Raw genomic sequence first — 69,835 nt, 5'->3', positions numbered from 1 at the left:
CCAGTGACCTGAGGACCGCTGTGTCCCGGCTCCCAGAGACCAGGCAACTGGGCATGCGCTCTGCTTGCGGCTCTCTGGCTCCGCCCCCTTGTGTTTTTCCGTCTCCTGAACTGAGGACCTGGAGATCCCGAGAGAGATTCTGAGACCCTCTTGTCCTCTAAGGCCCATCCCTCCATAGGCCATAGCCCATCTCTCTTCTTCCATTGATGGTCTCAGCCTCGCCTCCGTAATATCCCCTTAATAAAGTCACACATTGTATTATGTGTTCCATCCAACCTACCCTCCATTTCTTTGCTACTGTTTCAATCACTACAGTCTTATAATATGTTTCATGTAAACCAGAACATTGTCTTCTTTCCATATATTTTTCTCTACTACAGTGTATTTTATTTTCCAGATACAGTTTTGAATCAGTTTGTAATTTTGATTGGAAACAGACATATATACATATATTGTATGTACCTATCTATCATCTATCTGTGTTCATTCATTCTTGAACCAATTATTTATTCAGATACTTTTAAAATGTCGTTCAGTAAAGTTTTATGATTTCCTTCCTATAAATTTTTTTAAAACATTATTTCTAGGTGTGTGTATTCATTTCCTATCAATGCTGTAACAAATTACCACAAACTTACTGGCTTAAAACAACACAAATTTAGTATCTTACAGGTCTAGAAGTCAGAAGCCCATAAAGGGTCTCATTGGGCTGAAATCAAGGTGTCTGCAGGGTTGCTTCCTCTCTAGAGGCTCTGGAGGAGAATCTGTTTTCTTGCCTTTTCTAGGTTCCAGAGGCTGCCTGCATTCCTTGGCTAGTGGCTTCCTTCCTCCATCTTCAAAGCCAGCGATGACTGATGGAGTCTTTCTCACTTAGCGTGGCTCTGACACCAACTATTCCACCTCCCTGGTCCACGTTTAAAGGACGCTTCTGATTACATTGGGGCCCACCCAGATAATCCAATAAGATCTCATTATTTTGAGGTCAGCGGATTAGGAAATTTATTTCTGTTTGCAACCTTAACTTCCGATTTTCCACATAGCATAACATAGCCACAGGTCCTGGGGATTAGAATGTGGACATCTTTCGGGGGATATTATTGTGCCCACCACGTGGTGGTGTGTTTCTTATTGTGCTGAATGGGATACATCTCACTGGAGTGGATGGATAAAACCCTAACTCTCTGCTCTTGACTTAGCTCTGAGGCACATTCCACACTGTCTTTCAGCGGTCAGTAGCAGGACCGAGCCCTAGTAGCCCACAACAGTCGCCTGCCCAATAATGCCAACTCTTTCTTATGGCTTCCTTCTCTTCCCTGCGTCACTTTCCCAATTCCCCCCTGTGTTCTCTGAGGATGACACCATGAATCAACTTCTTGCATTGAAATCCTCATCTCCGGGTCTGCTTCTAGGGGAACTGGACCAAATTCAGGTTGGGTTCGTGTGACTCATTCTGAATGGTGGGCCAGAACCACGCTTGGGGAGCAGATGGGCCCAGACTGGATCGACCATGTCACTTCCAGACTGGGACATTTAAGAGTGAGTGATCACTTCCCTGCATTCTCTTCTCTCCCCCTGGCAACCCTGGAACCCATAGCAATAACTTGGATACAAGATAGCTTTGCCAACCTGCAACAGTTTGGCAAGAGTGTGTTTTGGCCATGACCACATCAAGCTGAATTGCTGAGATTGTCAGCAATTACTGTGGCACAGCATAGCAGATTCTTACTAACTTGCCTGCAAAGGAATTCCAGAACCTCAGCTAACATCTACAGAACAGGGCTATAGAGGAGAGAGAACTCTTCCCAACTCATTCTATGAGGTTGGGTCGATTTATTATTAAAAATAATTCCAGTGAGAGCCAGCCCTGATGGCCTAGTGGTTAAAGTTCAGCACACTCTGCTTTAGTGGCCTGGGTTCAGTTCCCAGGTGCAGAACCACACCACTCATCTGTCAGTTGCCATGCTGTGGCAGTGGCTCACATAGAAGAACTAGAAGGACTTACAACTAGAATATACAACTATACACTGGAGCTTTGGGGAGGAAAAAAAAAAGAGAAAGGAAGATTGACAACAGATGTTAGCTCAAGGCAAATCTTCCCAGAAAAAGAAAAAATCCAGTGAAATAAAAACAAAAAAGAGGGGCTGGCCCAGCGGCATAGTGGTTAAGTTCTCACGCTCCACTTTGTCAGCCCAGGGTTCGCAGGTTGGGATCCCGGGTGTGGACCAATGCACTGCTCATCAAACCATGCTGTAGTGGCATCCCATATAAAGTAGAGGAAGATGGGCACGCATGTTAGCCCAGGGCCAATCTTCCTCAGCAAAAAGAGGAAGATTGGCAGCGGATGTTAGCTCAGGGCTGATCTTCCTCACATACACACACACAAAATGAAAAAGAAAAAAATGGAAACTCTCGAGTTGTATCGAAAACAAAAATGATCCAGGAATTCAGTTGACTACATTCAGTTAATGCTGAAAAGGCTTTTCTTAATAAAAATTCCTCAGGTAATTATTATAATTCTGATGTATCAGCCTGTGTTTGCAAAGATGGGATTAAGGTATCCCCATGATGACTTCTAGCCAAAATGGAGTAACGGCTTATGGATTTACCACCCTGCTTGAAACAAGTAAAAAACTGGACGAAATGTATGAAAAATGCTTTTCAGATACTGGAAATTAGTGCAGTTTGGTGGTCCTTGAAAGAGAAGAAACAGACAGTAAGTCCTACAATTGCCCAAACTTACTGCCTGGAGAGTTTCCAGGTTGCAGCACAGTGAATGGAAACCCAAGCAGGGCTCAGAGATCTCGATGGTTTGAGGAGATAGAGTTGAGAATTCAGGCAGGCCAGAAAGTTTAGAATTCACAGGGCAGGATTCTGAGGAGAGACAATTGCACAGAGAGAGCTGTAAGGATCTGCAGAGGGTCCCCATTCAGTCTTTGGCTGAGTTTTTTTTTTTTTTGGTGAAGAAGATTGGTCTTGAGCTAACATCCACCCGTTGCCAATCTTCCTCTTTTTTTTTTTTTTTGCTGTGGAAGATTGGCCTTGAGCTAACTCTGCCCATCTTCCTCTATTTTGTATATGGGACGCTGCCACAGCATGGCTTGAGGAGTGATGTGTAGGTCCGCGCCTGGGATCCAAACCTGCAAACCCTGGGCTGTCGGAGAGGAGCATGCAAACTTAACCACTATGCCACCAGGCTGGCCCCTTTGACTGAGTTTTGACTGGTACATGCATGTGAAGAAACTATATGAGGCCAAGAAAGAACCACTCAAAATGATTAGAAGGAACAGTACCTTAGGCTCACAAAGGACTGGGAATATTGGAAGCCCACCATTTACGGACCTGTAATATGAGCAAGAAATAGCTTTTGTTGTTCTAAGCTATTTGGGGGTGTTTGTTACTCTACGCAACACCACCTAAGCTGACTGATACATGCAACATTTCTTGGCGTACCAGCCCCGCACGACCAATGACTGGCATCTGAGCCACTTTGCCTGAAGACTTTTCCTGACTATTGGAGTCTTCTATGCCCACGTGTAAGGGAGCCAGGAATGCCAGAGAATAATGACCCCCTACTTCCCCAGAGCACCCCTTACCAATGACTGATGAGAGTTAGTGGTTACATACTCCAGCTTGCCCTTCTGGAAGGATGACTCTGAGGCAAAGTCTTCAGATTCACTTGCCCATCAAAAATACTTGCTTATTAACATTGGCTTCCTTTCCTTCCATTTCTCATTTCCTCACTGCCTTACTTATGCTTCCTGAGATCACCTTCCACATAAACTAGACGTGAGTTCCTACCTCGGGGCCAGCTGATGGAGGAACCTCTAAGGCACAGAATAAACAGAAACTTTGCATTGAGTAAGATAAAAGTTATGAGTTTGAGGAGCACTGGGATGCGTTTATTTGTTTTACTTTGTGCTTTTAAATAATTTTAGACTTACAGAAAAACAGTACAAGTGTTCGTGTATACTCTTCATCCAACTTCCTCCAAAGTTAACAACTTGCTAACCACAGTATAATGATCAAAACCAGGAAATTCACATTGATACACTATTATTAACTAAACTACAGACCTTATTTGGTCCTTTTTTTCTGGTCCAGGATGCCACATAGCGTTTATTTGTCATGTCTTTTTATCATGTGACAGCTCGATCTTTTCTTGTTATTTGTGCCCTTAACATTTTTTTTTTTTGGTGAGGAAGATCAGCCCTGAGCTAACATCCGATGTCAATCCTCCTCTTTTTTTTTTTGCCGAGGAAGATCGGCCCTGGGCTAACATCCATGCCTATCTTCCTCTACTTTGTATGGGACACTGCCACAGAATGGTGTGACACGCAGTGTGTTGGTGTGCTCCCGGGATCCAAACCTGCGAACCCTGGGTTGCGGAAGTGCAGCGTGCACACTTAATGGCTTGCACCACGGGGCAGGCCCTATGCCCTTAACATTTTTTTGTGTGTGTGTGTGAGGAAGATCAGCCCTGAGCTAACATCCATGCTAATCCTCCTCTTTTTGCTGAGGAAGACCGGCTCTGAGCTGACATCTATTACCAATCCTCCTCCTTTTTTTCCCCCAAAGCCCCAGTAGATAGTTGTATGTCATAGCTGCACATCCTTCTAGTTGCTGTATGTGGGACACGACCTTAGCATGGCCGGAGAAGCGGTGTGTCGGTGCGCGCCAGGGATCCAAACCCGGGCCTCCAGTAGCGGAGCGCGCGCACTTAACCGCTAAGCCACCGGGCCGGCCCACCCCTAACATTTTTGACAAGTACTGGTCAATTATTCTGTAGACTGTCCCTCAATTTGAGTTTATCTGGTGTTTTTTTGTCATGATTAGACTGAGGTTATCCTTTTTGGCAAAAATACCACAGAAGGGATGCTATGTCCTTCTCATTGCCTCATCTCAAGAGTTACCTCATGTCGATATGTCTTATCGGTGATGCTAACCACAATTACTTGGTTAAGGTGGTGCCTGCCGGGTTAGTCCCTGTAAAGTGAATCTTTTCCCCTTGGTAATGAATAAATACCTTGTGAGGAGAACTTTGAGACTTAGAAAATATTCCATTTCTCGTCAAACTTTCATCCACTTATTTTGGCATCCATCGATGGGATCCTGCCTGTGACAATTACTATCGTGGTTTTTTAAAATGGTAATTTTCTATTGCCCTCAATTATTCTACTTTTATTAATCGGAATTCTTCTGTAAGGAAGAAGTGTCCCTTCTCTTCTGTTAATTTATATATTCACTTATTTATTTAGGTCAGTCTGTACTCAAAGATGTTTATTTTATTCCAGGGGTTATAATCCAATACGATCATTATTTATTTTGTTGCCCAAATTTTTCCAGCTTTGGCCATTCAGAATTCCTTCAGGTTGACTCTTGTGTCCTTCTAACATGCCCCACCAAAGATGGTCCAGTCCCATTTTCCCTTCCCCAGCTCTGGAATCAACCATTTCTCCCATGAGCTCTGGTTCCTTTCATCAGAGACTGGTACTTAGAAACCAAGATTTGTGGGCTAGTTACTGTTTTGTTTTGTCTTATCATTTAAAAATGTACAATTCAGTGGCATTAAGCACATTCACAATGTTGTGTAACCATTACCACCATCCATTCACAAAACTTTGTCATCTTCCCAAACAGAAATTCTGTCCCCATTAAATATTAACTCCCTATCCCCCTTTCCAGCCCCTGGAATCTACCATTCTACTTTCTGTATCTGTGAATTTGCCTATTCTGGGGACCTCATATAAGTGGAATCATACAATATCTGTCATTTTGTGTCTGGTTGCTTTCACTTAGCATAGCATTTTCAAGGTTCACTCATGTTTTAGCATGTATCAGAATTTCCTTCCTTTTCACAGCTGAATAATATTCCACTGTAGGTATAGACCACATTTTGTTTATCCATTCATCTGTTGATGGACACTTGGGTTGTTTCCACCTTCTGGCTATTGTGAATCATGCTACTATGAATGTGAATGTACGAATATCTGTTTGAGCCCTGCTTTCAAATCTTGTGGGTACTTAGGAGTGGAATTGCTAGATTATATGGTAACTCTACGTCTAAAATTTGAGGAACTGCCAAACTGTTTTCCACAGTGGCGGCACCATTTCCCATTCCCACCGGCAAAGCACGAAGGTTCCAGTTTCTCCACAACCTCATCAACACTGGTTATTTTCATTTTTTTGATGATAACCATCCTAGAGGGTGCAAGGTGTTATCTCATTGTGGTTTAGGTATCCTTTTGATATTGGAGTGTCCGTTGCTTTCCATCTTCTCAGGAGGCAGAGCTGGGAAAATCATTGCATGTATTCTAACCCGTATATATACACATACATACACTTCTATATTTATTTCTGTATCTACTTATCTGTACGCATATATTAAAAACCATGAATTCATATTGATACCTCCACGTCCAGAGGTCATTCCAGCCTTTTGCCTTTCCATATTTGTAACTTCTTTCTCCAACAGTGAGAAACCCGGCTCTCATTATCCACAATGTATTTGCTAATTGTTCAGTCCTAGAACACAGGAAGTAGTTTCAGAATTTCTAATTCATGCCTCTCTGAGAAACCATCCTCCTATTACTGGATGAAGCACATCCTCTCATAGATTCTTCAAGAAAGACTGATGAGTATGGAGTTCCATAACTTCTTGTGCATATTTGAAGGGCAGCTGGGCTCTATATCAAATCCTTGGTTCACACTTTTGTGTACTGAGTTTTTTTTTTTCTGCTGAGGAAGATTCACCCTCAGCTAACATCTGCTGCCAATCTTCCTCTACTTTGTATATGAGCCACTGCCACAGCATGGCCACTCACAGGTGAATGGTGTAAGTCCGTGCCCGGGAACTGAACCTGGGCTGCTGAAGCAGAGCGCATGGATCTTAACCATGAGACCACAGTGGCTGGACCCTTGAGTTTTCTTTTTCTAAATGCTGCTGCATTGTTGTCTTGCTTTGAATGTTAGTTTTGAAAAGTCTGATACTAGCCTAATTCTTTTGACTTTGTAAATTATTTGATCTGAAGGACTTGTGGATTTGATCTTAATCTTTGAAATTGAATCACTTTACTAGAATACACTTCAGAGTTGACCGTTCTCGGTTATTTTTTCCTGGGTACCAGGTGAGCCCTTTCAATGTTTAAATTCAGGTGATTTTCTGTTTCTGGAAAAACTTTTTGAGTATAGTTTTAAATATTAGCTCTGTTTTGTTGTTTTTTCCTCCTTCTTCAGAAACTCCAACAATACACATATTATTCCCTCAGTGCCTGAAGTTCCATTTCAATCAGTTTCTCTCTGACCCCTTTTTACTCCTTTTTAAACGTCATTGTCATTCTCTTTGTTGTTTTTCTGTTTTTCTCCAACACCCTTTATTACATTTTCATTTGAGTCTATTCTCTCTTGGGTACCTTATAATTTATTCTGCATCTCTGAGACCATTTTGTCATTTTCTTCCACTTCTTTCCTGAGTGGCTTCCCTTCACTTATCACTGTTTTTCTTTTCTGCCCACGTCAGTACCTAGTTCTTTAGTTTTTGAATTTTTGCTGTTAGGTGATTTTTCATATCCTCACACGCTTGCCTAACTATATTTAATTCTGTTTGCAGCCTTGACTTACAGTTTTATTCTATTTCTTGAGTTCTTCCTGGGGGACTTTTTCCTCAGTTGATTTGCGTGGATTTTCATTTCCTGAACTTTTGCAATTACTCTCTCTGGATTTCCCATGTTCCTTTGGTTCATTTTTGTTTTGGGGGATGTTTTATGATACGTAGCTCAATGGCGCCCTCTTCTGTCAATATAGCAAAACCGACTTAATTTAGTGGATTTTTTGGTTGGTTTGTGGCGGGAATAAGTGGAGAGATCACCGATTTTGTCTAGCAGGGCCTGAAATTTCCCCCTTTGCTTATATTTCTCGTCACCACCCAATTGTCAAAGGTCTCTTCTCTCTTTTTTCTTTTACTCTCCCCAGAAGCTCTGCGTTTTGAAGAATTCGTCTCCTTCCTAGAGTTCCCTCTCTGATCTGCTCTGACGTTACTGGAGTATTTTCAGACTAAGGATGAGCTTAGTTTTTCTGCAGCTGGTTCTAGATCAACCTTAGATTCTTTTCCACTTCCCTTTTTTGCATTCCCTGCAGACTTTCTCCATTGCCTCTGGAGCAGGGGTGGAGCAGAGGAATGAGGGATCTTGCTGCGATTCTGTGGTTTTCCTCTTTTCCTCATAGTTCTTCTAAATTTTGGCATTCTCTGTCTTCGTGTGTGGCCAACAACATGGTTTTGTGTCACTTTGCTTTCTCCTGTTATTGTTCTGCATTGTTTGGGGAGGAAATATTTGGGAGACGGGTAGACCTCACCATTGTGGGACACTTGAAGGTTTTTCATAGCTGTCCTGATACAGATGGATAATGTGAAAACGCCAAAGGGCATGAGTAGCATTGGTAGTATTTTTCTAGGCTTACAGGGGCCTCCCAATTGAGTCGACTTTATTTACCAGTCTGAAAATTGACCACAGCCAAGCGGGGGTCTACAGTGGAGGGTGAGATGTGGACAAACAGAGATTATGGCATCAGTAAACGCAACTGGTATTACTAGACACACAGAGTACCCAGGAAAAGTTAAGTAAAAGTTAATATTTCAGCACTATTCAAAATAGCCAAAAGGAGGAAACAACCTAAATGCCCATCAACTGTTGAATGGATAAACAAAATATGGTGTATCCATATAATGGAATATTATTCAGCCATAAAAAGGAATGAAGTTCTGACACATGCTATAGCATAGGTGGACTTTGAAAACATGATTCTCAGTAAAAGAAGCCAGACACAAAAGGTCACATGTGATTCCATTTATATGAAATTTCCAAAACAGGAAAATCTGTAGAGGCAGAAAGCAGATTAGTGGTTGCCAGGGGCTGCAGGAGGGGAGTGATCGCTAATGGCTCCCGGGTTTCCCCTTGGGATGGTGAAAAAGATCTGGATCTAGATAGTGGTGATGGTTGCACCACATTGTGAATGTGAATTCACAATTCACTGAATTATTTACTTTAAAATGGTAAATTTTGTGTTATGTGTATTGTACCACAATTAAAAAGAAGTTAGTATTTCGCTAAATCCCCTCTGTCCTGGTCAGCCCATTTGGACCTATGAGGAAGTTGAATCTGACGAAAATAATAAGAATAACAAGAAGTCTTCACATATTGGTGTATATAGGGAAGCAATTCTGGTTTAAATCTGATTCAGCCTCAAACTTGTTCTTCCCAGAGCAGCCTGACTCATGGCCCACCAAACATGCATTGTACATCTGCTTCAAACATTTTCCCAAAGCAAAGAATGCACTCTTCAAAGATGAGGATGAACGTCTTCCTGTCTCTGACACTGATACTAGTACTTCTTTGAAGACAAGCTTTTCTTCCAGAGAACCAAAGTCAAGCTGACCTGTTGTGTATGTGCTAAACTTCAGCAAAACGTCTCCTGTGACTCTTCTCAAATGATCAACTGTGGCCGCCATCTGCGGATTGTTAGTTGCGAAGTTCCATCTCTGTAGGGCAATCCCACTTTCATCTTTTCTTGCTGACATCAGATGGAAATTTCTAGACCCCAATGGGCAGAAAGACCAGTGTAAAGGGCTTTGTTATTTATTCCCAACTAAAGAACCCCATGGCTGTCGTTAACATGCTATTATGGATGAGTGTTTGTGTCTCCCCCAAAAATTCATATGTTGAAGCCTCAACCCCTACTGTGATAGTATTTGGAGGTGGGGCCTTTGGGAGGTAATTAGGTTTAGATAAGTCATGAGGGTGGGGCCCTCATGATGTGATTAGTGCCCTTATAGGAAGAGGAGGAGACACCAGAGTTCCCTCTCTCTGCCACATGAGGGCACAGTGAGAAGGTGGCCTTCTGCAAGTCAGGAAGAGAGCCCTCACCAGGAACTGAATCTGCTGGCACCATGTTCTTGGACTTCTAGCCTCCAGAACTGTGAGAAATAAATGTCTGTTGTTTAAGCCCCCCACTCCATTTTTTTTTATTGCAAGCTGATTAAGACACGTGCCTCTCACTCTGTTCCTAAAAGCAGGAGTTTTGAATTATCTCCATGTTTAGGGCTCACAACCAGCCTTGTCCCTTTCAGCTGTGAGGGTGTGTCAGTCAGGATGTATCTAGTTGTAAGTAACAGAAGAACAACACAAACAGGTGTGAACAAGTGAACAAATGATTAGTTGACTTGGGTAACCGTAAGTCCTGTTTACAATGAGCCTTAGCAGCTCAATGATGCTGCAAAGCACCTCATGCCTGTCCATCTGTCCTTCCATAGTCTTAGCTTCATCCCACATTATGGGTTGAATGTGTGTTCAGTTGTGATGAAATGTTTTGCCACCAGGAGGAAACAGGGACTTGAATGAGAAGTTAAAGCCAGTTATCAGAAAAGAAAGGACCCTTTCTAGTTCTCTTGGTCTCATCCCAGACTCACTGAATTGGACTCTCTTGGGAGTGGGTTAGGAATCTGCGTTTTTAATAAGTGCCCCCAAGGGAAATGAAAATCAAAACCACAATGAGATATCACTTCACACGCACCTGGGTGGCTAGAATCAAAGAGATAATAACAAGTGTTGGTGAGGATGTGGAGACACTGAAACCCTCCTGCATAGCAGGTAGGATTGTACAATGGTGCAGTTACTTCAGAAAACAGTCTGGCATGTCCTCAAAAACTTATACATCGAGTTACCATAGGATCCAGCAATTCCACTCCTAGGTATATGCACAAGAGAAATGAAAACATACATCCACACAAAAATCTGGACATGAGTGTTTGTAGCAGCATGATTCGTAATAGCCCCTAAGTGGAAACAACCCAAATGTCCGTCAACTGACGAGCGGACGAATAAAATGTGGGCCATCCATACGATGGAATATTATTCAGCCATGAAAAAGGATGAAGTTCTGAACCACGCTACAACATGGGTGAAGCTTGAAAACATTATGCTGAGTAAGAGATGCCAGACACAAAAGGCCACAAAGTGTATGATTCCATTTATATGAAACGTCTAGAATAGGCAGATCTACAGAGACAGAAAGAGTGGTGGTTTCCAGGGGCTGGAGAGAGAGGAAATGAGGGGTAACTCTAATGGGTTATTTTTGGCATGATGAAAATGTTCTGGAATTAGATAGTACGGATCATTGCACATCCTTGTGAAAATACTGAACACTACTGAATTGTACACTTTAAAATGGTGACTTATATCTCAATAAAAAGAAAATAAAAAATCCCATGTCCCATGGGATTCTAACGAGCCCTTAGATTTGAGGGCCACAGGTCCCAAGTAAGAGTTCCATCCTTCTCTGAGCACTTGGACTGGAGGGGGATCTGGTCCAGCCTCTCCTAGGAGTTCTCCCCTCTGAAGCCATTGAGTCCAATCCAATAGCTCTTGTCTTTCTTCAGTGCTTTCGGGAAAGCCTGGGAGAGGGTGAAGATGGAGCTGTGGTCAGGGAGGACCCCTGTCAATGCCACGCTGGCCAGAACTCCCTGTCTCTTTTGCAGGAAGTTCTTACCACCATCCCTGCCAATAAAAGGGCGTGGCTTACCTGTGCTTACCCAGGTTCACACAGGTGTTCATAGAGGAATATGGGTGTTCTTACATGTGGGCTTACGAGTGTTCAGAAACGTTCATCTACAATAGCCAGTCTAGATTCTAGACTCTACAGTTGTATGGCCCGATATGGGAGGCACTCACCGCATGTGGCTATTTATTATTATGAAATTTTTTCCAGTTTTATTGAGATATAATTGACACACAACATTGTATTAGTTTCAGGGGTACAACATAATGATTTGACATATGTATATATTGCAAAATGATCACCACAATAAGTCTAGTTAGTATCCATCGCCTCACATAGTTACAAATTTTTTTTCTTTGTAACGAGAACTTTGAAGATCTACTCTCTTAGCAACTGTCAAATACACAGTACAGTAGTGTTAACTGTAGTCACCATGCTGGACATTACATCCCCAGGACTCATCCATCTTATAAGTGGAAGTTTGTGCCTTTGGACCATCTTCACCCACAGCCATGGGGCTATTTAAATTGAAATGAATTATAATAAAATAAAAGAGTTTCAGTTCCTCGGTTGCGCTAGCCACATTTTGCGTGCTTGATAACCATACTTGGCCAGTGCCCGCTGTAGCGGAGGTGCAGGCAGAGGACATTCCCACCACCATGGGACACTCTACTGGACAACGCTGGTCTAGAGAAGGAGTTGGCAAACAGTTGCCCCACGACCAAACCCCGCCCGAGGCCAGTTTCTGTACAGCCCGAGAACTAAGATCAGGGTTTACGCTTTTAAACGGTTGAAAAGACCCAAAAGAAGAATTATCTTTTGTGACACATGTAAACGACAGGAAATACACATGTAAACGACAGGAAATCCACATGTCTGCGCGGTAAGTAAAGTCTTACTGACACACAGCCATATTGTCTCTGGCCGCTTTTCATGATACAATGGCAGAGGGGAGCAGTTGCGACAGAGCCTGAAAATATTGACAATCTGATCCTTTTTAGGAAAAGTTTGTTGACCTCTGCTTAAGAGGGCTCCTGTGGGACCCTGTGTGCAGTAGCTGTGGTCGGGGCCCCACCTGCACCCCCTGGGTACTCTCCCTTCCTGGACACACCTGTGGCTCCCCTCCCCCACTGCTCCTGCCACCCCTCGGGGTTCCTCTGGCCTCAGGAGTGTGCTCAGTTCTCACTCCACCCAGGCCGGGAGTGGCGGGAAGTTGACCTTCCTGGGGGCAGCCCTGAGCCAATGACCGGCAGATATGGGTGGATTAGTCCCCCCACATCCCTCTCTCCTTGGGAGAGACAACTCTGAGGCATGCTCTGCAGAGTCTCCCACAGTTCCATCCCCAGCAGGAGGGAGGTCCCGGTGATGTCACAGCAGTCCTGTCCCCCCTCCCCTCCTGCTGCCTCCTGGCATCATTACCTCCCAGGTAAACCTCTCACCCCCTAATCCTTGTCTGAGGGCGGCTTCTAGCAGAAGCCATCCTAACGCAGTGCATGCTGTCTATGCCCCTTCACGGGTGTTCCAATACGTTGACCTGAGGGCACGCCCACCCTTCGGCGATGTGCACGTGTAACTCCAAGTGTGTGTTCACATCTTCCTTATATGTAGGCTCATCCACATGGGGGTCACTCTGGCGCAGGTGGGGGGCCTTGTGTTCATCCCGCTTCCTCCCTCTTCCCAGAGGCCCCTCCTTACCATAACCTCCTGGCACAGCCGTTGGCCAGGTGCATGCCCCAGGCAGAGCCGGGTCCCCCCTGCCGCGTGTACCTCCTCTTCCTCCAAGTCCAGAAACACCAGCTGGGCCTTCAAGTCTACACAAGCCTCTGTGGATTCCTGCCAGGTTTTCTTCATCTCCAAGAAGCAGTAGCAGCTGGTCAGAATGGGCTTCCATCCCCAGGAGCAGGGCTGCACAGGCCGGCGGGGGAGAGGTCGGGGCTGGTACCCAGGTCTGGGCACCTACACCTGTGTCTGCTCCTCACACCCAAGCCTGGCCTATGACCCCACGTCACACACAGCTTTGCACTGTCTCAGACCCTCCCTGCAGGGTCCTGGCACCTGCCTCCCCCCAGCCTGGGAGCAGCTGGAGTCCTTGAAGACCAGAACAGACAGGCACGCCTGCTGTAGTGGGGCACTTACTGTGTATGTGTGTCTGAGCCCATGCACTGTGCCTGTTGTCTCCATTTCATAGATGAGGCAAAGGAGGCTCAGAGACGGACAGCGACTTGAGCAAAGTCACACAGCACTTGGTCCCTCTCAGGCCCCAGGACTCCAGTGGCCAGCCACTCACGGGACCCAGACTTCAGCAGGGTCAGTTCCTGGAGGATCTGGCCATGGTCCCAGTGCAGCTGTTTCTGGGTCTCCTGGGAGCAGCTGGGGGTTGGAGACTGTGGCAAGTGGAAAGACAGTGAGCTTATCAAATGCTGAGAGGATGCCAGCCCTACACCGGAGCCACAGCGGGGCTCCCGATAGTCAAAACGTTCGCATTTTAGCATGAGGAAACTGACCCCCCCCCCCTTGAGAGGGCTGCCGCCGGAGGGACAGAGAGCTAGGATTCCAGGGGCAGACTCCCCCCGCTCCTCTGCCCCTCTCCCCCCTTCCCTGCACTGGAGATGGGAGGGGCTGTGGGAGAGGCCACCCAAGAGCCGACCAGGAAAACCCAGAGGGACCTGAGTCCTGGCTTTAACCCCACCCCCTCCTGGACCTGGACCCCCCAGGCTGTGTCTGTAGCCAAAGGGTCCAGGCCTGGAAGCCCCCAACCCTTGGGGCCTGCCCCTGACCTTGCACAAGGGTGGCCACCAGCAGCCCTACGAAGATCAAGAGACAGAGGAACAGCAGCACCAGGGGCGCCCAGCCCTGCCCCAGACACCCTGACGGAGAGAAGATGGATGGTTCTAGCATGCCTGAGTCCTTGCCTCAGCCTGCCGCAGGGACAGCCTGTCCCCAACCCCCACCTCCTAGGACCCAGGACTCCACGTCCCCAGCCTCCCTCTCCCCAGGACCCAGAAGTCCACGTCCCCAGCCACCCCTCTCAGGACCCAGGAGTCCAGGCCCCCAGCCTCCACCTCCCAGGACCCAGGAGTCCGGGCCCCCATCTTTGACCTCTCTCACCCCTGACTCACCCGCACTACCAGCCTGACCCTTTGGGCTACTTGTCTGTTGGGATCCATGATCTTTGGGGAAAAGCTCTGTCCTTCAGCTGTTGTTTCCATCCCCACCAAACCCGCCAGCTGGGCGTCTACTCAGTCTGCCTGTCCACCCACCTCGGAACCTCAGCTGCCACCCCCACCCCAGCCAAGCCCCCAGGACCCCACAGTTGGGCTGGGCTCACCAAGAGTGCCCAGCCCTTGGCCCCCCTTGGCTTTGCGGTCACCCACATCTGCTGTCTTCTTTTCTTCTTTCCTTTCTTGGGACGGCCTCTTTCATGTCCCCACTCTGTTCTGCTCCAAACTCCACCCCAACTCAGGAATCAAAACAAGAGCAGATGGGGGAAGCCTGTGGGAAGAGGCTGTGACTGGGCAGGGAGTGAGGCCAGGAAGGGCAGTGGCGCCAGGTGTTAGAGATGATGTTTCACCTCACACTCACACGCCCCAAGGTGGACCCCAGTTGGGGTCCAGAAACACTCTTTCTTTCCTCTCATCCTGTTCTCTTCTTGCCTCCAGGATCTGATCCAGGGTCTGGAATGTTTGGAGACGGAGTCCACTGGGAGCGAGTCAGTGGCAGCTCCCATCACCACTATCTGATTCCAGAACATTCTTATCATCCCCAAAAGAAACTCTGTATCCATTGGCAGTCACTCTCCATGACCCATCAGCAACTGGTGAGTTTGAATAGCATTATATGTGAGCTTCAAGTGAGCACATTTTTTTGTGTGTGTGTGAGGAAGATCAGCCCTGAGCTAACATCCATGCTAATCCTCCTCTATTTGCTGAGGAAGACCGGCCCTGAGCTAGTATCTGTTGCCAATCCTCCTCTTTTTTTCCCCTTTTGCTCCTCAAATCCCCAGTAGATAGTTGCATGTCATAGTTGCACATCCTTCTAGTTGCTGTATGTGGGACGCGGCCTCAGCATGGCCAGACAAGTGGTGGGTCGGTGCGCGCCAGGGATCTGAACCCCGGCAGCCAGTAGCGGAGTGCGCACACTTAACTGCCAAGTCACGGGGCCAGCCCCCAAGTGAGCACATTTTTATTACTTTCTCCTACATGGAAGTTAATTCTCAGAACTCTCACATGTACCATCAACTGCTGACATCTGCAGACTCACTGTCACACAGTTTAAAAAAAAAAAACTTTTTTTATTGTGGTGAAATATATATAACATAAAATTGATCATGTTAACCATTTTTAAGTGTACGTTCACAATGTTGTGTAGCCATCATCACTATCCATCACTAGAACTTTCTCTTCTTCCAAAACTGAAACTCTGACCCCATTAAACACTGACTCCCCATCCCCCTCCCCCAGCCCTTGGCCCCCATCATCCTATTTTCTGTCTCTATAGATATGACTCCTCTAGGGACCTCCTATGAGTGGAATCACACAGTATTTTTCATTTTGTGACTGTCTTATTTCACTAAGCTTTATGTCCTCAGGGTTCATCCATGTTGTAGCCTGTGTCAGGACTTTAGTCTTTTTGAAGGCTGAATAATATTCCATTGTATGGATGGACCACATTTTGTTTATTTATTCACCCGTCAATGGACTTTTGGGGTCCTTTCTACCTTTTGGCAATTGTGAATAATGCTGCTGTGAACATGGGTGTACAAGTATCTGAGTTCCTGTTTTCAAATTTTAGGGATGTATACCTAAAAATGCAATTGCTGACTCATAGGGTAATTCTAAATTTAATTTTTTGAAGAACAGCCAGATTGTTTTCCACAGCAGCTGCACCATTTTATATTCCCCCCAGCAATGCATGAGGGTTCCAATTTCTCCATGTAAATTCCTTGCTAAAACTTGTTATTTTCTGTTCTTTCTTTTTTTTTTTTTTTATAGTAGTCACCCTAATGGGATGTGAGGTGATATTTCATGGTTTTGCTTTGCATTTCTCCAATGATTAGCAATGTTGAGCTACAAACAGAGAGTTTGTATAGATTTGGAATCACAGATTTGGCTCTCTTAGGGCACAGTTCAGGTTTCCAATCCCTGCGATCCTATAGATTCTCCTATTTAAAAGGCAGAGTTGAAATATATAACAAGGTCTCAGTGATTGTAAACGTGGAAAAAAACCCCACAATTGGAGTTACTCTCATTCTATGTGACCTCTTGATGTTTTTAATTCCTGTTTACAATTTAAAACAGTGACATTTAAAAAAGAATGAAAATTTCACTGTGTAATATTTTGGTTAAGTGCGAAATTTAGTTCATACATGAAATATTTTACTGAGTTTAATAGCCTTAAATTACAAAAAAGTACTCTTCTTTGATTGTTAAATGTTTTTCTTACTTTTTCGTTTTGAAATAATGATAGGGTCACAGGGCCGGCCCCATGGCTTAGCGGTTAGGTGCTCGCGCTCTGCTGCTGGTGGCCCGGGTTTGGATCCCGGGCACGCCCGAACGCACTGCTTCTCCGGCCATGCTGAGGCCGCGTCCCACATACAGCAACTAGAAGGATGTGCAGCTATGACATACAACTATCCACTGGGGCTTTGGGGGGAAAATAAATAAATAAATAAAATCTTTAAAAAAGAAAATGATAGGGTCACAGGAAGTTGTGAAGAGAGCACAGAGAGGTCCTGTGTACACTTTACCCAGCTTTCCCCAATGGTTATATCTGTTGATGCCAATAATCAATAACCAATCTATAGATTGGAAAGATAAGGTGATGTTTATTGAGCCAAGCTGAGGACTAGCCCGGAAGTGCAATCTCCACCAGGGAATAAGCACTCTGGGGAAGCGTGGTTTACAGCATGGTTATATACCGTTTCAGAACAAAGAACATACATCAAGCATCACAGGAATACAATTTTCCCCCCAAAGTCACAAGCAGATGTTTTGCTGCAGTTTAGCTCTCACACAGCAGGTGAACTTGACTTTGGTTCTCTGATAAGAAAAGCTCGTCTTCAAAGAAGTACTAGTATCGGCGTCAGAGAGGGGGAGGCATTCGTCCCTATCTTTTTTCTTTGTTTTTAAGTGCCAAATGCTTTTTATTTATTTATTTATTTTTATTTTTAAAATTTTATTGCCATCACATTGGTTTATAACGTTGTATAAATTTCAGGTGTACACCATTATACTTCTATTTCTGTGTAGATTACATCATGTTCACCACCCAAATATTAATTACAATCCATCACCACACACATGTGCCTAATCATCTTTTTCGCCCTCCTCCCTCCCCCCTTCCCCTCTGGTAACCACCAATCCAATCTCTGTCTCTATGTGATTGTTTGTTGTTGTTTTAACTTCTACTTATGAGGGAGATCATATGGTATTTGACTTTCTCCCTCTGAGTTATTTAGCTTAGCATAATACCCTCAATGTCCATCTATGTTGTCACAAATGGCTGGATTTCATCGTTTCTTATGGCTGAGTAGTATTCCAGTGTGTATATACCACATCTTCTTCGTCCATTCATCACTTGATGGGCACTTAGGTTGCTTCCATGTCTTCGCTATTGTGAATAACGCTGCGATGAACACCGGGGTGCATGTATCTTTATGCATACGTGTTTTCATGCTCTTTGGATAAACACCCAGCAGTGGGATGGCTGGATCATGTGGTAGTTCTATCCTTAATTATTTGAGGAATCTCCATACTGTTTTCCATAGTGGCTGCACCAGTCTGCACTCCCACCACGTCCCTATCTTTAAAGAGTGCGTTCTTTGCTTTGGGAAAATGTTTGAAGCAGACGTACAACACACGTTTGGCGGGCCATAAGTCAGGCTGCTCTGGGGAGAAAAAGTTTTAGGCCAAATCATGTTTAAACCAGAATGGCTTCCCCATATACCTCAATATGTGAAAACTTCTTATTATTCTTATTATTTTCATCACATCGTGCATAACTATAGTTAAATCTAGGAAGCTGGCATTGGTGCAATATGTGTGTACAGTGGTCCCCCCTCATCCATGGGGGATATGTTCCAAGACCCCCAGTGGATACCTGAAGCCGTGGATAGTACCAAACCCTAAATATATACTATGTTTTTTCCTATACATGCATATTTGAGCTGTGGCAGCAAAAAATAACCTGGATTTCTTTTTCCTCTTCACAATTTCGCAGATAGAAGATTCGTTCTTACCGGAGATCCTAACAACCTCAGCATACAATTTTTTTTCTTTCCTTATGAAGTTGAGAATCTCCACCTTTTCACTTAAAGGAAGCACTTGACGGTTTCTCTTCGGCATATCCAAATTGCCAGCATCACTGCTCTTGTGCTTCAGGGCCGTTATTAAGTAAAATAAGGGTGACTTGAACACAAGCACTGTGATATCACGACAGCCGATCTGATAACCGAGTCGGCCACTAAGTGACTAACGGAAAGGTGGTGTATACAGTGTGAACACGCTGGACAAAGGGATGACTCACGTCCCGGGTCGGCAGGAGATTTCATCACACTGCTCAGAATGGTGCACAATTGAATACTTGTGAATTGTTTATTTCTGGAATTTTCCATGTAATATTTTCAGACCGCAGTTGACCACGGGTAACTGAAACCATGGTAAGTGAAACCACAGATAAGGGGGGATACTGCATACATCTATGTCATTTTATCTTAAGTGCACTGCTCAAGAAACTGTTACAGATGAATACACCTGTGTAACCACTTCTCAGACCAAAATGTAGAACATTTGCAGCACACAGAAGACACCACATCTCCCTCCTGGTCAATCTCCACCCCCCATCCAGGTAACCCCCATTCTGAGTTCCCACCAAAGCTTAGCTCTGCCTGTTCTTGATTCACATAAAATAAAATCTTATAGTATATTCTCTTTATGTCTGGGTTCTTTTACTCTCTTGTGGGATTCATTCATGTTATTGCATGTATTCATCGTTTGCTTTTTCATTGCTATATTGTATTCCACTGTGTGGATATGCCCCAGTTTTTTTTCTCAGTCACCTGCTGGTGGCCACTTGGGTTTGTCCAGTTTGAAACTATTACGAATAAAGCTTCTATAGACCTTTCTGTTTCCTCCTTGATACTATTTGTTATCTTTGGATAACAGTGTGGGCTGTGGAGGTGGACTGTCCGTATTCAAATCCCAGCTCCATTATTTACCAGCTGTGTAACCTTAGGCCAGTGACCTAACCTCTCTGTGCTTCAGTGTCCCCTATCTGTAAAATGGAGGCCATATTATCTACCCAGGGGTGGGAAGATTAAATGAATTCATATACAAAGTGGTTAGAAAAGTGCCCAACTATAGTAGGAATTAAATAAACGTAAGCAATGATGATTCAGCTCCAATTCCCAAAGTCAGCAGAAATCGCCATGAGGAGGACATCGGGAAGCCGAGACAGCAGAGCACTGAGGTCAGAGGGGATTTGGTTCCAGGAAGATTAGGGGCACTTTCTGCCCACCCCTGCCCTAAGTGGAAGAGGCATAACACATTAGCCTTACAGTCTATGTTATTGGATTTCATCAAAAGCATCCCACAGCCCGGCCGTGCCAGGAGTGGACCAGTCCTTCTCGCTGTCAACCCCGGGCCACACCCCAGCACCTCCCTGGAATTCTTGGAAGGTCCAGCCCATCTTGTTTCGTGTCAGAAGCTCTACTCTCTCCCTCTAGCCCTTCCGATGAATGTGTCACTGCCCAGTTCCCTGTTTCTCTTCCTGAATCAAAGTAGCTTTAGGGATAGAGTATTATAGGGTGGAAAATAAAAGCTGTGGTTCCCAGGGGTCCAGATGAGGCATTTGGAGACAGTGGGTGGACAAGCCTGACTCCCAGGAACCGATGGCGCTGGGTGAGACTGGGCTGGGACTCCGGGATCTTGGGGAGGTGGGTAAGGGGATGGCTAGCTCTGAGCTCAGCTGGCCCAGGCTCTGAGGCGGTGCTCTGCCCATTTAGATGAGCAAGAGCTGATAACCAGTGGGAACAGACTTTCCCCCAGAGGCTCTGGATTTCCACAGATTCATGGCTTCAAGAACTTCCCAGGTAGGACAGAATGCGGGGATGGGGAGCAGGGAATGACTGCTCCCAGATTCCTGGGTCCTGGGGAGATTGGGCAGGGGGCCTGGACTCCTGGGTCCTGGGATGTGGAGGCTGGGGGCCTGGACTCCTGGGTCCTGGGATGTGGAGGCTGGGGGACAGGCTGTCCCTGGGGCAGGCTGAGGCAAAGACTCCGGTGTGCTGGAACCACCCATCTTCTCTCCCTCAGGGTGTCTGGGGCAGGGCCGGGCCCCCCTGGTGCTTCTGCTCCTCTGTCTTATGCTCTTCACAGGGCTGCTGGTGGCCATCCTTGTCCAAGGTCAGGGGCAGGCCCCGAGGGTTGGGGGTCCCCAGCCTGGACACTTTGGCTGCAGACACAGCCTCGGGGTTCCAGGTCCAGGAGGGAGGGGGAGTGAAAGCCAGGACTCAGGTGCCTCTGGGTTTCCCTGGTCAGCTGTTGGTGGTCTCCCACAGCCCCTGGTGCAGGGGATGATGGAAGGGGAAGGAGAGGAGGGGAGTCCTGGCTCCATCCACCTTCCTGGTCCAGCCTTCTCTGGATGTCAGTTTTCCTCATCTTCAAATAGGATTAACCAAGACCTTGACTCTCAGAAACAATGATCGGAGGGTCCAGGCAGGGTGTGGCACACACTGGGTGTTTAATAATTGCAGTTTCTTTATTTCTTGGTACAGTCTCCAAAGTCCCCAGGGCCCAGGGGTTGGAGCATTCGAGTCAGGAGGAGATCCACCAAGTGCTGACCCAGCTGAAGGCTGGAATCGGTGAGCAGCCAAACCCGGAGGTCCTAGGGCCCAGAAGCGTCTCCTGTGGGGTGTGACTCTGCTTGAGTCACTGCTGCTCTCTGAACCTGTCTCCTCACCCGTGAAATAAGAGCAGAGAATAACAAGGATGATTGCACTTGGTGTTCCGGGGGCCACCAGGCACACAGTAGGCACCAAGTTAAGCCAGTCTCCTGTTCTGAGCTCCAGGTCTGGAGGAGATGGGGGCCAGGACTCTTGAGTTCTGGGGCTGAAGGAGGGTCTCGGGAGGTGGAGGGGGGAATAGCCCCTGTGGGGTGTAGAATCAAGCAGGGCCCCCGACTCTCTTGGTGGATACAGAGATAGGGGCCTTCCGATCTGGGTCCCAGCCCTGACCCGCCTCCCCCAGCAGCCCTTCTGTGCCACCCCTGTCCCTGGGGGTGGAGGTCCTTCCAAGAAAACTGCTACTTCTTCTCTGACTCCCAACGGAACTGGCACGACTCTGTGACAGCCTGCGAGGAAGTAGGGGCTCAACTCGTTGTCATCAAAAGTGCCGAGGAGCAGGTACGCCTGTCGGGGGGTCCCCACCTGGCCTGGGGCATGCATCTGGCCACTGGCTACCTGGGGGAGAGATGGCACAGGGGATTTTCTGGAAGAGAACCGGCTTACTCCACTTGGAAAGGTGGGAAGGGAAGGATATGAATGAGGGGGTCCCAGGTTGGTGCCTTGCACGGGGATACAGACAAGATCTGAACGTGTATGAGTGTTTTGGGAAACACATAAACCCACAAAATTTAAGTAAACCCAGTGGTGTGCTGGCAAGTGTTTAACAACTCGCTCTCTGTGGAGGGGAAAGGAAATCCTGATTTGGAGCATTTGCTAATTTCCCTGGCGTAAATCCTCCCACCGTGGCAGATTTTGAGCTGTCACGTGACTTCACTCAATGCAGAGCTGAAAAGAGACACACATGATCAGCTCTCATGAGCTGGTTTGATCTGGTTCCAGCACATTAAACTCCTGTCATGAGTAAGTTCATGAGGACATGCTTAGCACACGTAAAATACATAAACATACAGTAGACACCAGCTGTGCACCTATGTCTGCAAGTCAGAACATACGTGCTCATAGGATACAGATGTGAGAGATACTCAGACACCCTGAGCATAGGATCTGGCGTACTAGAAGGCTGAAGGTCAGACTGAAAGAGGAACTTCCTACCAAGAGACTGGGGAGAGGCTGAGCCCAGAAAGTCAGGGTGGAGTGGGGGCAGAGCTCCCTTCTGACTTCTCCTCTACACCCCCCAGAACTTCCTGCAGCTGCAGGCTTCCGGGTATAACCGCTTGACCTGGATGGGGCTCTCAGACCTGAAACACGAAGGCACGTGGCACTGGCTGGATGGTTCGCCCCTGTTGCCCAGGTAAGTCTCAGGAGCAGGGACCACTCCATCAGGTGGGGATGGGGTTCTGAAACCCTGATGTGAGGTTTACCTGGGAGTCCTCCCCCCGCCTCCCTGACCCCCTAAGAGTCTGGGATTTTCACTGAGTTGAGGAAGGTTGTCTTCACCTACCCACGTTCAGGTAGGATGACAGGTGCCCCACATTCCACCATTGGAGCTTCGGGAGGAGTGTGCAGCCTGGGTGGGTGTTTTAAAATATAGTGTGTTAATGGAATATGTGAGGTATAGTAAGGCCAACAGATCAGACTGCCACTGAAAAGATAGTTTGTTATAGTCACAGATCCCAAGAGAGGGAATGCACATCATGTGACCAGGGGGCCACATGGGGAGGCACCAGGGCGGGTCAGAGGGCAGAGGGAGGGGGATCTGTGGGCGAAAGTCTTTCTTTTAGTTCCCACTGGAAGGAAAGGGTGAGGCAGGATAGGCAGGCTTAGGATGAGCTAGTTTGAATAATTCCGGTGGGCTCTGGGGCATAGGGGCTGTTCCTAGTTGCCTGGGACCTGGTCCTGGGGTGATCAGGGCAGGGGTAGTGGCCCTGAGAGTGAGACCCCATAAAGGATGTGCCTGGCGGTGTGGGCTCTGGACTGCTTGGTTTTTATTTGAAAAGCACGCCCCAGGGAGGAGGACCCTTCCCCAAAGTGGGGGTAACAGGGGAGGCAGGAGATCAAGGCAAGATGACTTGGGCTTGTCATCGGGTTTTCCAGAATAAGGCGTGTCCGGCATGTGCACGCAGGGCAGATGTGAAAGCATCAAGTTAACAGAAGCTAGAAACACGGTGAACACAGTGGGGCAGGGGCTCACACTCTGGGTGGGCTTTGCAGCTTCGCGCAGTATTGGAACCAAGGAGAACCCAACAGCAGCGGGGAGGAAGACTGTGCGGAGTTTAAGGACAAAGGCTGGAACGACTCCAGGTGTGATCTCAGCAAATTCTGGGTCTGCAAAAAGCCCGCGGCCTCCTGCTCCAGTGACTAAAGGCTGGTTTCTGTCCTCGACTCCTGCGGCCCCAGCCCCACCTCTGCTGGGTCTGCAGAACTTCACCCATGTTCACACCAGGGTTTCTTCTCCTGGTCTGCGGATCTTGGCAGAAGCTCTGGACTCCTTCCTCGCACATTTCTCATCCCCGATGGGCCCGGGCCCGGCTTCCTCTGATGCTTCAAGGTTCCCCGTAGCTCAGAGGTTGTAGTTCTGGGCACCTTGCTCCTTGGAGTTTAATAAATTGACAAGATGTGGGATACGATCAGGGCTTGTGTGTTCCATGGATCTACTCTCTTTTCGCTGCCAAGATCACACGGTTTGGATAGCTCTGTGTAGCTGCAACGTCCACTGGACCTTTATCACATCCATGCACGCCTTCCAGCATCCATCTGCCAGCCCCTGCCCCCTTGACAGGGGGCCTTCCCTGGTGGCTGGAGCTCGTCCTGAAGGCTGGAAACACCAGGGAATTAATGCCCCCAGTCAACCAATGACCACTGGGAGTTGGCATAAATGTCCCCCAGCTCCCTCCTCCCTTGACGACAAGGTGGACCCTGGAGTGGGCTGCCCAGATCCCCCTTCACGGAAGGACGTGTTGCCCCACCTGCTGGGAGGGCTGTCAGTCCCTTTGGAGATAGACTCAGCTTTGGAAAGCCACCTTGCCCAATGTCATGTCCCATCCAGGCACAGCTCACCACCTGTGCAGGGGGAAAAAGCTCTGGCCATATTGGCCCAACATGGGGACCATTCTGGTTTCAGAGCTCCCCAGGCAGTCAGCAGGGGCTGTTGTCAGACCTGCCCAGCTTAACTTCTCCCTCTGCCCACTCCTGCTTCCTTCCTGTGGTGTAAGAAAAAAGAGATTTGATCTTTGTTTCTGGCACAGGGATTCTACAACCCTTGGAATTTGCTGAGTGGAAGGGGTGTTTTTTTTGTTTTGTTTTGCTTTTCTCCCCGGGGAAAGATTCACCCTGAGCTAACATCTGTTGCCACTCTTCCTCTTTTTTTTTTCTTTCCTCCCGAAAGCTCCAGTGAATGGTTGTACATCCTAGTTGTAAGTCCTTCTATGTGAGCTGCCGCCACAGCATGGCTACTGACAATGGGTGGTGTGGTTCTGCACCTGGGAAAGGAATCCAGGCCGCCAAAGTGGTGAGAGTGCTGAACTTTAACCACTAGGCCATCAGGGCTGGCTCAAAAGGAGTGTTTTTTGTTATTCATAACGAACCTCTTTGACCACCCTTGAGTTTATGCTGATGAGATGACTTCAGATGGGATCCCTAGATAGCCTCAGGATAAGGCTGGTCACCAGAAAGACCAAATGTGTGATTAGAGGATTGGAACTTTGAGTCCCACCTACCACCTCCAGGGAGGAGATCGGAGCTTTACAAAAACTCTTGAACAAGGATATTTGATGAGCTCCCGGGTTGGTAAACACTTCGAGGTGCTGGGAGGGTGACGCACTTGGAGAGGGCACGGAAGCTCCATGAACCCCCTCCACCCCTATACCTTACCCTGTGCATCTCTTTCATTTGGCTGCCTCCGAGTTGCGCCCTTTGTAATAAACCAGTAAGTGTAAGCAAAGTATATTTCTGAGTTCTGTGAGCTGTTCCAACAACTTACCGAACCTGAGAGGGAGTCACGGGAACCCCCAAATTCGAAGTCATCAAGCAGAAGTGTGGGTAGCCTGGGTACCCCATTTACAGCCGGCATCTGATGTGGATCAGCCTTGTGGGAACGAGCCCTTTAACTTGTGGGATCTGATGCTATCTCCAGGTAGATGGTGTCAGAATTGGAGAATTGCTTGGTGTAAAAAAATTGCACGGACTTCTCACCCTCCTGCAGATGCTGATCCCAAGGATGCTCCTTCATAAATAAAATGATTCTGCACTCAGTTCCAACATGGGGTGGTGTTTCCCCATACATGTGAGCAATCCTCTGACACAAGCTGGGTGTCCTACAATTCAACTCAATGTGAACACCATCTACCTGGAGAGAGTGTCAGATTCCACAGGTTAAGGGCTCAGTCCTACAAGAATGTCCCCCCTCTCGGACACCAATTGTAAGTTCCAGTTGTCACCTGTTCTTCTGATTGACCAGCTATAGATCAGAGTTTCTAATGACCACTTCCTTTGGTTTGATTAATTTGCTACAGTGGCTCACAGAACTCAGAGAAACATTTACTGGGCCGGCTCCGTGGCTTAGTGGTTAAGTACGTGCACTCCGCTGCTGGCGGCCCAGGTTCGGATCCCGGGCGCGCACCGACCCACCGCTTCTCCGGCCATGCTGAGGCCACGTCCCACATACAGCAACTAGAAGGATGTGCAACTATGACATACAACTATCTACTGGGGCTTTTGGGGAAAAATAAATAAATAAATAAAAAAGAGAAACGTTTACTTACTATATTACCAGTTTATTATGAAAGGATGTAATTCAGGAACAGCCAGATGGAAGAGACGTGTAGGGCAAGGTATGGGGTAAGGGGCCCAGAGCTTCCATGCCCTCTCCAGGTGTGCCCTTCTCTCCAAACTCCATGTGTTCATCAGCCTGGAAGCTCTCTGAACCCCATCCTTTTGGTTTTTTGTGGGGGCTTCATTACACAGGCGTGATTGATTAAATCACTGGCCATTGGCGATTGAACTCAATCTCCAGCCCCTCTCCCCTCCCCGGAGGTTGGAGATGGGACTGAAAGTTCCAACCCTCTCATCACATGGTTGGCTCCACTGGCAACCAGCAGCCATCCTTAGATGTGGTCCAAAAGTCACCTCATTAACACAACAAAAGGTACCTTTACCTCTCTCATCACTTAGGAAATTCCAAGGGTTTTAGAAGCTCTGTGCCAAATATGTATTTCTTATTATAAATCATAATATCACAATAAACAACCTGCATGCTATATTCCTTCTCACTTAGAGTCAGCTTCCCAGGAAACCCAACCTGCAACCAGAAGAATAGCTCAGAAGAATGTTCTAGATCATCTCCCAGAGGCCCCTAATGGGTTTGAGCCTCAGTTGCCCAGCGCAGCCGCTTGCCCATCCATGCCCCCTGTCTTGGCTTCCTTCCTTCCCTGTCCCGCTTACCTGGTCCTCTACTTGTAATTCTTGGGATCACTTCCCAGATAAACCACTTGTAACCAAACCCTTGTCTCAGGCTTTGCTTCTGGGGAAATGCAAGCCAAGCTTACAATATGTTGTGATATCTGCTAGGCGTGTTCTTCTCTATCAAAAAGTTCTTGCCTATTCTTACGCAATTTCTAAGATGATTTTTTAAATTACCACAGCTTTGAATATTTTAATGTTTAAATGTTTTTGAATAAGTATCTATGCACGTGGAACCAAAACTCATCAATCTGTACAGTGAAAACTAAAGCTCCATTCCTCCTCAACCTCTGAGCCCAAAGTGTTACCCTCACTAGTTGTAACCTCTTTATTATATTCTAAATAATCCACTTGTCAAGCTAGTTTTAACATCTGTTTGGCAATCCCTCAATAAAATGTTCAAAAATCTACTTGTAAGTAGGTGGAGCACAGACGATTTTTAGGGCAGAGAAAATATTCTGTATGATACTATAATGGTGGATACATGTCATGATACATTTGTCCAAATTCATAGAATGTACAACACCAAGAGTGAACTTTAATGTAAATTATGGACTCTGATTATGATGCATCAATGTAGGTTCACCAATTATATCAATGCAAATAATCAATAATCAATCTATAGATAAGAAAGATAAGGTGATATTTATTGAGCCAAGCTGAGGACTAGCCCAGAAGTGCAATCTCCACCAGGGAATAAGCACTCAGGGGAAGCGTGGTTTACAGCATGGTTATATACCATTTCAGAACAAAGAACATACATCAAGCATCACAGGAATACAATTTTTTCCAAAGTCACAAGGAGATGTTTTGCTGCAGTTTAGCTCATACACAGCAGGTCAACTTGACCTTGGTTTTCTGGGAAGAAAACCTTATCTTGAAGGAAGTACTGGTATTGGCGTCAGAGGAAGGGGGGCATTCACCCCATCTTTAAAGAGTGCATTCTTTGCTTTGGGAAAATGTTTAAAGCAGATGTACAATGCATGTTTGGTGGGCCATAATTCAGGCTGCTCTGGGAAGAACAGTTTTTATTTGGAACCAGTTTTAAACCAGAATGGCTTCCCCACATGCCTCAATATGTGAAAACATTATTATTCTTATTATTTTCATCAATTATAGCAAAGGTACCGCTCTGGTGTAGGATGTTGATAATGGGGGAAGCTACGCATGTGTGGGGGCATATGGGAACTCCCTGTACTTTCTACTCAATTTTTCTGTGAATCTAAAATATAAAGTTTATTTAAAATAATCAATTTGGTCTTCCTCACAGAGTGAGACCAATGAATAAGCATAGAGGGAAGTAGGAAATCAACATAGAACACCACGGTAATAATTTCCGCAGGCAAGATACACCGCCAGATGCTGCAATTAATGGGTGCGATTTTAAGGAGAAACAGGATATTTGCATAACTTCAAAATATTTTCCCCAGAAAAATATTTATTAATTACCATGGTGGTCTTAACATATGTTCACACATTTTTTTATAGTGCTCCCTATAGGAAGAGGGGCTTAATTCTCCTCCCCCTTGAGTGGGTCTGACTTACTGACTCACTTCGTAGGAATAGAGCAGAGTTTCTCAACTTTTTTTTTTTCATTTTTGCCCCCCACCAAGTAGCATATAAAGGCTATATTTTCCCTTATTGTCCACCCGTATTAAAGATTCAGGAATAAGGTTTCATTGGGTAGAGCTTGAGATTTGGAGGGCTATGGGCATTGTAACATCTAACATTTTTTTTGCCCCCCTTGGGAGTAACGTCAACCCCATTGAGAATGTATGGAATAGGGTATGGAAAGGTAAAAACTGTGACTTTATGGGGGAGAAACCTGGGAGACACCACCTTAACCACATCACCAGCGATAATCATGTGGACATGATGTACCCTCCTCTCCAATACGATGTGATGAGAAGAGCATTTCTCCTTTGTGGTCCTCTTTCTACCAATCCATAACTTCAGTCTAATCAGAAAGCAGCAGAAAAATCCACATCAAGAACCATCCAGTACAGTGCGTGATAGAAACTCTTCAAAACTGTCAACATCATGAAAGACAAGAAAAGACCAGGAACCTGGCAGAGTTTGGGGGAGACTAAGAAGAGTTGACAGCTATTATGGGCTGAACTGTGCCCCCCCCCCAAAATTCACATTTTGAAGTCCTAACCCCCAGGACCTCAGAATGTGAGTGTCTTTGGAGAGAGGGTCTTTGCAGAGGTAATTAAGTTAAAATGAGGCCATTAGGATGGATCCTGATCCAATATGACGGGTGTTCTTATAAGAAGAGGAGATTAGGACACAGACACACACAGAGGGAAGACCATGGAGGACACAGGGAGAAGCCAAGGAGAGAGGTCTCAGAAGAATCCAACTCTGCTGACACCTTGATCTTGGACTTCCAGGCTCCAGAATTGCGAGACAATAAATTCCTGTTGTTTAAACCACCTGGTCTGTGGTACTTTGTTATGGCAGCCCTAGGAAGCTCATACAATGACTAAATGTGATGTGGAATCCTGGATAGGATCCTATAACAGAAAAAGAACACCAGCGGGAAAAACGTGAAATCTAAAGGAAGCCTGTAGTTTAGTTAATAGCATTGCACCGATAATAATTTCCTGGTTTTGACAAATATATGTTGGTAATGTAACGTTAGAGGAAGCTGGGTAAAGGGTATACAGAATTCTCTGTACAGACGTCCCTTGGTGTCCTCGGGGGATTGTTTCCAGGAGCCCCGCAGATGCCAAATCCACAGATGCTCAAGTCCCTTATATAAAATGGTATAGTACTGGCATATAACCTACACACATCCTCCCATGTACTTTAAATCATCTCTAGATTACTTATAATACCTAATAGAATGTCAATAGCTGTTATACTGAACTGTTTATGGAATAATGACAAGAAAAAGTCTGTACATATTCAGTACAGACCTTTGGATCCGTGGTTGGTTGAATCTACAAAGTGGAACCATGGATATGAAGCCACGACTGTGCTATCATTGCAATTCACCGGCAAATCTAAAATTATTTCAAAGTAAAAAGTTTGAAAAAGACTCAAAAGAATCTATTTAGGATTCTGCTTATATGAAGTCCCTAGAGGAGGCACATCCATAGGGACAGAAAGTAAATGGTAGGGCCAGGGGCTGGGGGAGGGGATGGGGAGTCAGTGTTTCATGGGGACAGAGTTGCAGTTTGGGAAGATGAGAAAGTTCTGGAGATGGATGGTGGGGATGGTTGCACAACCATGTGAATGTATTTAACGCTGCTGAACTGTGTACTTAAAATGGTTAAGATGATAAATTTTTACGTTATGCGTATTTTAACACAATGAAACTATCAAAAATCTATTTAAGATTTTTAATGGGACAGCATTGCATTTCTAAATTAATTTGGGAAGATAAAACTTTAAAATACTGAGCGTTCTTTTGGGGAACTCAACTTGTGTTTCGATTTGTTCAGATCTTAGTTGTGTTTAATAGTTTTATTCGTACTCTTGTTACGATTATTCTTTAATGTTCAACGATTTTCCTTATATTGGGAAGAGGATTTGTTTCTTCTTTCATTTTCAAATGCTCATCGCTAGGACATAAGAAAGCTGCTCCCTTCACAGGTGAATCTTGCTGTGTCCTTTAATTAGTCCAGAAGTTAAGTCTCTAGGACTTTCATTTTTTTTCTTTTTTTGGTGAGGAGGATTGGCCCTGAGCTAACATCTGTTGCCAATCTTCCTCTTTTTGCTTGAGGGAGATTGGCCCTGAGCTAACATCTGTGCCCATCTTCCTCTATTTTGTATGTGGGTCGCCGCCACAGCATGGCTGACGAGTGGTGTAGGTCTGTGCCTGGAATCCAAACCCGTGAACCCAGGCTGCCGAGGCAGAGCATGCCAAACTTAACCACTACGCCACCAGGCTGGCCCCAGGACTTTCTAGATAAATGATCAGGATTTTGAAATACTCTCAACTTTGACTCTTCCTTTCCAATATTTATGGGTCTTATTTCTTGTTATTTTCTTATCGTATTGACAACATAGCAATAGGGACATCTTTATTTTGTTCTTGATTTTACCAAAAATGGCTCTCAGAATTCACTATTAAGACATTTCTGTGGATTCCTAGAAATTCCTGCTTATCAGATTAAGGAAGTTTTAGCTCATTCTTTGTTTACTAAGCATTTGTTTTCTTGTGTTTATCTTTTACTTTAAGTGAAGAATAAGTGTTGAATAGATATATCTCATAATTGTAACGTGGAGGAGGGAAAAATAAACCATGGAAGGATATGGACCACATGGTACCATTTATATAAAGCTTCCAGACGTACAAAACAACCCAATATACTGTCTAAATACATACATAATTAGAGGATGTTTTAATATGAGAAACACCAAGTTTGGAGGGCAATTGCCTTGGGGAAGGAAGGAGAGAAATAAGACCGTGGAGGGTACATGAGACTTCCACATTCTATTATGATTTATTTACTTTTAAGACTCTGAAGTATGTGAAGATGTCAAAAACTGATAACGCTGAGTAGAAGGCAGGTGGGTTTTCATATTCTTTTCTGCATACTTTTTTGCATGCTTGATTCTTTTGCTAAAAAAAAAAAAAAAAAAAAAAAGCCAGTCAAAGTGTAACATACCCCTTGCACTGAGCTGGGTTCCTTGGCGAGTAGTGAGCCTTCCGTCTCTGGAGAGAATGGAAACCACAGAGTGGTCTTGGCCTCGGAACTGAGTCCTTTCACTTTTGCCTTCTTCCCACATTAGTCCAAACCCATTGTCCCGGCTCTTCAAGGTCTTGTACGATCTGACTCCAGCTGACACCCCAGCCCTAGACTACTGCCCCTGAATTAGTCTCAGCTTCCCAGTAAAGTCCCGTTCCCTCCTCCCTCTCAATCTTTGTGTATGCTAATATCATGTTGGGAACACTCTTTCATCCACCCATGTCTTCCAGAATAATTCCAGCTCCTTCTCCAGGCATCACCTCCTCCAGGAAGCCCTCCTGGATTCTCCAGGCTGAGTCTTCATAGTCCCCTGTGCTTCCCAGACTCACCATGTAGTTTTAAAATTCCCTTTTTAAAATTCACATGTTGCCCACCCCCCTGACCTCCTGGAAATGAGTCTCCCTTCCCTGTTGTGGGCCAGGGCCGGAGGTCAGAAGTCCGTGGCCAACATCATGCCTGGGAGCTCACTCCCCTTCTTATTTCCCTTGTGGAGAACTCTGGGCACTGGACAGGGAGTGGGCAGCCTTCTGGTTGCTTCCTTAGCAGAACAGCTCCCCCTGGCTCCCCAAGGCAGCTTCAGCTACAGGTATATACAAAAGAGACCCACCTTCCTGCCTCCTTGCCTCCGCCGTGGTTGTTTGCTCTGCCTGGTGGACCTTCCTCTTTCTGCCAACAGTGTACTTGTCCTTCACGGCCTAGTCCCTATGCTACCTCTTCCAGAGAACCTCTGAACCTCCAAATGAATTCGTTGTTTCTCCTCCATAAGGGCTGATGAACCAACTCCATCTAGATCCTTTCCCAAGAACAGATTCTGGTGAGATTGTGCAATCCTTGTGGGGTTTTTTTTTTTTTTTCAGTTCCCTCCCTATGAGCCCTCCCTGAGAACTGCTGTCCTCAAGAGCCCCAGAAGGAGGCTGTCCCAGAAAGTTCTGCCCCACAGTAAAATCCTGCTGCTAAGTCAGAGCCTGTTGACACGGGCTCCATTTCTGATGACGAATGCAAGATGGGTCTCGTGTCTCAGAACAAGGAGATGTCTAGGAAGAGGAGCAAGACTCTCCCATTTGGTGGAAAATAACCTTCCTCAGCCCTGCATTGTCCCCTGAGCATTGCTTGCCTTAAATGTCTAAATGTTCTTCCTCCCGCTGTACCATAGGCATCCGCTCTGATGTGTCTGATATGATACACACCCGTAAATATACATACTTAGTGTGGTTGTGTGTGTGTGTAAGTTACATAAATGTCACAGTGCTATGAACCTCAAGTGGTTTCCACTTCCTTCGATCCCAGGTTACTGAGATCTAAATATGTGGCTGCCTCTACAACTAGTTTATTACTAGTTTATTTCAGTGTGCGCCCACCAAGTTTTACTTCCTCATTGATGAGGGATCAAAAGCACCATAAGAAAAAAGGAAAGACCAGCCACCACCTGGGAGATGATATTTGCATCTGTATCTATAGTACATACAGAACTTCTATAAATTAATAAGAAAAAAACAAACCACCTCCTAGAAACAGATGGATGAAAGTTACAAACAATTTACAGAAAAGCTAACCCAAAGAGTGAATCGACATCTAATAGACACTCGAAATCTCCAGGAGTCGGGAAACACAATCTAAAGCCACCATGAGATCCAACGAGAAGTGGGAACAGTAGTTCTCCGAGAATAATTTAAAGACCTTTTTTTTAACTAAGGGTGAAAAAAAAGTGAGACAGAGAAGAAGGAAGGAGATAGAGGAGAAGAGATTGCAAATGAAGGAGTTAAGGATTTCACTTGATAAATTAGCCTTTGAAAAGCAAAAATGAACCCAAAGAAAATAGGAGTAGGGAATTTTTAAAGATAAAAGGCAAAATAATTGAAGGAAAAAAAAAGAATAGCAACAAAACACCACATGTAAAGTGCTTTTATGTATATCAACTCATATAAGCTCACAACAGTCGAATGAGGTAGGAACTATTAATATTACTCTTCGCATTTTATGGATGAAAACTGAGGCATAAGAAGAAAGTTGATTGATCCTCCTAAGATGATATAGCTCATAAGTGGTGTATAGCTGGGATTTAAACCCAGGCAGTTTGACTCAACTAGTAAACAACACCATGTCATTAAACCAAAAACAGTAGAAAAGATAAATACAACTGATTTTTCAGAAAAAGACTTACAAATGGGAAATACCAGAGGTAAGCCTAGAATGAGAAAGTACAGCAAAAAAGAGAGCAGCAATTAGAATAATTTTAAGAAAACAGTATGTGATAAACTTAAAGATCTGGGAAAAACGATTTCTTACCAAAACATGACCCAATTAGAAATAGATTTTTTAAAAACGTAGCTTAATTTATTAATGATTATTTTGTTGTTTTTCTTCTTGATATTTTGACTAAGAAACCCTTTCTACCTGGATTTTTCCCCTAAAGTTTTGCTTTTCAAATATTTAGATTTAGATACATCTAAGCAGGGGCTGGCTGTCTTATTTACGAATACATGGCCAGGACCTTCAACAGAGCACATAGCAGGCACTCAATAAATATTGGTTAAATGAATTAATGAAGGGCCATTGTGTGTGAGACCTAAAAGGATGAGTCTCTGAGATGGTGGGTATCAGGCATGGGTATCTCAGCCCAGGTGCATGTGGAGGGAGTGGGATCTTTCTCTCGCAAAGAGACACAGCATTGGCCTGTGGGTATCTGGACCCAGAAGGCTACCTATATCATTGGTCAGACCGTCAAGACGAGTCTTCGATAGCACCACTGTGTGTCTTGGAGAAGAACTTGGAAAGTAGACTGGTAAGACCCAATTTCCATTTGGACGTAGAAGTCTTTCTGTCCCTCTCTTCCAATATGTGGTTTTTAGGACCCCTAAAGATTCTTGGACAATTCAAGAGACAGGAGAGAAGATCTGAGCTGCTTCCTAATAAGAAAAAGTAAAGGAGAAAGCCATTAATTAGAAAAAGAGATGGGTTTATGGAACATTGCATTCTAGTGGCATAGTAACTGGAATTCTCAGGTTTAATGCCTGACATCCATGAGGGCAGAGATTGCAGTTTCTTGTTCTTCACTTGTTATCCACAGCTCCAGGGGACCGTGTCTGGCACCTAGGAGTCGTTAAATAAATGAAGGTAACTCTCTGAGTATATCCTTGCTCACTCCATGCTAGCTACAGTTCCCCTTACAGGCCAGACACATTCCCACCTCCAAGCCTTTGCACTTGCTGTTCCCCCGGGCTGGTGTATGCTTCCTCCAATACCTTCCTTTCTTCCTTCTCTCTGGCTTTCTTGAAATATAGTTCACACACCATACAATTCACCCTTGCAATTCAATGGTTTTTATTATATTCACACAATTGTGCATCCATCACCGCAATCAACATAAGAACATTTCATAATCCCAAAAAGAAACCTTATACCCCTTAACCATCACCTTCAGTTTCCCCCCATCACTCCCAGCCCCTGGCAACCACTAATCTAATTTCTGCTTCTACTGGTTTGCCTGTTCTGGACATTTCATATAAAAGGAGTCATACAATATGTGGCCTTTTGTATCTGGCCTCTTTCATGTAGCAACTTTTCAAGGTTCATCTGCATTGTAGCATGTATTAGAATGTCATTCTTTTTTATGCTTGAATAATATTTCATTATATGGATATACCACCTTTTATTTATCCATTTATCAGTTGACGGACCTTGGGCTTAGTTCCATTTTTTGGCTATTATGAATCATGCTGCTATGAACATTCATGTACAAGTTTTTGTGTGGACGTGTATTTTCATGTCTCTTGGGTATATCCCTAGGCGTGGAACTGCTGGGTCATATGGTAATTCTATGTTTAACCATGGAACTGTCAAACTGTTTTCCAAAGAAGTGTTGCCTTTTCAGAAAGACCTTCCCTGACCATCCTACCTTAAAAAAGCTGCCCCACGGGCTGGCCTGATGGTGTAGTGGTTAAGTTTGCATGCTCCACTTTGGTGGCCCGGGGTTCACAGGTTCAGATCCTGGGCACAGACCCACACACTGCTCATCAGGCCATGCTGCCATGGCGTCCCACATACAAAACAGAGGAAGATTGGCACAGCTCAGGGCCCATCTTCCTCACATACCCATAAAAAAAGCCGCCCCAAATCATTCACTATCTCCCTAGCCTACTTTATTGTTCCTTCTCTCCCTGGTGGGACAGTATAGTACAGTGTATATACTTATCACACTATGACATTATAATACGTGATATATATTTGATTATTTTTTTTATTGTCTTCCCTTCCAAAAGATTGTAATTTCCATAAAAACAGGAATTTTGGGCAATTTTGTCCCTCGCTGAATCTCCAGCGCCTAGAAAAGTGCCTGGCATAGAGCAGCTCACAGCACCACATGCACAGGCGCCCCAGGAGCCACAGAAATCAGGGCGTGGGAAGCCGAATCACATGCCCCAGAGAAATCCACAAGATGCTGGGTTCCAAGAGGAAGCAGCTGGAGTGGGCAAGCGACGTCACTGGGCACCAGCTGGATCAGAAACCAGATGGTGGCAGTGAGCCCTGAGTGGGGGCTGAGGTTCTAGAGAGAAGAGACACGCCTCTGAGAATGTTGATGTTGAAAGCAGAAAAGGGCCATCTCTCCTCAGTCTTGGAATCAGTGGACCCACCATTTCTAGAACGTCTGGGGAAAGTGGGCCCCCTCCCCATGCAACCCAGACTCCATAATGGCTGCATTTGCTTGGAGTGCAAGGGTGTGCGTGTCAATGTTTACCGCTGCTTAAGTTACGCAATATAACAAACGACCCCACAAGTTGGTGGCTGAAAACAACAGTGACTTTTTATTTTTGACAATTCCATAGGTTGACTGGGCGGCTCCTTTCCTGGTCTCGCCCACAATCACTGGGGTGGTTGTATTTTGACGGCAGCTGAAAAGGCTGGAGGAGCCAAGATGGAGCTTTGTTGCTGGCCGTGAGCGGGACTGCTTTCTCCTCCACTGGGCCTCTCATCCCCACGAAGTTAAGCGGGGCCCTCCAACATGGCGGCCTGCAGCATCCCAGAAGCCGGAAGGCGGAAGCAGCAAAGCATACTGGGGCCAAGACTCGGAAGTCACGTGGTGATGCTTCTGCACAACTATTGGCTAAAGCAAGTCACGTGGATAATGCCGATTCAAAAGGGAGAGGAAGTGGACTCCACCTTTGATGGGAGGAGTAACAAAGTCCCGTCGCAGAGAAGCCTCTGTCTTGAGATGGGAGGAATTTGTGGCTGGGAGTTTTCAGTCTCTCCGGGTAACTGAGAGAAGAGTCCCTGTAGCAGTAGGCACGTGGCCTTGGATCAGAGCACCAACACTCCTTGGCTGAGTGGCCTTGGGGGAGCCACCTTCTCTCTCTCAGCTTCGGATTCCTTCCCATAAAGAAGCAATCAACCCAGTACCATCATCGTCCTGATAATCATCCTTTTAGGCGCCACCCAGGAAAATGGGCTACAAATCAATTCTTAAATCTTTTCTGGCAGACTCTCCTTGCACAGGGACAATTCCGTTTCCTAGGGGTCCCAGTTGATCTTGCATGGGAACCACGGAAATGTAATAATAACAATATCACCAATAACAGCTACCTCAGGGTCCCTGCCAGGCAGAGCGTGTCACTCTGCTGATCTCTTGAAACAGCCAAGGAGTCTTTGGGCCACGCCAGAAGCAAAACTAAGATAAGGATTCCAGGATTTGTAGTTTATCTGGGAGGTGATTCTAGAAGCCCTGGGAGGAGGTAGGGGAGAGAGACAGGAAAGGGAAGAAGCCAACACAGGATGTGCCTGGAGCAGGTACTGCTGTGGGCTGAATCCCCCGGGGGACCTCTGGGAGACAGTGTAGACCATGTGAGTCAGAGTCATCCTAACTGATAGCATCGCCCATCCCAAACTGTGACAACCACAGATGTCTCCAGACACTGCGTAGTGTGCCCTGGGGAGCGTCATCAGCCCTGGGTGAGAACCACTACACTCTACAACTCACTTTTTCATTCAGTTCATTATTTGCAGTCTGTCTCTCCTCACCTCCTACAGAATGTTTGCTCCAGGAAGGAAGGAATTTGCTTATTTGGGGCACTGATGGATGCCCAGGTTCTAGACCAATCCTGGCACACGGCAGGTGTTCAATATTTGTTGGAAGACTGAATGAGCATTAGTGGGTTTCGTGCCTGGGGACGGTACAGGGCTTGACATCGTGACCTCCTTCCTTTATCACAGCATCCCCTGGAGGGAGGCCCTGTCACTGTCCCCCATTTCACAGAGGAGAAAAACTGAGGCTTCTAGAAGCTACATGCACACACCCCTCACCACCCACTAGTAGAGTCCAGAAGCTTAGCTGACCACCACCCAACAAATGTGTGTGTTCTCCCTTCTGGTCAAGAAGGATTGAATTAAGGGCAGGGGCAGACCCAGCCTCTGGCAGCACCTGAGGAGAATTGAGGAGGGAAGCTGAGCTGGCATGGGGGCCACGCCTGAGGGGCTTTCTCAGCAACCAGCAGGGAGGGGCCAGAACTTGGCCAGTTCAGCCTGTGTCTCTCGGAGTAAGGCCAGCCCCAGACCTCTAAGAGATGGGGACCTAGCTCCAGAGTGCAGCCCCAGAACCAGCCTGGAGATGTTGCTGCAGCTACCAGGCCAGGGAGGCTGGAACTGCACACACACACACACACACACACACACACACACACACACACACTCCACTCCGCATCCCCTCCACTCTCTCAACCCCCTTCTACCCGCAACTCCCACTTCCTCTACCACACCCTTACCTCTAGCCCAGCCCAACCCAGAAAGGGCACAGCCCTGTGATTGCTCAGTGGGTCCCTGGTACTAGAAGTGAAGACTCAGGAGATGGGAAGGAAGGAAGAGAGAGTGGGCGGGGCGAGTGAGGGAGGGGGCTACATTTATATCTATGCCCAAGGCTGGGCATATTTTATATCTGTGCTCCTCATGGACAATGCCGGGTACAGCAAGTGGGGCGGCGACCTGGAGGAGGCACCTGGAGGTAGGAACAATGGGATTGCCTCACCTGCCCCCTTGGGTCCTCTGGGTTTGATGGGGGAAGGGAGGGGAACAACCAAGAGAGGGCCCACGTGGTGGTGCAAGAGAGACATCACAGGTCCTAGAACCAGCTGGACCTGGTTTCAAATTCTAAACCTGCCACTTAGGGGCTGTGTGACCACAGGCAACTTATTTAAACTCTCTGAAATCCAATTTCCTTGGAGGAACCCAAGTGTCCTGGGCTCCGTCCTCAGGGCCCAGGGAGGAAGGATGTTCCTGTGCAGGAGAGACCCAGGAGTCCATCTGTGTTATCCCAGAGTCCTGGCGACACTGGGGATGGAGACTCCTCTGGCTAGCTGTGACTTTCATGATTGCCACCATCCTGTGGGGCCTCATTCTGACCATCGGACTTTCCAAGGGTGAGTGACTGCATAATGGGGGAAGGTGTGTCTGACCCCCTGGGGACATAGACCTCCCCACTCAAGGCACACCAGCTGGGTCCCTGACCCCTGCCTGGGTCTGAGTGTGAACATGAGTGAACAGAGTGTGTGTACATCTTCGGACTGTGTGCACCCACGTGTGTGTGCATGTGCATGCAGGAATGTGTGTGCATGCGCCCCTGTGTTTGTTTCCCCTCGGCCTGTGTGCACATTTTGTGGGCTGTATGTCTGCCCGCCCCTCTGTGTGTGCCAAGACTGGGGTGCTCACGCGGTGTGGGCGAAGGGAGAGTTCCCGAGCCCCCGGGGTGGTGCCTGCAGGAGCCTCTCTCTGCAGCCGCCACAGAGCACGGGGCTCTGCTCAGCTACCAGGACCTGCTGAGGACAAATGGTGAGTGCAGAACGGGGGCTCCTGGCCCCCCGGGATGTGCAGGGCAGGAGTGTCTGGACCCTGGAGACGGGTAGGGGGTGGATGGATGGGGATCCTGTGGTCCCCAGGGCTGGCCCGGAGAGGGGAAGGGTGTCCCGTGAGTCCCCGGGTGGTGACCTGGCGTGTGTTGGGTGGGCGGGGGTTGTTCCAGCCTCGGGGCAGATGGAGGTGCTGGCTGCCCTGAAGGAGGAGATCCAATCCTGCAAGAGATGCTGTAAGGACCTGCGGGCTGAGGAGGCGGGGCTTATGGTCCTGAGTGTGGCGATTATGGCCGGAACTGGACGAGCTGGGTGGGGGCCCTATGGGCTAGCCTCAGATGTCCCGTCCCCATCCTCCCCGCTTCCCAGGCCAGGGGACGCAGGCGCAGCTGCAGACCGCTCGCACCCAGCTTGGGGAGGCGCAGGCAAAGCTGTCCCAGCAGGAGAGCGCCCTGAAAGAACTGAGCGAGCGCGGTGAGGGCAGGACAGCGCCGCGACCCGTGATCCCTCCCCGCGCCTGTCACGAGACTCTCCATTCACATCCTGATCCCTGTGTGACCCCGACCCTATCCTGTGATCCTGACCCTGCCCGCTGCACTCTGACCTTGCCTACAACTCCTAACCGGACCCTCCCCAGCTGTAACAGTCCTCCACCGTGATGTCATTCTTGACGGTGACGCTGACCACGGACACGCATGCTGACTTGACCGAATCGGGACCCTACTCCTGACCCTGACCCCAGCTATGATCTGGCCTTCCTTGATCTTGCAGTGACCCAGGGCTTGGCTGAAGCGGGTAGGGACCGCGAGGGCATCCGCGCTGAGCTGTTGAGGGCGCTGGAGGCGGCCCGGCTAGGGAACGGTGAGCAAGACGGAGGGGGAGGGGCGAGGGGAGGGGACATGTGGACCCTCCTCGTGGACCTCGGGTTCCCGTGAAACGCCCGGCCCTGCACTTTGACCTTGGCCTGTTCTCTGTGGCTCCGCTCCTGTTGGGCCAGGAGATCCAACCCCACCCCACAGTCCTCTCCTGGGGGCAATCCACCTCTTTGACCCTCACCACCTCGCAGGCCCCTGGGAGCAGTGCCCCGCGTCGTGGCTGCCCTTCCAGGGCTCCTGCTACCTTTTCTCCGAGCTAAAGGCCACATGGGAAGAGGCGCAGCACAACTGCACCAGCTCTGGCGCGCACCTGGTGATTGTGGAAGACCTGGATGAGCAGGTGCGCAGCCTAAGCGGTCCGAGACCGGAGGCGGAGTTCACCTGAGAGGGCGTGGCTTGGAGGTGGCCAGAGGGGGCGGGGCGGACTCTGCGGGCTCAGTCTCCCCTCGCACCCAGGGCTTCCTGAGTCGGAACACGCGAGGCCGCGGTTACTGGCTGGGCCTGAGGACCGTGCGCCGCGCGGGCACCATCCAGGGTTACCAGTGGGTGGACGGAGTCTCGCTCAGCTTCAGGTGAGAGAAGGGACTTGGGGAGGAGGGTGGATGAGACCCGTGGAGAAGTGCTTTGGCCATATCTCAGCGTCTCAGGTGAGATGGGCAGATTAGACCCCAGGAACTGGCTGAGGGCTAAAATCTGAGGGATAGGAAATTACTTCGCAGCGTTAGAAAGTTGTGTCTGTGGTTAGGATAGACCCTCAGGGTGTCTCGGTCAGACCCAACTTATAAACAGGCTAGCCCCTGGGAAGGGAGGCTGGACGCCAGGGCCATCTTCAGTCTAGACCCCCAGCAACACCCATGCCACACCACTGCAGCCACTGGAGGCAGGGGGAGCCCAATGACTCAGGGGGGCGTGAGGACTGCGTCATGATGCTGGACACGGGGATGTGGAACGACGCACCGTGCAGCGACAACGAGAGGGACAACTGGATCTGTGAGAAGAGGCAGAGCTGCTGACCCCGCGCCGTGCCCCCGAGCCACGCCCACCGCCACGTAAGCAGTCTGTGAGCTGCTCACAGTCATGGATGCGCCCACCGCCGTGGATTTTGTTCCCCTACCAACCACGACTGACAACCACCTTGCCCAACCCAGCCCAGCCCAGTGCCTGCAATCTGGGACCTCTGCTCCAACTTAGCTGCGATCCCTCACACACGGACCTAGCCTAGCCCTCACCAGCTCCAAAATCCTGGCCCTTTGACCCACCATCTGACCCTACCAAGGTCAGGCTAATCCCCGAAGGAGCTGTTTGGTTTGCTTGCTTTTTCCTCAGACTGGGAAGCCTCAAAATACAGGTTTTATAAGCTGTCTTTGCAACCCTGGGAAGCATCAGTAAACTTTTGAGAAATGAATCTTGGTTTCCAGCTCTGTTGAGCTATTCTAAGCTTTCTCCCAGAGACCCTGATGATCCCTGTGACTGACCGCACCCCCTCTAAGTGACATCTTCGCCCTATGATGCCCACAAACTCAGGAGTAACCTGCACTGGGCCAGAAGGGCTCTAGGGCACTGGGGACACAGGAACGAGTCAGACCCAGTCCTTACCCCCAGGACCCCCTCATTCTGGCCTAGCTGAGCACAGGAACCATGTGAGCACTGACTTAATGGAGGCAGGCATGAAGGAGTGACAGGTGATGCATTTGGAGGAGCCACTTTTGTCCTCAGGGACAGGGACTGTGACCTGCTGCAGTGGTGGCCCCTTTCCTTGAGGAGACTGGCACCCCCTTGTGGAGATGACAGGCAGCCTGAGACAAGGCCCTGGGGCAGGTGGGAGAGGGGTTTGCCAGGATCTGATGAGCAGGTCCCTTCTGTCTCAGGCACCAAGGTTCTGTGACCACTGGGTAGGGCAATCAGGAAATACATCCCAGCAAATATGAGCTTTCCAGGAACAATGGGATTTCAGCACGTGGAGCTGGGAAGGGAGGGCTTTGCGGGCAGAGGGTGTTGGAAGGTGTTGAGTAAGGCTGGGCACATTTGGGGGTGTATAGTGCACAGAGCCTGGCTTTTTGATCTGAATTCACCCGACACCCCCTCAGTTTCCTGATTCCATCTTGGGGACCCGGGGGCTCTCCCAGTATTTCCAGTGGAGACTAGTACAGTGAGGGGTAATAACAGCCTAGCAGCCTTTAGTTCTGTGCAGAACTGAGTCCAGACCAAAGGCAGCTGGGAGCCCCCAGGCTGTGCAGCCCTGAGATCATCAACTGAGCAGGAAGAGGAGACATCACCACCAACCCTCCCTGGCCAGGTGGAACCTTTCAGTGCTGTAACCACACAGCCCCCAACCCTTCTCTGGGCCTCTACAACTGCAGCCCAGAGCCAGGCACTGACTTGACCCAGGATGTGGACATCTTGGGGGCCACTAGGCAGCCTCACACAAGAGGTAGTCTGCCGACAAACAGACTCACAGGTGGGGCCGCAGCCAATAGCTGCCTGGTGGCCTAAGTGCTTGGTGACCTGGGTGAATGATGGTCTGGACGACTCCCAGGTTCTAGTCTAACTGATGGACAATCACATGGAGACCCCCAGGTGACAGAAGAGCAACAGAGACAGACTGAAAGCAGAAGAGTCCCAGGTGTCTCTCATGGGGATGGAGCTGAGTGAGCACTGGCTGTGGCAGAGGCAGAAGGAAGAGACCCCCAAGTTAGGCATGAGCAGCTATGGGATCTCCCAAGTACCTGGCCGTGACCAAAGCAAGCTCTCTAGCTCCTGGTACCCCAGCTCAGACATTGTGCCACAGGGCCCAAGGGAGTCCCAGGTCAGAAGCACAGAGAGCAATGTGGCTGGGCTGGAGACCCCCATCCTGCCCTCTGCACTCCTGGTCAGCTCACAGGCACTGCCTCCCAGCCGCCTGGCTCTAACCTTCCAGTGTTGAGCGGGCACATGAAGACCCTGAATGAGAGGGTCAGGGTCATGTTCCCCCCTCTCTGGACTCTTGGCCCCACATCCTCCTCCCTTCTCAATTCAACCTTCCTGGGAAGAAAGGGGTCCCTATAACCTAACCCTCATCCTGGAACAGACCTTGACCCTGATTGGCGTTTGTTGTCCTGGAGAATCATTCTTGCCAGAAAGACTGTATTTTCCAGGCTGACGGGTGGTACAGACCGGAGCCTGTATGCAGAGAAACCTTGTGATGCTTCCCTGGGAGGCCAGGTCAGCAGCCTCAAAGACGGATCCCCATTCCTAGAGACCCCAGAGACTCTGAGAGAGCCCCATAAGACCTGAAATATACCTGTGTGTCACAGACCCAGCAGCAATTGTGAGAACACCGTGATAGGCCCTTAGTAGGCAGAATGACAGTTCCCCAAATTGTCCGGGTCCTAATCCCCCAATCCTGTGAATGTGTTACCACATGACAAAAGGGACTTTGCAAATGTGATTATATTAAGGGCCCTGAGGTGGGGAGATGATCCTGGATTATCCAGGTGGGCCCAGCGTCATCACAAGCACCCTTAAAGGGGAAAGAGAGAGGCAGGAGAGTAAGGGAGGGAGCCATGGCTAAAGAAGATGGTCAGAGTGATGTGACATGAGAGGCACCTGATCCACCATTGTGGCTTTAAAGATGGAGGAGAGCACTGTGAACCAAGGATGTGGACAGCCTTAGAAGTTGGAAAAGGCCAAGAAGCTACTATATTCTTATGAGAGTGGCTACAAGCCAGAACACTGACAATACCTAGTGCTGGGGATGATGTGGAGCAACAGGAACTCTCATTCATTGCTGGAGGTAATGCAAATGGCTCCCCCTTTTGGAAGACAGTTTGGCCATTTCTTACAAAACCAAACATACTGTTACCTTATGAGCCAGCAATCATGCTCCTTGGTATTTACTCAAAGGAGTTGAAAAGTTATATCCACACGAAACCTGCACATGGATGTTTTCGCAGCCTTATTCATAATTGCCAAATGGTGGAAGCAACTAAGATGTCCTTCAGTAGGTAAATGGATAAATAAACTGTGGGACATCCAGACAATGGTATATTACTTAATGCTAAAAAAAATTAGCAAGCCCGCTGTGAAAAGACATGGAGGAATCTTAAATGCACATTAATATGTTAAAGAAGCCAATCTGAAAGTCAACATACTGTATGATATCAACTATATGGCATGCTGGAAAAGGAAGAACTATGGAGAGAGTAGAAAGGTAAATGGCTGCCAGGGGTTAGAGTGAAGGGAGTGATGAAATGGTAGAGCACAGAGGATTTTTAGGGCAATGAAACTACTCTGTGTGATACTGTGATGGTGGATCCGTGTCATTATACATTTGTCCAAACCCGTAGAAAGTACAACACCAAGAGTGACCCCTAATGTCAACTATGGACTCTGGGTGATGATGACAGGTCAACATAGGTTGTCAGTTGTAACAAAGGTACCACTCTGGCGGGGGATGTTGATAATGGGGAAGGCTGTGCCTGTGTGCAGGCAGGGGATACATGAAAGATCTCTGTAGCTTCTACTCAATTTTGCTGTGAACCTAAAACTTCTCTGAAAATATAAAATCTTAACAAGAACAAAAAAAGAAAGGAAATAGATTTTCCCCTAGAGCCTCCAGAAGGATGCCGCCTTACTGACACCTTGGCTTTAGGACAGAGACCAGTGTCAGACTTATGACCTCTAGAACTGTGAGACAACGAATTTGTGTTGTAGAAGCCACTAAGTTCATGGCCATTTGCTATAGCAGCCATAGGAAACTAATGTAAGAGCTTACCTGGAGCTCCCCCGTAACTCAACAGTAAGTGAACACAGCAGCCATCTGTGAGAATCCCATAACATACTTGAACATGTCTCTGGGTAAATTTACACCCCGACAGAAGTAACTCTACTAAACAAAACCCACTGGAAACACCTGAAACACCTATGATAAACTTTGAACACCCATAACATGGTAGTCATCTACCAGTAACCTCCCTCTCACCTAATAATACACACATGTAACTTACCTTAACTAAGGTGGCCATATGTCTCTGTTTGTCTCAAATTGACCTGGTTTGCTCTTGTCTCAGATATAATTCTTGTTTTAAAATTATTTTTAAAATCAAGTTTAACAAAAACAACATGCCACTGAACAACCAATGGGTCAATGGAGAAATTAAATGAGAAATCAAAAAATACCTGGAGACACATGAAAATGCAAATACACCATACCAACTCATTTGGGATGCAGCAAAAGCAGTCCTAAGAGGGAAATTCATATCAATACAGGCCCACCTTCACAAACAAGAGAAATATCAAACAAGTAATCAACTACACTTAACAGAACTAGAAAAAGAAGAACAAACAAAGTGCAAAGTCAGCAGAAGGAGGGAAATAATAAAAATTAGAGCAGAATAAAGGAAATAGAAACCAAAAAAAAAAAAATAGTAGAAAGGATCAATGAAACTGAGAGCTGGTTCTTTGAGAAGATAAACAAAATTGACAAACTCTTAGCCAGTGTCAATAAGAAAAAAAGAGAAAAGGCTCAAATAAATAAAAATAGTAATGAAAGAGGAGAAATTGCAATGAATACAAGAGAAATATGAAGGATTATAAGAGAATACTATGAAAAACTATATGCCAATAAATTGGACAATCTAGAAGAAATGGATAAATTCTTAGACTCACACAACCTCCCAAAACTGAATCAAGAAGAAATAGAGAATCTGAATAGACCAACCACAAGTAAAGAGATTGAAAGAGTAATCAAAACCCTCCCCCAAAATAAAAGTCCAGGCCCAGATGGCTTCTCTGGAGAATTCTACCAAACATTCAAAGAAGATTTAATACCTATCCTTCTCAAACTATTCCAAAAACTTGAAGAAGATGGAACACTTCCTAACTCACTCTATGAGGCCAACATCACCCTGAGCCCAAGGCCAGACAAAAACAACACAAAGAAGGAAAATTACAGGCCAAGATCACTGATGAACATAGATGCAAAAATCCTCAACAAATATTGGCAAACTGAATACAGCAATGTATTAAAAGGATCATACATCATGATTAAGTGGGATTTATACCAGGGACGTAGGGGTGGTTCAACATCCACAAATCAATAATGTAATACACCACATTAACAAAATAGGGAATAAAAATCACATGATCTGCTCAATAGATACAGAGAAAGCATTTGACAAGGTCCAACATCCATTTATGATAGAAACTCTCAATAAAGTGGGTGTAGAAGGAAAATATCTCAATATAATAAAGGCCATATATGACAAACCGACAGCCAACATCATACTCAATGGTGAAAAACTGAAAGCCATCCCTCTGAGAACAGAAGCAAGACAAGGGTGCTCACTCTTACCTCTCTTATTCAACACAGTACTGGAGGTTTTGGCTAGAGCAATTAGGCGAGAAAAAGAAATAAAAGGAATCCAAACTGGCAAGGAAGAAGTGAAACTCTCGCTGTTTGCAGACGACATGATTCTATATATAGAAAACCCTAAAGAAGCCATCTGAAAACTATTAGAAATAATCAACAACTACAGCCAAGTTGCAGGGTACAAAATCAACTTACAAAAATCAGTTGCATTTCTATATCTAAGAACAAACTAACAGAAAGAGAACTGGAGAATACAATTGCATTTACAATCGTAAGAAAAAGAATAAAATTTCCAGGAATAAATTTAGCCAAGGAGGTGAAAGACCCATACCATGAAAACCATAAGACATTATTGAAATAAATTGATGATGACATAAAGAAATTGAATGATATTCCATGCACATGGGTTGGAGGAAGAAACATAGTTAAGATGTCCATACTACCTACAGCAATCTACAGACTCAATGCAATCCCAATCAGAATCCTAATGACATTCTTCACAGAAAGAGAACAAAGAATCCTAACATTCATATGGGGCCAGAAAAGACTCCAAATAGCTAAAGCAATCCTGAAAGAAAAGAACAAAGCTGGACGCATCACAATTCCTGACTTCAAAATATACTACAAAGCTATAGTAATCAAAAGAGTACGGTACTAGCACAAAAACAGACACACAGATCAATGGAACAGAACGGAAAGCCCGGGCCGGCCCCGTGGCTTAGCGGTTAAGTGCGCGCGCTCCGCTGCTGGCGGCCTGGGTTCGGATCCCAGGCGCGCACTGATGCACCGCTTCTCTGGCCATGCTGAGGCCGCGTCCCACATACAGCAACTAGAAGGATGTGCAACTATGACATGCAACTATCTACTGGTGCTTTGGGGGAAAAAATAATAATAATAAAAAAATTAAAAAAAAAAAAAGAACGGAAAGCCCAGAAATAAAACCACACATCTATGGACAGCTGATCTTTGACAAAGGAACCAAGAACATACAATGGAGACAGGAAAGTCTCTTCAATAAATGGTGGTGGGAAAACTGGACAGCCACATGCAAAAGAATGAAAGTAAACCATTATCTTTTGCCATACACAAAAATTAACTCAAAATGGATTAAAGACTTGAAGGTAAGACGTGGAACCGTAAAACTCCTAGAAGAAACTATAGGCAGTACACTCTTTGACATCCATCATAGAAGCATCTTTTCGAATACCATGTCCTCTCAGGCAAGGGAAACAAAAGGGACTATATCAGACTGAAGAGCTTCTGCAAGGCAAAAGAAACCAGGAACAAAATGAAAAGACAACCCACCAACTGAGAGAAAATATTTGCAAATCATATAGCTGACAAGGGGTTAATCTCCAAACTATATAAAGAACTCATATGACTCAACCACAAAAAGACAAATAACCCAATCAAAAAATGGGCAGAGGGGGGCTGGCCCGGTGGTGCAAGTGGCTAAGTGGGTGTGCTCCACTGTGGCGGCCCAGGGTTCGCCAGTTCGGATCCCGGGCGCGCACTGACGCACCACTCATCAGGCCATGCTGTGGCAGGCGTCCCATGTGGAGTGGAGGAAGATGGGCAGCGATGTTAGCCCAGGGCCAGTCTTCCTCAGAAAAAAGAGGAGGATTGGCTGATGTTAGCTCAGGGCCAATCTTCCTCACACACACACACAAAAAACGGCAGAGGACATGAACAGACATTTTTCCAAAGAAGATATACAGACGGCCAACAGGCACATGAAAAGATGTTCAACATCACTAATCATTAGGGAAATGCAAATCAAGACTCCAATGAGATATCACCTTACACTTGTTACAATGGCTATAATTACCAAAGCAAAAAACAACAAATATTGGAGAGGATGTGGAGAAAAGGGAACTCATACACTGCTGGTGGGAATGCAAACTGGTGCAGCCACTATGGAAAACAGCATGGAGATGTCTCAAAAAATTAAAAACAGAAATACCATATAATCAGCTATCACACTATTGGGTATTTATCACACTATTGGGTATTTATCCAAAGAACTTGAAATCAAGAATTCAAAGAAACTTATGCACCCCTATGTTCATTGCAGCATTATTTACAATAGCCAAGACACGCAAGCAACCCAAGTACCATCAACTGATGAATGAATAAAGAAGATGTGGTATATGTATATACAATTAAATACTTCTCAGCCATAAAAAAAGACAAAATCAGCTTTTGTTGCAAAATCCATTTGCAACGACATGGCTGGAACTTGGAGGTTGTATGTTAGGCAAATTAAGCCAGACAGAGCAAGACAAACACCACATGATTTCACTCATATGTGAAAGATAAAGAAAAATGTGGACAAAGAGAATAGATTAGTGGTTACCAAAAGGGAAAGGGTTTGAGGAGTGGGCATAAGGGATAAAGGGGCACATATATATGGTGACTGATAAACAATAATGTACAACTGAAATTTCACAATGTTATAAACTATTATGACCTCGATAAAGTAATTTAAAAAATCAAGGTTAATGAGGTATAATTCATATACAATAAAATGCACCAATTTATCACACCCATTAGGATGGTGTCTATGAAAAAATTAAAATAGAAAATAACAAGTGTTGGCAAGGATGTGGAAATATTGCAATGCACAATTGCTGGTGGGAATGTAAAATGGTGCAGCCATTACGGAAAACAGTATGGCGGTTCCTCAAAAAATTAAAATAGAATCATTTTTGTGTTTGGGTGGTTTTGACCCAAGAGAGTCTTCAGCAGTTCTAGAGCAGGTGGAGGGGTTTATCCAGAGAAGAGCGAGAGGGGAGGAAATGAAGCTGGAAGTTGAAGCAGATCATGAGGGGAGGCAAGAAGCCAGCAGTAACATGTGCCCTATAGCACGTGTTTTCATGGGAAGTTAAGGGTGGGGGGCTGAGAAGCAGGAGGTGGGGGGACTCTGCTATTGGGAATCACATTCTCTGAAGCAAGACCAAGGAGGAGGTTGGGGAGAGCAGCTGGAGAGAAGAAATGAGATCAAGTTTTCAGTCAACAAGTAGCAATTTCGTTCCTTCGTTCCTTCATGCAATGTAATCATTTGCATTCGTCCAGTACAGTCATTTTCTCAGGGGCCAACGTTTCTTGAGCATTTATTACATACCAGGCACTGGTATCCAACGGAGAACAAGAGGTCAGAGTCTCTGGACATAAAGAAACTGCTTTAGCCGGGGTCCCCGCCTGCAGACAGCAGAGACCCAGAGGATGAGGACCAGCCAGAGGGCTCAAAAAGCAGGAAAGCGAGCAGGTGTGGCTGGAAGCCAAGAAAAGGGAAGGACGCAGGCGGGAAAGAGGGCAGCCACAGGGCCTTTTGGGCTGTTGCCATTTGCACTCTGCACCTGCTCTTTCCTCTGCCTGGACACCCTTCCCCCAATCTCTGAAGGCTGGCTCTTCCCTTCCCTTCTGGGGCTCCGGTTCAAGCATCACCCACTCAGAGAGGGGTCCCTGACCCTCTATTGAAACAGCCCATGCGTCACTCTCCTCCCACCTGCTTTGTGTGTCTTTATGGCCCTCGCCACCATCTGACATTTGTCTGTCTCCCCAGATAGAATGTCAGATCCAAGGGCAGAGACTTTAGTGTGACTCATTCTCTACTGCAGCCCCAAGTGCCCATTACAGTGTCCAGTGTCTCATTGAATGAATGAATGATTGTGTGAGTGAATGAATGAGTGAATCGATGCATGAACACGAGGCTCAGGAGGTGGCGCTGGGCTGAAGACAGAGATGTGGGAGTCTGCGAGGCTTGGGGGTGATTGAAGGCGAGAGCTGGTGGAGAGGCAGCGAGAGAGGTCCTGAGGGGAAACTGAGGCCTGCAGAGGGGGGAGGAGTGCAGAGTGCAGCAGGAGGAGGGCTGGTGGAGGAGCCCTGCTCTGTCCATCAACCCCTGCTGGGAGACAGCTCTGCAGAGACCAGCAGAGGGTGTGTGTGTGTGTGTGTGTGTGTGTGTGCCTGTATGACCGTGTACATTGTGTGTGTGTGACTGTCTGTGCGTGTGCTGGAAATCTGCGTTGTCTCTCTCTCTCTGTTTGTGCATTGAGTTTGTGTGTGTGTTTCTTTGCCTTTATATGTGTGTCTGTGTTTACGTGTTTGGCCATGTAATTGTGTTGTGCGTGTGTCTTTGTGAGCACATTGCGTGTGTCTATCTTCTTTCTGGAGTTCGATTTTGTGTTTATGTTGTGTGTGTGTTTTGTGTATATTGTCTGTATGTGTTTCTAAGTATTTGTGTCTGTGGCCTCTCATTCCCATGGAGCTAAGCCGCGCCCTGTAACATGGCGGCCTGCAGCATCCCTGGAGCATGAAGGCGGAAGCCGCAAAGCATAGTGGGGCCAAGACTCGGAAGTCACGTGGCGGTGCTTCTGCACAACTATTGGCTAAAGCAAGTCATGTGGATAATGCTGATTCAAAAGGGAGAGGAAGTGGACTCCACCTTTGATGGGAAGAGTAACAAAGTCCCGTCGCAGAGAAGCCTGTCTTGAGATGGGAGGAATTTGTGGCTGGGAGTTTTCAGTCTCTCCGGGTAACTGAGAGAAGAGTCCCTGTAGCAGTAGGCACGTGGCCTTGGATCAGAGCACCAACACTCCTTGGCTGAGTGGCCTTGGGGGAGCCACCTTCTCTCTCTCAGCTTCGGATTCCTTCCCATAAAGAAGCAATCAACCCAGTACCATCGTCGTCCTGATAATCATCCTTTTAGGCGCCACCCAGGAAAATGGGCTACAAATCAATTCTTAAATCTTTTCTGGCAGACTCTCCTTGCACAGGGACAATTCCGTTTCCTAGGGGTCCCAGTTGATCTTGCATGGGAACCACGGAAATGTAATAATAACAATATCACCAATAACAGCTACCTCAGGGTCCCTGCCAGGCAGAGCGTGTCACTCTGCTGATCTCTTGAAACAGCCAAGGAGTCTTTGGGCCACGCCAGAAGCAAAACTAAGATAAGGATTCCAGGATTTGTAGTTTATCTGGGAGGTGATTCTAGAAGCCCTGGGAGGAAGGTAGGGGAGAGAGACAGGAAAGGGAAGAAGCCAACACAGGATGTGCCTGGAGCAGGTACTGCTGTGGGCTGAATGCCCCTGGGGACCTCTGGGAGACAGTGTAGACCATGTGAGTCAGAGTCATCCTAACTGATAGCATCGCCCATCCCAAACTGTGACAACCACAAATGTCTCCAGACACTGCGTAGTGTGCCCTGGGGAGTGTCATCAGCCCTGGGTGAGAACCACTACACTCTACAACTCACTTTTTCATTCAGTTCATTATTTGCAGTCTGTCTCTCCCCATCTCCTACAGAATGTTTGCTCCAGGAAGGAAGGAATTTGCTTATTTGGGGCACTGATGGATGCCCAGGTTCTAGATCAATCCTGGCACACGGCAGGTGTTCAATATTTGTTGGAAGACTGAATGAGCATTAGTGGGTTTCGTGCCTGGGGACGGTACAGGGCTTGACATCGTGACCTCCTTCCTTTATCACAGCATCCCCTGGAGGGAGGCTCTGTCACTGTCCCCCATTTCACAGAGGAGAAAAACTGAGGCTTCTAGAAGCTACATGCACACACGCCTCACCCACTCTACTAGTAGTAGAGTCCAGAAGCTTAGCTGACCACCACCCAACAAATGTGTGTGTTCTCCCTTCTGGCCAAGAAGGATTGAATTAAGGGCAGGGGCAGACCCAGCCTCTGGCAGCACCTGAGGAGAGTTGAGGAGGGAAGCTGAGCTGGCATGGGGGCCACGCCTGAGGGGCTTTCTCAGCAACCAGCAGGGAGGGGCCAGAACTTGGCCAGTTCAGCCTGTGTCTCTTGGAGTAAGGCCAGCCCCAGACCTCTAAGAGATGGGGACCTAGCTCCAGAGTGCAGCCCCAGAACCAGCCTGGAGATGTTGCTGCAGCTACCAGGCCAGGGAGGCTGGAACTGCACACACACACACACATTCCACTCCGCATCCCCTCCACTCTCTCAACCCCCTTCTACCCCCAACTCCCACTTCCTCTACCACACCCTTACCTCTAGCCCAGCCCAACCCAGAAAGGGCACAGCCCTGTGATTGCTCAGTGGGTCCCTGGTACTAGAAGTGAAGACTCAGGAGATGGGAAGGAAGGAAGAGAGAGTGGGCGGGGCGAGTGAGGGAGGGGGCTACATTTATATCTATGCCCAAGGCTGGGCATATTTTATATCTGTGCTCCTCATGGACAATGCCGGGTACAGCAAGTGGGGCGGCGACCTGGAGGAGGCACCTGGAGGTAGGAACAATGGGATTGCCTCACCTGCCCCCTTGGGTCCTCTGTCCAGTGGTTTGGGGTTTGATGGGGGAAGGGAGGGGAACAGCCAAGAGAGGGCCCACGTGGTGGTGCAAGAGAGACATCACAGGTCCTAGAACCAGCTGGACCTGGATTCAAATTCTAAATCTGCCACTTGGGGGCTGTGTGACCACAGGCAACTTATTTAAACTCTCTGAATCCCAATTTCCTTGGAGGAACCCAAGTTTCCTGGGCTCAGTCCTCAGGGCCCAGGGAGAAAGGATGTTCCTGTGCAGGAGAGACCCAGGAGTCCATCTGTGTTATCCCAGAGTCCTGGCGACACTGGGGATGGAGACTCCTCTGGCTAGCTGTGACTTTCATGATTGCCACCATCCTGTGGGGCCTCATTCTGACCATCGGACTTTCCAAGGGTGAGTGACTGCATAATGCAGGGAGGTGTGTCTGACCCCCTGGGGACATAGACCTCCCCACTCAGGGCACACCAACTGGGTCCCAGACCCCTGCCTGGGTCTGAGTGTGAACATGAGTGAACAGAGTGTGTGTACATCTTCGGACTGTGTGCACCCACGTGTGTGTGCATGTGCATGCAGGAATGTGTGTGCATGCGCCCCTGTGTTTGTTTCCCCTCGGCCTGTGTGCACATTTTGTGGGCTGTATGTCTGCCCGCCCCTCTGTGTGTGCCAAGACTGGGGTGCTCACGCGGTGTGGGCGAAGGGAGAGTTCCCGAGCCCCCGGGGTGGTGCCTGCAGGAGCCTCTCTCTGCAGCCGCCACAGAGCACGGGGCTCTGCTCAGCTACCAGGACCTGCTGAGGACAAATGGTGAGTGCAGAACGGGGGCTCCTGGCCCCCCGGGATGTGCAGGGCAGGAGTGTCTGGACCCTGGAGACGGGTAGGGGGTGGATGGATGGGGATCCTGTGGTCCCCAGGGCTGGCCCGGAGAGGGGAAGGGTGTCCCGTGAGTCCCCGGGTGGTGACCTGGCGTGTGTTGGGTGGGCGGGGGTTGTTCCAGCCTCGGGGCAGATGGAGGTGCTGGCTGCCCTGAAGGAGGAGATCCAATCCTGCAAGAGATGCTGTAAGGACCTGCGGGCTGAGGAGGCGGGGCTTATGGTCCTGAGTGTGGCGATTATGGCCGGAACTGGACGAGCTGGGTGGGGGCCCTATGGGCTAGCCTCAGATGTCCCGTCCCCATCCTCCCCGCTTCCCAGGCCAGGGGACGCAGGCGCAGCTGCAGACCGCTCGCACCCAGCTTGGGGAGGCGCAGGCAAAGCTGTCCCAGCAGGAGAGCGCCCTGAAAGAACTGAGCGAGCGCGGTGAGGGCAGGACAGCGCCGCGACCCGTGATCCCTCCCCGCGCCTGTCACGAGACTCTCCATTCACATCCTGATCCCTGTGTGACCCCGACCCTATCCTGTGATCCTGACCCTGCCCGCTGCACTCTGACCTTGCCTACAACTCCTAACCGGACCCTCCCCAGCTGTAACAGTCCTCCACCGTGATGTCATTCTTGACGGTGACGCTGACCACGGACACGCATGCTGACTTGACCGAATCGGGACCCTACTCCTGACCCTGACCCCAGCTATGATCTGGCCTTCCTTGATCTTGCAGTGACCCAGGGCTTGGCTGAAGCGGGTAGGGACCGCGAGGGCATCCGCGCTGAGCTGTTGAGGGCGCTGGAGGCGGCCCGGCTAGGGAACGGTGAGCAAGACGGAGGGGGAGGGGCGAGGGGAGGGGACATGTGGACCCTCCTCGTGGACCTCGGGTTCCCGTGAAACGCCCGGCCCTGCACTTTGACCTTGGCCTGTTCTCTGTGGCTCCGCTCCTGTTGGGCCAGGAGATCTAACCCCACCCCACAGTCCTCCCCCTGGGGGCAATCCACCTCTTTGACCCTCACCACCTCGCAGGTCCCTGCGAGCAGTGCCCCGCGTCGTGGCTGCCCTTCCAGGGCTCCTGCTACCTTTTCTCCGAGCTAAAGGCCACATGGGAAGAGGCGCGGCACAACTGCACCAGCTCTGGCGCGCACCTGGTGATTGTGGAAGACCTGGATGAGCAGGTGCGCAGCCTAAGCGGTCCGAGACCGGAGGCGGAGTTCACCTGAGAGGGCGTGGCTTGGAGGTGGCCAGAGGGGGCGGGGCGGACTCTGCGGGCTCAGTCTCCCCTCGCACCCAGGGCTTCCTGAGTCGGAACACGCGAGGCCGCGGTTACTGGCTGGGCCTGAGGACCGTGCGCCGCGCGGGCACCATCCAGGGTTACCAGTGGGTGAACGGAGTCTCGCTCAGCTTCAGGTGAGAGAAGGGACTTGGGGAGGAGGGTGGATGAGACCCGTGGAGAAGTGCTTTGGCCATATCTCAGCGTCTCAAGTGAGATGGGCAGATTAGACCCCAGGAACTGGCTGAGGGCTAAAATCTGAGGGATAGGAAATTACTTCGCAGCGTTAGAAAGTTGTGTCTGTGGTTAGGATAGACCCTCAGGGTGTCTCGGTCAGACCCAACTTATAAACAGGCTAGCCCCTGGGAAGGGAGGCTGGACCCCAGGGCCATCTTCAGTCTAGACCCCCAGCAACACCCATGCCACACCACTGCAGCCACTGGAGGCAGGGGGAGCCCAATGACTCAGGGGGGCGTGAGGACTGCGTCATGATGCTGGACACGGGGATGTGGAACGACGCACCGTGCAGCGACAACGAGAGGGACAACTGGATCTGTGAGAAGAGGCAGAGCTGCTGACCCCGCGCCGTGCCCCCGAGCCACGCCCACCGCCACGTAAGCAGTCTGTGAGCTGCTCACAGTCATGGATCCGCCCGGGGCCATGGATTTTTTTTTCCACCAACCACTCCTGCAAACCACCCCGCCCAACGCAGCGCGGTCCAGTGCCTGGGCCCTGGGACCCCTGCTCCAACTTACCTGCAACTCCTCACACGCGGGCCTAACCTGGCCTTTACCTGCTTCAAAATCCAGCTCCTTGGCCCACGATCTCACCTCGCTTCCCTCCCTCGCGAAAGTCAGCCGATCGGGGATGAAGCTGTCTCGTTTCCCTGCATTTTTCCCCAGACTGGGAGGCCTCAAAGATGGTGGTTTTGTGAGCTGTCTTTGCTTCCCTATGGAGCATCAATAAAAGTTTGAGAAATGAATCTTGGTTTCTGGCTCTGTTGAGCTGTTCTAAACTTTATGCCAGGGACCCTGATGATCCCTGTGGGTGTCCCCGACCTCCCTAAGTGACATCCAGGTCCTAAGAGGTCCCAAAACCCAGGAGTAACATGCACTGGGTAAGGAGGGCTGCATGGAATGGGGGATATAGTTATAAGTCAGACCCAGTCGTTACCCCCCAGGACCCCATCATTCTGGTCTAGCTGGGCATGGGAGTCATGTGAGCAGCGACTCAATGGAGGAATGCAAGAAGGAGTGACAGGTGATGCATTTGAATGAGCCCTCTTTGTCCTCAAGACAGGGACTGTGCTGACCTACTGCAGTGGTGGCCCCTTTCCTTGAGCAGGCTGGCACCCCCTTGTGGAGATGACAGGCAGTCTGAGGCATGGCCGTGGGGCAGCAGGGAGAGAGGTTGCCCAGATCTGATGAGCGGGTCCCCTCTGTCTCAGGCACCAACTTTCTGTGACCACTGGGTAGGGCAATCAGGAAATACATCCCAGCAAAGATGGGCTTTCCAGGAACAATGGGGTTTCAGCACATGGAGCTGAGAAGGGAGGGCTTTGCAGGCAGAGGCTGTTGGAAGGTGTTGAGTATGGCTCAGCACATTTGGGCGTGCACAGTGCACAGAGCCTGGATTTATCAACTGGGGCCTTTTGATCTGAATTTACCCTGTACCCCCAAAGTTTCCTGACTCCATCTTGGGGATCTTGGGGCTCTCCTAGAATTTCCAGAGGAGAGGGGTCCACCTGAGGGGAATGACAGGCTGAGCGGGAAGAGGAGACAACACCACCCCCCCTCCCTGGCCAGGTGGAACCTCTCAGTGCTGTAACCGCACAGCCCGCAACCCTTCTTTCGCCCTCTACAACTGCAGCCCAGAGCGAGGCCCAGGATGTGGACATCTTGGGAGCCAAGAGGCAGCCTCACACAAGATGTAGCTTGCTGACAAACAGACTCACAGGTGGGGGTGCCGCCAATAGCTGCCTGGTGTCCTAAGTGCTTGGAGACCTGGGTGAATGATGGTCTGGAATACTCACAGGTTCTAGTCTAACTGACTGACAATCAGATGGAGACCCCCGGGTGACAGAAGAGCAACAGAGACAGATTGAAAGCAGAAGAGGCCCTGGTGTCTCTCATGGGGATGGAGCTGAGTGAGCGCTGGCTGTGGCAGAGGTTGAAGGAAGAGACCCCCGAGTTAGGCATGACCTGCCCTAGGTCTTCCAAGGACCTGGCCCTGGCCAGAGCAAGCCCTCTAGTTCCTGGTACCCCAGCTCAGACACTGCACCACAGGGCCCAAGGGAGCCCAGGACAGGAGCCCAGAGAGCAAGGAGGCTGGCCTGGAGACCCCCATCCTGCCTTCTGCACTCCTGGTCAGCTCACAGGCACTGCCTCCCAGCCGCCTGTTTCTAACCCTCCAGTGTTGAGCGGGCACATGGAGACCCTGAATGAGAGGGTCAAGGTCATTTTCCCCCCTTTCTGGGCTCTTGGCCCCAGGCCCTTCCCCCTCCAAGATGGAACTGTCCTGAGAAGAAATGGGTCCCTATAACCTAACCCTAATCCTAGCACAGACCGTGACATTTAGTTGGCTTTTTTTAGTCCTGGAGAATTGATCTTGCCAGAAAGACTGTATTCTACAGGCTGACGGGTGGTACAGAAAGGAGCCTGTACACAGAGAAGCCCAGTGATGCTTCCCTGAGAGCCCAGGTCAGCAGCCTCAATGGCAGACCCCCGTTCCTGGAGACCCCAGAGGGCCTGAGAGAGCCCCACAGGATCTGAAATGTACCTGTGATGTGAGACCCAGCAGCAGCTGTGAGAACACATAGGCCCTTAGTATGCAGAATGACAGACTCCCAAATTGTCCGGGTCCTAATCCCTCTGAACCTATGAGTATGTTACCACATGGCAAAAGGGACTTTGCACATGTGATTATATTAAGGGCCCTGAGGTGGGCAGAGGATCCTGGATTATCCAGGCTGCCCAATGTCATCACAAGGGCACTTAAAAGTGAAGGAGGTGGGCAGGAGAGAATGAGGGAGGGAGTCGTGACTACAGAAGACGGTCAGAGTGATGTGACATGAGAAGGACCTGATCCTCCATTGTGGCTTTAAAGATGGAGGAGGGGACCATAAGCCAACGATGTGGACGGACTTAGAAGTTAGAAAAGGCAAGGGAAACCACTGATGAGATAGGCCAAAATCCTGAACACTGACAACACCCAGTGCTTGCGAGGATGTGGGGCAACAGGAACTCTCATTCATTGCTCGTGGGAATGCAAAATGGTACATCCACTTTGGAAGACAGTTTGGTTGTTTCCTGCAAACCCAAACACATTCTTACCATATGATCCAGCAATCATGCTCCTTGGTATTTGTCCAAAAGTGTTGAAAAGTTATGTTCACACCAAAACCTGCACACGGATGTTCATAGGAGTTTTATCCATAATTGCCAAAACATGGAAGCAACCAAGATGTCCTTTAATAGGTGAATGGATAAATAAACTGGTACCTCCAGATGATAGATTATTATTCACACTGCAAAGAAATGAGCTATCAAGCTATGAAAAGACATGGAGGAATCTTAAATGCATATTAATAAGTGAAGGAAGAAAATCTGAAAAGTCTACATACTGTATGATTCCAACTCTATAAGATTCTGGAAAAGACAAAACTATGGAGACAGTAAAAAGACCAGTGTTTGCCAGGGGTTAGAGGGAAGGGAGAGATGAATTGGAGGAGCACAGAGGATTTTCCGGGTAGTGAAACTATACTGTGATGATGTATACATGTCATTATACATTTGTCCAAACCCATAGAAAGTACGACACCAAGAGTGACCCCTAATGTCAACTATGGACTTTGGATGATGATAACATGTCAATGTAGCTTCATCAGTTGTAACAAAGGTACTACTCTGGTGGGGATGTGATAATGGGGGAGGCATTGCCTGAATGCAAGGAGGGGATACATGGGAAATCTCTGTACCTTCTGCTTAATTTTGCTGTGAACCTAAAACTACTCTAAAAAAATAAAGTCTTAACAACAGAAAAAGACAAGAAAACAGATTTTCCCCTAGAGCCTCCAGAAGGATGCCACCCTGTTGACACCTTGGCTTTAGGGCAGTGAGACCAGTGTCAGACTTCTGACCTCTAGAATGGTGAGACAACGAATTTGTGTTGTAGAAGCCACTAAGTTTGAGGTCATTTGCTACAGCAGCCATAGGAAACTAATACAAGGGCTTACCTGGAGCTCCCCTATAACTCAACAGTAACCACCTATAACACAGCAGCCAACTGTGACGACCCCGTGACACACCTTAACACGTCTATAAGTAAATGTACCCCCCATAGAAGTGACTCAACTCAAGAAAAAACCACTGGAAACACCCGGGATAAACTTTAAAACCCATCACCCGGCAGCACCTGCCTGTAACCTCCCGCTCACCTGACAGGACACACATGTGACTAACCTTAACAGGGGTGGCCATGAGTCTCCGTTTGTCTCCAACAGTCCTGGTTTGCACTTGTCCTGGGTATAATTGTTGTTTTTAAATAGTTTTTAATATCAAGTTTAATGAGGTATAATTTATATGCAACATAACGCACCAATATATCACAGCCTTGTGAAGTTGAAAAGCCTCAAATGAGTTTATTTCAGAAGAGCCAAAATAATGGCAATTCAGGATGTGCATGCTATGACAAACCATAGGCAAATCAACAAACACAGAAGAGGAGCTGCTTTTATGGAGAAAAAGGGGGAGTATGGAGGGGCTGTTCTATAGGAAAGTCCATGAGGAGAAAGTAACATTTCAGGGCAGCAATGGCTTCTCATTGGCTGAGCTGGGGCATTTCTCATTGGCTGAACTGTGGCGTTTCTCATTGGCTGAGCTGCAGTCTTTCTCATTGGTTGAGCTGGGGCATTTCTCATTGGCTGAGCTGGGGCATTTCTCATTGGCTGAGCTGTGGCATTTCTCATTGGCTGAGCTGCAGCGTTTCTCATTGGCTGAGCTGCAGTGTTTCTCATTGGCTGAGCTGCGGCATTTCTCATTGGCTGGGCTGTTGCCAGGTGGAGAAAGAAATCTCCCTTCAGTAGTAAAATTGTTTTACTTCCCGTCCAATTTGCAAGCGTGTCTCTCTTCCTGTTTGGTGTAATTGACGCTATATGGTATGGCATGAGAGCTCCCGCCTACAGGCCTTCATGACTCCAATTTAGTTAAGATTTCTTTGATTAATTTAAACACCCTTAGGATGATATCTATCAAAAAAAGAAATTAAATAACAAGTGTCAGCAAAGATGTGGAGAGACCGAAAGCTTCATGTATTGTTGGTAGAAATGTAAAATGGTGCAGCTGCTGTGAGAAACAGTATGAGGCTCCTCAAAAAATTAAAAGTAGAATTACCATATCATCCAGCAATTTCTCTTCTGGATATATACCCAAAAGAATTGAAAGCTGGGTCTCAAAAAGATATTTTCACATTCACATTCTTAACAGCATTATTCACAATAGCCAACCAGTGGAGGCAACCCAAGTGTCCGTTGATGGATGAATGGATAAACAGAATGTGGTCCATCCAGCAATGGAATATTATTCAGCCTTAAACTGGAAAGAAATTCTGACACCTGCTACAACATGGATGAACCTTGAGGACATTATGCTGTATGAAATAAACCAGTCACAAAACAGCAAATACTGTATTACCTCACTTACAAGAGGCATTTAGAGTAGTTAAACTCCTAGAAACAGAAAGTAGAACGGTGATTACCAGGAGCTGGGGGAGGGAGAAATGGGTAGTTGGTGTTTGATGAGTGTAGAGTTTCAGTCTCGCAAGATGAAACAACTCTGGGTATTGGTTGCACAACAATGTGAATACACTTAACACCACTGAATTTATATTTAAAAATGGTCAAGATGTAAATTTTATGTTATGTGTATTTTATAGCACAATTAAAAATTTTTTTAAAAATTTAGATGTACCCATTTCAAGCTTACAATACAGTGAGTTTTGAGAAATGTATACAGAGGTGTAGCCATCATTACACTGCAGATATAGAACATTTCCATCCTCCCCTGAAATTCCTTCCTGCCCCTTCTCAGTCCTCACCCCACCCCCACCCCAAGCCACCACTCATCTCCTCTGCATCACTATTGACTGCACTTGCCTTTTCTCCAATGTCGTATAAATGGACTCACACAGTGTGTACTCTTTTGTGCCTGGATTCCTCCTCTAGGCATAATGTTTCTGAGATTCCCCCATGCTTTTGTGCGTATCCACAGTTTGTTCCTCTTCGTTGTTGAATCTTCTTCCATCGTGTGGCTGGACCACAATCTGTGTCTCCATTCATCTATTGACGGATGCTGGCATTGTCTCCCATGTGAATTTGGGTGAATTAAACTGCTGTGAATGCTGTTGTAGAATCTTTTTACAGATTTCAGTTTTCTCTTCTCTTGGGTAAATACCTAGGAGTGGGTCAGATAGTAGGTGAGTGTTCAACATTATAAGAAACTGCCAAACCATTTTCCAAAGTGGTTGCACCATTTTGTACCCCCAAGAGCAATGTCTCAGGGCCCTGGTGGCTTGGGAAGGGTACTTTTGACCCAAGAAGGCCTTCAGCAGATCTAGAGCAAGTGGAGGGGTTTCTCTAGACAAGAGCAGGAGGGGAGGAAATGCAGCTGGAAGTTGACACAGATAATGAGAGGAAGCAGGAAGTTGGCAGTAACATGTGCCTGATAACACGTGTTTTCATGGGGAGATAAGACTGGGGGGCTGGGAAGCAGGAGATGGGGGGGTCTCTGCTATTTGGAATTACAGCCTCTGAAGCAAGACCAAGAGAGAAGCTGGAGAGAAGTGAGATTAAGTCTTCCAAGAACCAGGAGCCACTTCATTCATTCATTCATTCATTCATTCATTCCGGTGTAGGGGAGCAGAATTTGCCACCTCAAGATGTGTCCCTTTGGCTTGAGGATTATTGTTGGCTGGTTATTTGTTTAAAAACTGCAGACATGGGAAAAGCTCTGAAAACCAAGTAGAAGTTACCCTTTGTAAGAGACACTGGCATTTGTAAGGGAAATCTCCATTTGTAAAGATATCTCCCTCTCTGTACCAGGAAGAGGGGGATGACCTTATCTCTAGAAACTCTTATCAATGTGGAAGGCAAAGACATAAATCTGCTTAATAACCTTATTTTTGTTTACTGTGATTTTTCTGGTAATCTCCCATAACTGACCCCCCCACCCCCAATATCCTCCTTTGTCTTTAGATGAAGATAGTATTTAAGGTGGCGAGCTCAGCCATTCTGGAAAGTTGCTCAGTTTTCCTGGGTTTCTCCCATGTGTACAGGTTATAAAGCTTTGTTTGATTTTCTCCTGTTATTCTGTCTTATGTCAATTTAATTCGTAGGCCAGCTAGAAGGACCTGGAGGGTAAGGGAATTGTCTTCCTCCCCTACATGTACTTCCTTCATGCAACACAATCATTTGCATTCAACCAATACAGTCATTTTCTCACCCACAAACATTTCTTGAGCATTTATTCTACACCAGACACTGGTATCCAATGGAAAACAAGAGGTCAGAATCTCTGGACATAAAGAAACTGCTTTAGCCGGGGTCCCGCCCCTCAGAGAGCAGAGACCCGGAGGATGAGGACCAGTGAGAGGGCTCAAAAAGCAGAAGAGTGAGCAGGTGCAGCTGGAGGCCACCAAAGGGGGAACAGTGCAGCTGGGAATGGGAGCAGCCGCATGCGGCCTTGTGGCCCCTGCTCGTTGCACTTAGTACCTGCTGTTCCCTCTACCCAGGCAACCTTCCTCTGATCTCTGAAAGCTGGCTCTTCCCTTCCCTTCAGGGGCCCCAGTTCAAGCATCACCCACTTAGAGAGCCTTCTCTGACCCTCTATTGAAACAGCCCCTCTGTCACTCTCCTCCCAACTGCTTTATGTGTCTTCACGGCACTTGTCACCATCTGACATTTGTTTGTTGCCCGGATAGACCATCAGATCCAAGGGCAGAGATTTTTGCCCTGTTCATTCACTACTGCAGTCGCAAGTGCCCATTACACTGTCCCACATCTCACTGAATGAATGAATGAATGAATGAGTAAATGAGCGAGTGAATAAATGAATGAGTGAGTCGGTGCATGAACTAATGAAGTTCAGGAGGTGGGCTGGGCTGAAGACAGAGATGTGGGAAGTCAGTGAGGATTGGGGGTGATTGAAGCCGAGGGGTGGTGGAGAGGCAGAGAGAGAGGTCCTGAGGGGAAACTGAGGCCTGCAGAGGGGAAAGGAGGGCAGAGTGCAGCAGGAGGAGGGCTGGTGGAGGAGCCCTGCTCTGTCCATCAACCCCTCCTGTGAGATAGCTCTGCACAAGACCAGCAGAGGGCACATGCGCTTGTCTGTGTGACCCTGTACGTCTGGTGTGTGTCTGTCTGTGCATCTGTTGCACATCTGTTCGTTTGTCTCTGTGTGTCTGTGTGTTTTGTTTTATGTATGTTTCTGTGCATTTATATGTGTGTTTGTGCATGTGATTGTGTTGTGTGTATCTATGAGCACATTGGGTGGGTCTATCTTGCATCTCTAGATGCATTGTGATATGTTTATATCTGTGTGTTCATGTTGTATGTGTGTTTTGTGTACCTATGTGTGTGTTTCTGTGTATTGTTGGTGTCTGTGTGTACCTATGTGTGTGCCCGTGGCTTTATTGTATCATGTCTGTGTGCGTCTGGATGTTTATCTGTGGTTTGGTTGTGTCATATGATCTCTATCTTTGTATATGTGCTGAGTGGATGTTTATAGTTCGAGTATGTGTGCACGTGGTTCCTGTGTGGTTTTCTATTGTGTCTGTATCTGTAATTATTCTTTAATAAAATGTGGGTAATGTTTGTTATTTCTCACGGTTGTTGACAGGATGCAAGAAGGTGGGCTGTGTTTACTAACCTACAGTAGCACTGGAACTTAGGAATTACTCAATACAAAAATAACATTTTACCTTCTCAGCCAGGTCCACCCTGCCCACTCTTCCTACTGGCCACAGCCCCAGCCCCAGCCTCTCAAGCCCTTTATCCGACTTGACTTTTTCTTCCTTTCATTTTATTCATAGCACTTATGACTTTTTAATATACAATATTGGGGTTCTCATTCTCAGCATTATTGACATTGGGAGCTGATCATTCTCTGCTGTGGGGGCTGTCCTGTGCATTGTAAGATGCTGAGCAGTGTAGGGGAGGAAGACAATTCCTCTACCCTTTGGGTCCTTCTGGCTGGTCTAAGAATTCAATAGACATGAGACAGAATAACAGGAGAAAATCAAACAAAGCTTTATAACATGTACACATGTGAAAAACCCGGGAAAGCTGAGTAACTCATCAGAATGGCCAAAGCTGTCACCTTAAATACCATTTACAAGTAAAGACAAAGGAGGATGTTGGGGGTAGTGGTTTGAAACTCTAAAGGGGAAGAAGGAAATAGTTGGAAATGAAAATGTTTGTTAAACTAGTGTTTGCTGGGCTCTCTGTAGACAATGTTATCTTATGGTGATAGCTCCATCCTGGAACAGGCCTTCTATCTTAAATTCTTTTAGGGAGTTAGGGGGAAGGTCAAAGTTTCTTTCAGAGTCTTTTGTTCTTAAAAATAATCAAGGCAATGAGACGTATTTGGGGGTGGCCAATTCTGACCCCCACAGTCCCACCTTTGAAACTTTAAGAAGTTTCACAGTCCAGAATCTGAGTTGGTAGATTGTTTCATCTCACTGAACATGTCTCTTAGTCCTGATAATAGGTTAGTCCAGTTCAATTCATTTCAGGAGGTGATGATGCAGGTGGGCTCCCAAGCAATCAAGTATTTAATAAGCAAGCAATCAGGTGGAAGCAAACAATCAGGTATTTAATAAGAAGTATTTCTATGGAAACAAAAAGAAAAATAAGGGTAATGGTTGGAGCAAATTATAACCCAGTTTTTGAGCCCAGAGCATGGCCAGTCAAGATTTCTAGGTGTCAGTGTTGAAGCATCTTTTGCAGTTTGAAATGTCTCTGATGACATCATCGGGTGTTCAGGTACCCTTCTGTGTGGCTTACGCAGCAACTGGAATGAATCTCCCTTAAGTTTCTATTAGGTCGTCCAGCTTCAACTTGTAGGGCTTCAGGAACAAGGGTGGTTTCAGTCCTCAATGATTCCCAACGAAAATGATGGAAATAATTGAAAACATTAGTTTGGAGATTTGTAGCCAGATATTTCAGGAGACTAGAAGAATTCAGGAAACAGTCTAGTTTATAGGTATAAAACAAAAACCTCAAAAACAATCAGCAGAACTCGTATCTAATATCTACAATTGTATTATACTTTCTACTGAAACGTAAATTTTTTCTCTAAAATCACCCTCATTTTAGGGGCCGGCCCTGTGGCGTGGTGGTGAAGTGTGTGAACTCCACTGCTGGCGGTCCGGGTTCAGATCCCGAGCATGCAGCGATGCACCGTTTGTCAGGCCATGTTGTGACAGCATCCCACGAAAAGTCGAGGAAGATGGGAATGGATGTTAGCTCAGTGCCAGTCTTCCTCAGCAAAAAGAGGAGGATTGGCATGGATGTTAGCTCAGGGCTGATCTTCCTCACACAAAAAAATAAATAAATAAAATAAAACAAAATCACCCTCATTTTTACTAAAGATAGCCAAATTAAGGCTAATTGGTTTGCCAAGTAAGTCTAGTTTTAATAAACTTGGCCCAAGTATTTACATAAGTACAGTGAGAATAACAATTGATCCTATAGGCTCTTTTAAATTTGCTTTGTTGGAACTCTTTATAAGGAATCTCAGATTGAATGATAAAGGCCTCTCGAGACCAGGAAAGCCAAGCAAAGGACTTGTTATCAGACTTGGCCTGCAATATCTACATATTTGGGTGAATTCCTCTTTTCTCTTGAGGTTTCCCAATATATTTCAAGTTTCCTTGCACCTGCCAGAGAAGTGACCTTCTTTACTCACCTGGTAAGGTTGCCAGGAACCCGGTAAGCCAGGCACCAGGCCAATATTTTCAAGTGGCTTTATTCCATAAAGTCCAATCTTTGTTCCTCAAATGCTGTCTGGTCATATCTGAGTCTATGCATGTTTCTCTCAAATATGACATTCCAGTCAAAGCTTTGGTAATATAACCAATGTTTCTAGTTATGTCCTGTTATAAGGAGAACAGATTCTTATTGAACTTATGCAAATAACTATATTGCCATGAAAATAAGAATATTCACTCACGAAGAGTTTCCAAATTCTGGAGGGATCTGGTAGGGAGAAAAAGATAAATGTTTAATTTTGCTTACATGAGTATAATTTACCAAATTCTTATAAGTCATCATTAGCTTAAGAGGCAAGAGAAAAAGTTTTCCTTAAATCTGAAAAAATAAGACATTTAAAAAATCAGTAATATTTCAGACAAAGGTCATAAAAATTACAATTATCCTCATCAGTTAATTTAGTCCCATGTAATCAACTTTTGGATCTTGACCTTCTGTTAGAAGTTTTATGAAGTCAGTTCTTCTGTTAGAGTTCTGTAATTATTTACCCAGTTCAGTTTTATATTCTGAAAGTTTATTAGAAACCTTTATTCTAGTGCTTGAGAGTCCTTTCCATGAATCTCTCTAAAGATGAAAATACTTGTAACAGCAGAGTAAAACAAAACTGTCTATAAATGATAAAAGACTTAAAAATGGCAATTGACAAAGAAATTTGGTTATTTCTGTGACATACAACACTTTAAGATAAAGACTAGAATTATGACTGATAACTAGGATGGATCAGAATTTTAGGAACGTTATGTAATTTTTAAAACATTTATGTGTATACATTTACCCACCCAGTATTATAGGTTCATATAAGACAATGCTTAGGTATCAATTTAACCACAGTGGCAATGAAAGAATTTTAGGCAAATGCAGAAAATTAAAGCTGAAGAAAACTTTAGCACCTGTGATTAAAGACCTGATAAAACAATATAGGAAATTAATTTTGATAAAACATAAAAACCTTTCATAATCTTTTTATCAAGAGCAGACTAAAAGCAAGAGAATTATCCTTTTAAGAGAGTGGGAAAAAACAAATTTTAATATTGTATCAGCTTACTTTCGATATTAAAACTCATTCACTTGGGGCCGGGCCAGTGCCATGGTGGTTAAGTTCACGTGATCTGCTTCAGTGGCCCAGGGTTTGCATGATTGGATCCCAGGCACAGACCTACGCATCGCATATCAAGCCATGCTGCGGCAGGCGTCCCTCATGTAAGGTAGAAGAAGATGGGAATGCGTGTTAGCCCTTCCTCAGCAAAAAGAGGAGGATTGGCAGCAGGTGTTAGCTCAGGGCTAGTGTATCTCACCAAAAACAAACAAACAAACAAATAACAAAAAAACTCATACACTTAAGTTCATTTTAGTCTTAGCTAACATGACCATATACAAAACTCTTTTTACAGAATTCTTCTTTCACAAATCTTCTATAACTTTCTTTTTGCATTCAGAATTTGTCCCATGCCTTTTTTCTTCACTTCTAGTACTTTAGGGCAAATTTATCTTTCTTAAAAAAAAAAACAAAAATATTTCCATTCTTTATACCTTCTTTACTGAAAACATACGTTTTACTTTCCTTGAATACAAAGACGTTTCTGTTACTAATTTTTAGTAGCTTTAGTCACATATATTAGTTAAAATTCTTAAACCTTATAGACCTAAATTTTTAGTGAAAACTAAGAAATGAGCAATTATGAACTGTCTTTTACATTAGCGTTCTCTGGCTTGGCAGATTTATAAATACTTCTTATGATTTCTAGAAACGTTACTTTATAGTACAACCTTTTAATTAAACACAAGACATGTTTTCTAATAGACCCAAACACTTTTTAGTTTCTCTGTAATAAGACAAAAGTAGGTAAATTTAGACATGATTAGCAATTAATGTTTCAGTAGTTTATCTTGTTTGGAAATGATCTAGATACTTGATGAATTTTTATCATTAAACTTAAAGTTTTAAGTTACCAAAGAGATTTTGGAAGTTATTGTAAATATACATGCCATAAGCTACAATTATTGTTAAAAGTTTATCCATAAACACTTATCTCACTTACATCTAAATCATTTGCTCCCAAAAATTATGTTTAGATTACCCATGAAAACTTCATGAGACATTAGACAAAATCAGCTATTATTTAAAGCTATCCTTTTGCTGACAAATTTGTAACAGGGATAACATGAACTTATTTGATTAGTGAACCCAGGCTGCTTGTCGGTATCATATCCAATGTTGATAACTCTGAGGATATGCCTATTTTAATCAAACCAACAAACTTAAATAAGCTTTCATTTACCAAAGATTATTTTATATTATGTTAACTTAAAAGACATTTGCGTTAGTTTTTTTACATTTAGAAATAATTTCTGTAAGCACTTACTTTAAACCAATTAAATGGAGCTCTTAAGTATGGTGTTACCATCAGGAGGTAAAAAATCACACATATATAACATACATATAGACACACAAACACAAAGATTCCGCAGCTATTGTTTTAAAACTTTAGGACAATGTATCACACGTTTTGAAGTCTTCACAAAGTGTTTAACAAAGTCCCTCCTTCTAAGTGTACAATTTAGCCCTAGACCAATTTACCTTGGGGGACTTTTATTATCTTTTTTACTAGCACCTGATATTAGCCTCTAATTTTTATCTCTTATAGTGTGGGCTTAGGCGACCCTGTTGACTTCCCTTTAGTAGGTTTAAGCAACACTGTTGAAGGGCAGATTTATATGCTGTCCTACAATCTGACAGGTAAAACGTTCCCCGTGAGACATGATGTCTATTAACATAATACAATCTATAACACAATCAGGCAAAAAGAGATGCAATCTCTTCACATAAAGTCCCTAAATATATCAATTTTCCTACAAAATTTCATCTGAATTCCATCAACTCTTATCTCTCTGATCATAGCTTTCATTAGGACTTTATCAATAGGTTTTGGTCTTATAATATTGGAGAGGGGAAGCATTCCCAGTCAGACATCACACATTTAGGCAAAGCTGATGTAACCTCTTTATATAAAATTATCTTAAACATTCCAAGATTTTAAATCTTATCAACACTTATACTTTTACTTTTGCAATTTAATTGTAGCCTGACTCAGGGTCTTCAGGATAGTGAGTATTTTATTTTGTATTTCTTTTTTTAATTTGTTATTTTCATAGGTACCAATAAAACAATTATGATGAGAGCTCTCAGAAAATTTTTTTCCAATTTAAAGGTTTTTCCGATGTAAATGATCCATCATCTGACCACATTCACGAGTAGGGTCTTAATAGTGACTCAAACCAACAAGCCTTTTACAGCTTAACCATGGATGCAAGAGCTGTCTCCAAAGGAGGGTGCAAGAGAAGCAGCTCTCACCAGATCCAGAAAGTTCACTCCCAAAAATAGTCTAAGAAAGCAAAGGCCTTCATTGCACTAACAAGGAATGAAGGTTGAAACAACAGAGGCCTGTAATGAAAACAATTTGGACCCCTTATGAAAAACTCCCCTGAGAGCTGACACAGCCAGACAAAGCGAGGGCATCTTGGAGTCCCAGGCTATTCCACTGGCCACCAAGATGCATGCCATTACATGCATCCTCCAGATGGCAGAGACCAAAGAGGTCACAAAGCCAAGCTCTCACGACGTAGAACAAGACAAAAGAAAAAAAACCTCATCTTATATGCACATTAACAGCTTTATTCCCAGACAACAGGCTTATAGATGCCTGCATCTTGCTCT

At 46.7% G+C, this 69,835-nt stretch overlaps 4 protein-coding genes and 1 long non-coding RNA gene across 10 annotated transcripts in view; 4 read left to right on the top strand and 1 right to left on the bottom strand.

Annotated features, from left to right (window-relative positions):
* Window positions 1-12, top strand: part of LOC101391220 (CD209 antigen-like protein 2) — a 2,701-nt gene extending 2,689 nt beyond the window's left edge. The window contains exon 8 of the mRNA XM_014797698.2: window positions 1-12. This exon is cut by the window's left edge and continues 130 nt beyond it. Within this exon, the coding sequence (XP_014653184.2) occupies window positions 1-12 (12 nt within the window).
* A 20,401-nt stretch (window positions 13-20,413) lies between these two features.
* CD209 (CD209 molecule) lies at window positions 20,414-23,994 on the top strand. Its single transcript, XM_014797699.2, has 7 exons — window positions 20,414-20,444; window positions 20,549-20,635; window positions 20,859-20,948; window positions 21,320-21,406; window positions 21,795-21,946; window positions 22,687-22,799; window positions 23,660-23,994. Exons 1-7 carry the CDS (start codon window positions 20,435-20,437, stop codon window positions 23,808-23,810), a joined length of 690 nt encoding a protein of 229 aa, XP_014653185.2. The 5' UTR covers window positions 20,414-20,434; the 3' UTR covers window positions 23,811-23,994.
* Window positions 23,995-38,509: 14,515 nt separating this feature from the next.
* On the top strand, window positions 38,510-41,714 carry LOC147912174 (C-type lectin domain family 4 member G-like). 3 transcript variants are annotated; one of them, XM_087426059.1, is made up of 9 exons: window positions 38,510-38,593; window positions 38,907-39,008; window positions 39,364-39,417; window positions 39,608-39,670; window positions 39,804-39,908; window positions 40,206-40,295; window positions 40,501-40,649; window positions 40,766-40,881; window positions 41,181-41,714. In XM_087426059.1, exons 1-9 carry the CDS (start codon window positions 38,539-38,541, stop codon window positions 41,320-41,322), a joined length of 876 nt encoding a protein of 291 aa, XP_087282185.1. In that variant the 5' UTR covers window positions 38,510-38,538; the 3' UTR covers window positions 41,323-41,714. The 3 variants fall into 3 exon arrangements, with proteins under 3 accessions (XP_087282185.1, XP_087282184.1, XP_087282183.1); XM_087426058.1 differs by having other exon boundaries at window positions 38,512-38,593; window positions 38,844-39,008; XM_087426057.1 differs by having other exon boundaries at window positions 38,512-38,593; window positions 38,814-39,008.
* Window positions 41,715-52,830: 11,116 nt separating this feature from the next.
* On the top strand, window positions 52,831-58,122 carry LOC101391712 (C-type lectin domain family 4 member G-like). Of its 2 annotated transcripts, XM_087426063.1 has the most exons (9): window positions 52,831-52,914; window positions 53,241-53,342; window positions 53,698-53,751; window positions 53,942-54,004; window positions 54,138-54,242; window positions 54,540-54,629; window positions 54,836-54,984; window positions 55,101-55,216; window positions 55,516-58,120. In XM_087426063.1, exons 1-9 carry the CDS (start codon window positions 52,860-52,862, stop codon window positions 55,655-55,657), a joined length of 876 nt encoding a protein of 291 aa, XP_087282189.1. In that variant the 5' UTR covers window positions 52,831-52,859; the 3' UTR covers window positions 55,658-58,120. The 2 variants fall into 2 exon arrangements, with proteins under 2 accessions (XP_087282189.1, XP_014653180.2); XM_014797694.2 differs by lacking the exons at window positions 52,831-52,914; window positions 53,241-53,342 and having other exon boundaries at window positions 53,371-53,751; window positions 55,516-58,122.
* Window positions 58,123-64,235: 6,113 nt separating this feature from the next.
* Window positions 64,236-69,835, bottom strand: part of LOC147912173 (uncharacterized) — a 9,778-nt gene continuing 4,178 nt past the window's right edge. For 2 of the 3 annotated variants that reach the window (XR_015550280.1, XR_015550279.1), the window contains exons 2-3: window positions 67,166-69,835; window positions 64,236-66,327 (exon numbers count right to left, since the gene is read on the bottom strand). The exon at window positions 67,166-69,835 is cut by the window's right edge and continues 410 nt beyond it. This is a non-coding gene — a long non-coding RNA (uncharacterized LOC147912173). The remainder of the gene's footprint in view (window positions 66,328-67,165) is intronic. The other variant, XR_015550281.1, reaches the window with a different exon arrangement.

Source organism: Ceratotherium simum, chromosome 39, assembly GCF_057802395.1.
Source record: "Ceratotherium simum simum isolate JZ-2026a chromosome 39, ASM5780239v1, whole genome shotgun sequence".
Taxonomy (NCBI): Eukaryota; Metazoa; Chordata; class Mammalia; order Perissodactyla; family Rhinocerotidae; genus Ceratotherium; species Ceratotherium simum.
This window is presented reverse-complemented; position numbering and strand designations above follow the sequence as displayed.

Coding starts and splice junctions, on each gene's coding strand:
- CD209 (XM_014797699.2), top strand. Junction 20,949..21,319: donor GGTGGCCATCCTTGTCCAAG/GTCAGGGGCAGG, acceptor TTCTTGGTACAG/TCTCCAAAGTCCCCAGGGCC. Junction 21,947..22,686: donor TCAAAAGTGCCGAGGAGCAG/GTACGCCTGTCG, acceptor TACACCCCCCAG/AACTTCCTGCAGCTGCAGGC.
- LOC147912174 (XM_087426057.1), top strand. CDS start 38,539: ATGGACAATGCCGGGTACAGCAAGTGGGGCGGCGACCTGGAGGAGGCA. Junction 39,671..39,803: donor CCAATCCTGCAAGAGATGCT/GTAAGGACCTGC, acceptor CCCGCTTCCCAG/GCCAGGGGACGCAGGCGCAG. Junction 40,882..41,180: donor GGAGTCTCGCTCAGCTTCAG/GTGAGAGAAGGG, acceptor ACACCACTGCAG/CCACTGGAGGCAGGGGGAGC.
- LOC101391712 (XM_014797694.2), top strand. CDS start 53,511: ATGTGCATGCAGGAATGTGTGTGCATGCGCCCCTGTGTTTGTTTCCCC. Junction 54,630..54,835: donor GGCGGCCCGGCTAGGGAACG/GTGAGCAAGACG, acceptor ACCACCTCGCAG/GTCCCTGCGAGCAGTGCCCC. Junction 54,985..55,100: donor TGGAAGACCTGGATGAGCAG/GTGCGCAGCCTA, acceptor CCTCGCACCCAG/GGCTTCCTGAGTCGGAACAC.